This window comes from Octodon degus, unplaced genomic scaffold (assembly GCF_000260255.1).
Source record: "Octodon degus isolate 3935 unplaced genomic scaffold, OctDeg1.0 scaffold00035, whole genome shotgun sequence".
NCBI lineage: Eukaryota > Metazoa > Chordata > Mammalia > Rodentia > Octodontidae > Octodon > Octodon degus.
The window spans coordinates 11,970,539-12,042,475 of record NW_004524611.1 but is presented as its reverse complement, the minus strand read 5'-3'; the positions used below and the strand labels follow the sequence as shown (position 1 = coordinate 12,042,475).

At 45.4% G+C, this 71,937-nt stretch overlaps 1 long non-coding RNA gene across 4 annotated transcripts; it reads left to right on the top strand.

Moving 5' to 3' along the window:
* The first annotated feature begins 30,008 nt into the window (after positions 1 to 30,008).
* On the top strand, positions 30,009 to 53,053 carry LOC111816582. Of its 4 annotated transcripts, none has more exons than XR_002820939.1 (3): positions 30,009 to 30,110; positions 36,042 to 36,153; positions 52,962 to 53,053. It is a non-coding gene; the product is annotated as an uncharacterized LOC111816582 (long non-coding RNA). The 4 variants fall into 4 exon arrangements; XR_002820940.1 differs by lacking the exon at positions 52,962 to 53,053 and adding an exon at positions 37,881 to 37,960; XR_002820941.1 differs by lacking the exon at positions 52,962 to 53,053 and adding an exon at positions 37,881 to 37,960 and having other exon boundaries at positions 30,009 to 30,330.
* The last annotated feature ends 18,884 nt before the right edge of the window (positions 53,054 to 71,937 follow it).

Genomic DNA, 71,937 nt, shown 5'->3' with positions numbered 1-71,937 from the left:
ACTTCTAAGAGACCATGTCTCCTCCTCTCCCCATCAGTGTGCCAGCCCAGCTATCTCGTAAAGGAATCATCTCTGCCGTCTGCAGACTCCACTTCTCCGAGTTTCAATCATGGGCCTGTTAATTAGGCCTGTTCCTCCCGTGCTTCGGCGCCTTTGGTTCTGCGACACGGGGCTGCAGGGAAAAGCAGCTAAAGAGGACTAATTAAGACTCAGAGTGCTTTCAATAATGTACATGGAAATGAACAAATTAACTGACGATGCCAAAAAGGCAATATTGCCCCAGTGGGGATTCCGCATGTGGAGATAACATTAAGGCACACGATAGTCATTGAGAGGAAACGATGAATTATGAGTGATATTCAGTCCCATTACCTCTGAGGTGTCAGATGTAATAGCAGGAAAATGTCATAAGATGTTAGGAGACAAAGCAAACGGAGGTGAAGAATGCTCCACTGGGGGACGGAAGCCAAGGAGACAGTGAGAACACACAGCCAAGGCAGTGTGGTTTGCAATCAGGGGACAACTTCCAGCAAAACTGGCCTGTTGCTGTCGGCTGGTCTTTGTAGATATGTGGCAGTCTGCTGGATGAAAGGAGGCTTCTGTTCTGGGTGTCAGGCTTGGGTAACACTGAGGAAAGCAGCTCTGAGGCTCATGGAAGATCGGGTGAGGTGCCTTTGGGGTATGGGGAGTGGGTCTCAGGGCCAGACATGTTGACATCATCAGGGGATTTCTTAGAAAAACACATTTTTGGAACTCACTACAGAGCAAATCTGTGGGGACTCCACACTCTGGCCTTCAGAGCAGGTGATTCTGCTGTAGACCTACACTGGAGAACCACTGGTCATGGGACTTGGATCCTGGGGTCTCGCCCGAAATGTGCCAGTTAAAGGCCAGTCTGTTCTCTGGCAAAGATAACAGTCCCTACCCTGCCTTTCCCACCCAGTTTCTATGAGAACCAAGGAGATAATTGATGTCATTGCAAGCAGTGGAGAGTGTCACAAATATGATGAATGATAATGGTTATTCAGAGACAGATGGTCTTGATAAGCCAAGGATCCCCATTTGGAGGACGGGGGCACAGTGCAGAGGTCAATAAAGGATTTGGCATGAAACCTGATTTCCAAAAAAAATTTGCCATTTTTTACTTCCCGTGCAAGGGACTTGAAAGGGTTTGTTGGCACTCGCATGCCTCCCCTCGACAGCTTTCTGATGAGTTGAGTGTGAAACTACCAGAAGCATCTGGTTCTCATTTCCCTGAGAATTCATAGACGCATAATGATGAAACAGCATGGGCCGGAGACAGACACTTCGCCGAAGTCCCTCATAGTTGAAATGGCTCCAGGTGCACACCCTGGGCCCTGCAGTTGCTCTGCTCACGTAGGCAAAGGCCGAGTCTACCGGGAGCCCCTAGAAGGAAGCCCAGGGCCATCCCGTACCTGCCAAGATGACCACGCTGGGGCTCTCAGAGAAGGAGAGGAGGTGGCCTGGGCAGATGTGAACCTTGTGCTCTCTGTGCGCTCTAGAATAGAGTAATGGTGAGAGCAAGGAAATGTTAAAGTGATCTTGAAGAGGAAATGAAAGCCCGGAAGTAACTTGGTGGAAATGTCTGGGAGGAAACTTGGGTAGAACCTCTTAAATAATGCCAGAGTTTGGGCCTTGGCTGTTTTTCCAAGGACTAATGTGCGGAAGGCTTGGGCCCTACCTAACCTGTGGTGCTACCGAGAGGTGGTGGAACTTTAGGAGATGGGATCTAGTGCAAGAAAGTTAGATCACTGAGGTGGAAGGAAGTTAGGTCTCGCAAGGGATTATGGGAATCTAGGCTGTCCTCTTTCACTTTCTGGCGGCCATGGGCTGAGCAGCTTCCTGCACTATGCATTCCCCCCTATCAGCTTGACTGCAGGCTCAAAGCAAAGGGCCTGTGACTGTGGAGTGGAACCTTTAAAACAGTGAGGTGAAATAAAACTTCCCTTCTTATACATTGATTCTCCCAGATATTTTGTTACAGCAATGAAGAGCTGACCGACACAGATGTCAGTGTGTGAACTTCAGAGATCTTCTTTTTTGAATTTTAGAAAAAATATGTCTGAAATGAATATTTAACATGAAATTAATAGTAGATTGCACATTGTAAAAAATTTACAAACTTAATAAATATAATAATAAAAATTAGGCCAGAGAGATAGCTCAGTAGAATAAGTGTTTGGCTGGAAAGCACAAAAGCCTGAGTTCAATCCTTGGTTCTGAAAAAAAAATTTTTTCTAAAATAAATTTGAAGAAAGAATTTACAGATCAGTCATGTAATAGTTCTCTCTGTGCCAAAAGCAAGAAGCTTATATTCATATAATTAGAATTCTTAAAAAGTAGAAGGGAGTAGGCAATAAATACTTAAAGATTAAAATTTCTGAATTTAGTTAAAATTATAGCACCACATTTCTAGGAAAAATGAACCTTTTGCACAAGAAATATGAATAAAATCATACCAAGATACACAAACCTGAAATTGTCCAAAACCAATTGTAAAGAAAAAAATCATTAAAGCATATACATAGAAAAAATATTAACTACTGAAGAACAAAATTGAATAGTGTCTTATTCCACATTAGAAAAAAAAGAGCGAGTGGGTAAGAAGCTAGACTTATTTATTCAAGGGACTGAAAAAAGAAAGATCTGTCCTCAATGAATTTTGTACTTAGCAAACATACCTTTGAGAACTAAAAGTAAAATATTTTCCAGTTATACAAACTGGAAATATTCTAATACCTCCAGATGTAGCATATAGAAAATAACAAAGACCATAATCCAGAAAGCTAGAGAAGAAGCTGTATGGTCCTGGATAAAGAATGAAGAGCTCTCAAAATGGTAGTTATGCAGGACTACGTAAAATATATTAGTTGAACCCATTTAAAAGGTCATTGAAGATTTCCACAAAACAGTATCAATCTTATGTCAGGTTATATACATATTTTTCATATATATTTGTGTGTGTGTGTGTGTGTATGTATGTATGTATGTATGTAAAAGACAAGGAAGAACTAATGTAAAGTCGACAGAAAATACACAAAATGGAAATACACTTTTTAAAGATTCTAATACTAGGAGAAAAATATCATACCATGTTTTATAAGTAGATTATAGGTCAAAGAAGCAGTATAAATCATAAAACAAAAATTAAAATTAAACAATATTTAGAAAATTAATTAAATGTCAACTAATTAAATATTAAATTAAATATTTCAAAAAATAATATTCAAAAATTAAAATTAAATTGTGAGTCCAACTAAGAGGTCAGAATGTAATGTATCATATGTCCAAATCTGTGATCAATGCAGAGTACTTACTCAGTATTTGATTAGGTTGATATATACAAAAATATCCACTAAGAAAAAGTTTTACTAAGAATAAAGAAATTACTAAGAATTACTAAGAATAAACCATAACAAAAATACTGGATTTGCAAATATATGACCAGCACTTCTAACAGTTTGGGGATAGGATATTGCACAAAGTTCTAGTATGTGGTGGATGTGAACAGTGTCCATGACACTTACTGGTGGTCAGGTGTTACTTGTGGGACTGAGCTATTGTTATTTACTTGATATCCACTCTGTAGAACCAGACAGAATCATGACCCATAGGGTGCAGAAGTCCAATTGTAGAGTATGCTGATGGACATATTTTGCTGTTGCATACAAAAGAATAATTGAAAAACTGCTGTTGTATACCTCTTTTTCTCCTGTGTTTGTTTGCCCTATTTGGTGGGTTGTTCTCATTCATGGAGTTGTGGTCATTTTGATCACTCTCTAGAATATCTTTTAGCCGTCTGTGTAGGGTTGGCTTTGTTGTCATGAAATTCTTAGTTGTTCTTTGTCATGGAAGTATTTTACTTCTCCATTAAACTTGAAAAAGTTTTTCAGTGTATATCAGTCTGGGTTGGAATTTGTTTTCTTTTTCTTTCTTTTCTTTTTTCTTTTTCTTTTCTTTTTTTTTTTTTTCAGAACTGGGGATTGTAACTCAGGCCCCTGTGCTTGCCAGGCAAGCACTTATTCCACTGAGCCATCTCCCTTGCCCTGAAATTTGTTTTCTTGCAAGACTTGAAGTACTTTGCTCCATGCTCTTCTTTACTTGATGGTTTGTGAAGAGAAATCAGCCATTATCCTGATGGGTTTTCTTTTAAATGTGTTCTTTTTCTTTTCTCTAAGTGGCTCTTAGTACACTGTTCTTATGCTAAATTTCTGGGATCTTGATTATTATATGTCTGGGTGTGATTTTTATTGAGTTGATGTTATTTGGAGTTCTATATGCTTTGGTTACTGCATGTCAGAATGTTTCCCCATATTTGGAAAGTTTTCTGCTATTACTTCTGCCCATATTCTTTTTATATCATTTGTATTGACTTCTTCCTTCTCATTGATGCCTATTAGTCTTATGTTGTTCATCTTTGTATCATCTTGCAGATGTTGAATTATTTTTTCCTGCATCCTAGTTGTTTTTAAGAGTTCCTTTCTTACTTTTTCACTAGCTGGAATGGTGTCTTCAAGGTCTGAAAGTCTATTTTCACTTTCATTCAAACGGTTTTGCCAGCTTCTGATTGAGGTTTTAATTTCCTGTATAGCACTTTGAATCAGCTTCATACATTCTATTTCTTTCCTATATTGCTCATTCAAGGATTCTGTTATTTTTGCATTCTCTTCTATTTTTTTAAATCAGTGTCTTCTTTAGAAGCACTTAGTACTTCTTTCATTATAGTTTCCATTTCTTTTTTTTTACTTCAGAAATTATTTCTGATCTGATTTCCTCTATACCTTTCTATAGTTGTTTCTTTACTTCAGAAATTATTGCTTCAGGGATTTCAGGTGTGTGCTTTTCAATCTCTTCTATGCTATTGTCTCCTGCATTCGTTCTGGGTGGGCTCAGGGCATGAGAATGTATTTTGCTTCTTCTCTTTGTCATTTTGTATAGCACTGTCTGCTGACCTTTGGTGTGGAGCTTTAGTAGAGTTATTACCTTAGCACCAGGTCTGGATCTACCAAGTTCAAACTTGTCCAGGTGGGTGTGGCTTGGGTCTGGCTGCTGTGCCCTACTTCTTCCTGCGGCAGCCCTTGGAAGTGAACCCAGTGTGCCACTCTGGCAAGATGTCCTGCTCCTGGGTCAGCTGGGTGGCCAGAGATCTTCTTTTCAGCTGAACAGTACTCATCACAGGACTACTTATGATAGGACTCTGGATTGTTTCAAACCTCACCAAAATCTTTCCTTGAAGATGAAGAAAGTGAGCCTAGAAAGGTTCAGCTCAAAACTTGAGGACTGAATTCTTTAAATATTTTTAAAAATTAATTATCTATTTATTTGGTACAGGGTCTAGCTATGCACCTTGGACTTGTAGTGATCCTCCTGTTTCAGCTTCCCCAGAACATGCCTGGTTTTGGTGGTCAGCATGGTATATGGTACCAGGTTTTGAACCCGGGTCCTTGCATTTGCCAGGCAGGTGCTTAGAATGCCAAGCTATCTTGCCAGCTGAGGACTGAAATCTTTAGGATTTAAAACAATATTTTTTTGAGATAGGGTCTTACTCTGTAGTCCAGATGCACCTTGAACCTGTATGGAGCCTGGGCTCACCTTGAATTGTTGATTCTCCTTTCTCAGCCTCTACTGTCCTAGAATTACAGGTGGGAACTACTGAAACTTTAAGATTAAAAGCAGGTTTTCAAGCTCCTGACAGAACAATGTGGATGCATACAGGAAGGCCAAGATCCATGGTCTTTTCTTCTTTACCTTTCACTAACAGTTCTGATGGAGAAGAGTTTGAAGCACATTCCTTATAGGTAAATTCTAAGATCTTGGAATTACTGTAGTGTTGTCTGAGTATGCTGATTTCACTGCCACTGTACTTCTTGCTGAACAGTATCTCTGAGGGGTATGGAGGGCATGTTCTTCCCCGAGAGTCCTGGGGGGAACTTTTACAAACCTTATGGCTTCTTCACTGGTCACTCCTTTCTTACTCACCCATCCTGGCTATTAATTAAAGTGACTCTCTGGTTCAGTAGGCTGGTGTCTTAGCTCATTTTCTGGTGTTACAACAAAAGCCACAATTGGGTAATGACAAAGAATAGAAGTTTATTTTGCTACTGGCTCTGAAGGCTGGGGAGTCCAAATGCATGGTGCCAGCAACTGGAGCAGGCCTTTCCTCTGTGCATCCTACCTCAGAAGGAAAGGCAAAAGAACATGCATAACTGAAAAGGAAAGGGACAGAGCCCCTCTTCCCCTCAGCAACCCGCTCCTGTGGTCACTAACCCTCTCCCATGCTAGCAGCACTGGCCCATTCATTAGCTCTGAGCCTAATGCCATATCACCCCTCCGAGATCCCACTGTTCAGCATGGGATTTAAATCTCCAAGCCACAAACTGCAGAGAACACATCAGAACCACAGCAGGTGGTGAAAAGGTGGGGAACCTGGAGAACCTAGGGCAGTGCAGAGACTGAGTGCTTGTTGGCTTGTGTCATACTGGCACCAAGGTGGGCTATAAAACAATTTGAAAGCAACCTAAAACAAAAGTACAAGAAAAACAGACAAAACTTAAACAAGAAGCTCAAAACCAGTAGTCTCTTCCTTTTCCCCTTTCGAATTGATGAGCTCCCAATCTATGTATACCACATTTTCATTTTTCTCACCTTACTTTTCTGATGTGCTGCTCTTGCAGAGGGGCTGAGAGCTTGCAACAACCCCGCCTTGGGTCAAGATCAAAAGCAGGCAAGAAGAGAGGTTGGTACTTCCAAGTTTAAGGGCTGTGCTTGAGGAATAGTAACAAGCCACATATCAGCCCTGTGTGCTATAATCAACATTCAGGTGAGGCGACCCTTGTGGCTACCTTGTTTGGGGAGAGAGATATTTTTGAACACCACCCCAGAAAGCCCTGTGGTTACTAAGTGATTTACCAAATCTAAATGTATATAAAAGAGAATTGCTGGCTGCCTTTGTTGGAAGGAAGTAATTAGTTTTCTGGACTAATTGCCAGTCTTCTGTACTGACACATAAACACACATACACGTGCCAAGCAATGTCTTAGCTGAGACAGGGCCTATCCATCAGACATGAGCGTGTTCTTGGGAGGCTAATCGACCGTACATGCATTTCCTTTGGAAAAATATAGCAAATGATGTTGAAGGGAAGAAGAGAGTGTTTGTGTGTCTGATGAGTAATTAAGCGAAAGGATGTCTTTCCAGGGAAAGTAGGAGGATAGAAGAAGAGCCAGTCATCACATTTCCGCGCCTGACTGAGAAAGCAATGCAGAGGCGTAGATTCAGAACTGTTCTTGATAGGCCCTCCAGGCTCTCCCAAAAGTGGCTCTTTATGGCTTTCTTCCCAGTATCTCCCTGCTGTGAACATTACAGTCCATCACACCAGGTTGTGTTCTGTTCTGGAGCTTGCTTTCCTGCCTCTCTACCTCTGCTTAGGCTGTGCCTGGGGCTCCCATTTGTTTCTTCTGTTTGCTGAGGTGCAACCAACAGGCACGACCTGGCTCTGTGACTCATGCCCACATAGGCTGCATTCTTTCTCCTTTGAGCTTCAACCTCAAGTGTTTCTATGTCCCCTGTGAACTTGAATTTTGTCCTTTATTGTAATATATTGTCCATCCTCCCTCAACCAATGGAAGATAGTGTTTTATTCTGATTCCTTGAGTCTGATGTTCTCTGTAAGGGCTGCAAGGGAGATGCTGATTTGAATGTCTACAGCATTGTATTAGTTCTTGGTTAAATTCAGATGTATAAACTGGACCAAGGAATTCTGGCTTTTAGTAGGACAATGTCTCATCCTTCCATTTCCTCAAAAGTACTTTTCTAATGCTGAATTTTTCTTTCTTTCTTTCCTTTCTTTCATGTACTTGGTACAGGGTTTCACTGTATAGCTCAGACTTGTAGTGATCCTCCTGTTTTCAGTCTCCCTAGAGTTGGGATTGGATTACAGGCATATGCCACCACATCCAAACTCCGTGACCAGTTCAGTGTTTATGGGGGTGGGGCCAGTGTGGCATGTGGTGCTGCAGATCGAATCCTGTCCCTACACTTGCCTAAGTAGGTGCTTAGTCTGGTGAGCTGTCTCACCGACCCTCTAATGCTGAATTTCTTCCTGGCCTTTTGCTCAGCCTTGGGATGTGAATTGGTTTATGTGTTCAGTTGCCAGGGCAGTTCTTACACGGGGCCACTGATGAGAGGCTGAAATAAGAGCATATCTTTTAAGCACTATCCAGAAGCAGAAAGCCTGGCTCGAGGTGTTGGGAGTGTTCCAAGATGCAGGAAGGGAGGATCCATCTCAGGCCTCTTCTCTAGGCTTGTAGATGGACCTTTTCTGCCTACAAGCATGCCACAGGCTCTGAGGGACAGGTCCCCTCCAGAAAGAGTCACCTGGATCATTCCCAAGAGACCTTCAGGAGCAAGGTTAGTAGTGAACTGATCATAGGACAGATCAAGAAATAAAACAATCGAATAAAAATAATCTAATAAATAATATAAATAAAATAATCTAATAAAATCTAATAAAAATAAGAAATAAAAAATAATATCGCTCAAGAAATAAAAAAGGCTTTACTCTTCCCTGTAGATGCTGTTCTTATATTTTCCAGCTCACCCCTAACTTGGGTTCTGTGTAAGCAGAGTGGTGGTTCCGGTCCTGCTCCGATGGAGTCATATATCCATTAGTGACATGGACGGGTTCTGAATACTGTATCTTCCAAGTGGTTTTGTTATTGTGTGAACATCCCGAAATATATTCACATAAACCGAAGTGGGACAGCTTACTACAAACCTTGCTACATGGCAGAGCTACTGTTCTAGCAACAGCCTGCTCTTGACTTAAATGGCATTAAGTGGCAGTGACTGGATGGATATTCTAATTGTGCTACTTCACAATGTGACCTTAGTAGAAAAGAGGGTCTTTACAGTGATGGTCAAATGAAGATGAGGTCATTAGGGTAGACCTAAATCCAATGGGACATGTCACTTTGCACAGCATGGAAATTAGAGAGAGAGAGAGAGAGAGTCCTGGGTGCCCTTGGAAAGAACCAACACTTCTTTCTTATACCTTAAGCTTGGACTTCTGGGCTCCAGAACCATGACAGATTACACTTCTGTTGTTTAGAGCACTCAGTCTTTGGGGTTGTCATGACCACCCAGGAAAATGACTACAGGTTCTCATAAAAGGACCTTAATATACCTGGACATAGTGGTGCACACCTGTAATCCCAGCCCTTTGGAAGGCTGAACCAGGAGGACTATACCCAGCACAGCCTGGGTATCATAGTGCCTTAATGACACTCTCTCTGAAGAAATAAAAAAAGGGCTGGAGACAGAGTTCAGTAAGAAGACCTTGAATACAATCTCTAGTACTGGTAAAAAGCAAAAAGCACCAACAAAACTTTATTTACTACTCATCAGCAGTTTAGGCCTTTATTGCTTCTTCCTCCATGTGTCATTGTCATTCTGCCCATGTGAGTAGTTGGTGGGATCCCAGGTCTCAGCTCCCCAGGTGCAGATATCTTTGGAGACTCTGACAGAAGAGCATTCACAGAGCAGCACACTTCCATCCCTGGGGTTCTGAAGCTGTGGGTTGTGTTACCTTTTGTTCATGAAGGCTGTCAAGTCTGTGGGGCAAAAATTTGATGTCTTGGATGCTACAGCAGCCTTGAACTGTCATTCTAGTCCAAAGAAGTGACAACAAACCTCCTGGATACCAATCATGAAGATGATATAGGGTCAAACCCTGGGAGGAAGTATAGAGACTCTGGAAAGAATTCCTGTGGCTGCTACCCAGGCCAAAGTCAAAGCTGTCTCCAGACCTGAGCCCACATCCTGATGGTTTTGGGTTATTCCAAAGCCCTCTGAACAAGCTCTTTCTTTTCCTCCAAAGCTTCTGCCCCTTCTGTCTTCTGAGCCTAAGAATTCTGCTTCATTCCTCTTATGCTCACTCAATCCATCTAGACTTAGCTTCAACTCTCCCTCCTCTGGTTGCTTTCTCTGCACATTGGGTTAATTTTTCTATCTAGTTAGCCAGGCTACAGTACCTGGATATTTACTCCAACATTATTCTAGATGTCTCTGGGATTTTTTTGAGATTCACATTAAAATTGGTGGAGATAGACTTTGAATAAAGCAGATCATATGGGTTGGCTTCATCCAATCAGTTGAAAGCCGAATAGACCAAAGATGGACTTCTCTGAGTGAGAAGGAATCTGCCAGCAGATGGCCTTTGACTTGCCCTGAAATATGAGCTTCTCTCTGGGTTTCCAGATGTCTGGCTGCTGATTCTGGATTCTGGTCTCCATTATTACAAAAAGGGATATTCTTAAAAATAAATGTTTTGATCCGTATATGCTTCCCATCAGTTCAGTTGTTCCGGAGACCCTGGGTACATCAATCCTCTTTTTCAGCCTGTGATACTCTCTGCCCAGCAGCACCTGGAGCTCGTGGGCATCATTTGTTTCTGTGTCTCCTTTGTGTGTCCGGTTCTGAAGGGTGGAACTTGCGTTGCGTTTCTCTTTCTATCTCAGCTCCCGGAATGGTGTTTGGAATCTTGTTGACCCTCAACCCTTAGCAGCTGAATGAGTGAATTCCAACAGGACATAGTGGGGTTATGCTCCAGGAAATCTTTCTGAGGAGTCCTTGCTAAGTCACTGTCCTGATTTATAATGAGAGAGGGAAGAAAGAGAGGGAAGAGGAGGATCAAGGGGTGAGGTCAGGATAGAGACCTGGGATGGGGAAGGACGGGCATGAGGGCTCGCCGGTCTGCCTGCTGGGGAATCCATTGCATCGGGTGGAGGTCAGGGATGGTGAGTATCTGTCCTGCTGAGCGGCTGCGATGGGCAAATCCTCTTGTTGTGCTTTCGTTCTGCGGTGTCCATTGTGCGGTGAAGCCAACAAGGATCCAATTCCTGCTCCCTGAGTTCTCTTAGCCTGCTGGTGGGGATAGACATTGAATAAACAAGCACACCCATATTTATACAGTTGCAAATCAAGAGAAAACAGGGACAGGAGAAACACGTAATGCATGGAGGGGCTCTAACTGAGAGCAGTGCACCTTGAAGAGGAGATGGCAGTTGCAGGAAACCCTGAGAACGGCTTTTTAGAGCAGGCAGTCAGAGAGCCAGCAAGGTGGCGCCAGGAGCCTGCTTGGAAGCCCAAGAGTCTCTCCGAGGTAGTCCCAGGCCATGGGTCTCTACTTTCCCCTCCACACGTAAGGCCTGTCCCAAGGCTGACACCCACTTGAGAAGTCTCTCCCAGTGGAGACTGACTGTGCAGTAATGCTTTTCATAACAGTGAGTGAAATCTCAGCCACCAAGAGCCTGCTCAGGCCTAAGGATTCTTCAGCAGATGTCACCTTCAGACTGTCCTGGCTGCCTGAGCCTCACACCTCTGCTGGGGAACAGCATTTCAGTCTTCTCTTATGCTTTTCCTGTGAGGGGTGGGAAAGTGGGGTGAGGGCCACTTAGATCTGAGAATGGAGAAACTTCTGTGGCATCCCCTTTAGGACTTGACAGTTCTGCTTTCTCTAGCTGTGGCTCTGCTCTCAGTCTCTCTGAAGCTTAAAGCTTGTAGCTTCTGCTGGGGGCCAAGCTTCCAGAAAATCTTGGGGGTGAAATCAACTAAGCTCTTCCTGAAGAGTTAGGGAGGAGGAAGAACTTCAGAAAGGGGATTCACATACATATTCAGTTCTTCTGGGGCCTCATGACCTCTGGCCTGGCTTGCTTGGGAAATACAGTGAGAAAGGCAATACTGCCGGAGTCCCTATCGTAGACTCTGTCCCTTGGGAGGGTCTAGGGCTTGGAGGAAAAGCAGGGATCAGTGTGCTAGCTCTGTGATGACCACTTGTCCTAAAATTGTCCTCCTGGTCTTGGCCTTCATGGCCACGTTTGCAGAGTGGCCCACTCATTCTCTGTCAAACCTCCCTGTATTCATTATTTTTTGCTTCTGTCCACACAGTCAGAGACCCCTGCAGGGACAGAGGACAAACACACTCCTGTTACTCATTAAAAGCATCACTTGTTTTCTTCAGAAGTAGTCAGGGGCCAAAATGTGGTTTGGCTAAAACTGTTCTTCTCCATTTGGGCCTACAGATGCCCGATATGTGACGAAACAGGACCTTCACTTTCTGGGCTCAGTTCTTCTCAGTTCCGTATGTAGGCATGCCGCTCACTTGGAGGGTCTGTTGAAAAACTGAGAAAGCAAGACTTACCCTGAATTTCCTTTGCCTATCTCGGCCCCCCTTAAAGACTGAGATCACCAAGATGAGCGTAACTAAAATAATTTCGGGGTTTACAGAGACCCTGGATGACGAGCTGTTACAGTGCCCCATTCCACCTGCCCCCTGATGAGGCAATGTGTAGAAGTCTCCAGTCTTGTTCCTCAACCTGTGACCACCCGTGCTGTAGGAGAAGCAGTGCCTTACAGACCGCCCGAGAGTGAGCTCACCCTCCCAGGCGAGGCAGTCCTCTCACGCCCAAACTGCTCGTCCAGGTACGAGGATGCCGCAGGAGATACAAACCCAGGATTGAGACAACGATCATCCAGGCTGAAGCCCAGCACAGCGCCTTGAAACCAGCCTCAGCTTTTTCCTCCATGGAGCAGTCTTCTCTCTTCTGGAGTTTCTCCAAGAGAAACCCTTTCCCTATCTCCTCTAATTTTCCTTGTTAAGGGGCCAGGTTGGCCTTGGTCGGAAGTGTATTCCCTTCCTATTCTCCTTTACCCTCCAAATTAAATATTTTTCCTGGAAATTCATGTGAAATGCTTCAGTTTTAATTCCTGTTATCATTGAAGCAAGGGCCCATGCTTGTCAGTGACACTATCAGCTTGTTTTGTTTTGCAGCCTGGGGGAAGGGGTGTGTTAATAATGCATTCTCTGTGTGGCCATAGAAAGGCAAACAGCCCCCCAGACAAGATTCAGGATGCCTTCTTTGATGGCCTTTGATGGCCCTGGCATACCTGGGCATTTGCTCTTGGTAAAGGAAGGATATAGGGGTAAGAAGGCAGGCATCCTTTATGGTGGCTTCATCCCCTGGCCTCTGCCCACCCTACTTGCTGTCAAAGAGAACAAAGCTGGATTCCAACCAGTGGAACAGGAGAGAGCTCAATGGGAGACCAGTCTGCTGAATTAAAAGGTGCTTGGTGCTGGGTGGTGCTACAGGAAAGGACCGAGGGGTGTTCAGGGGGTCTGTGGGGATGGTCTGTGTGACTCCACCATCTGTTGGGGAGTTGGTGCTTGCTTCCCTGGAGGAGGAATGTTACTCAGCCAGTCTTATTTTGCCCAGGTGCAATCTTTGAAATAGAGTTTGCAAAAGAGAAAAGAGTATGGAAATGTGGGCTGAGGGTCAGTTCTGCTTCACTATAGACAGGCTCAGGCGTTTGCGTAGGGTAATGAAGCAGACAGGCTCTTTCCCTGTCTTTCCTTAAGGCCATGAGAGCCAGGAGGATCAAAGTCACAGCTGATCTGTGTGTGCATAGCCAGACTACCTGTCTTCGTAAGGTGCCCAGGTGGAAAATGTCATCGTTGGGATGATGAGGGAGTGTGATCTCATTGTCCTCTAACATCAGAACTTCACCTATTACGCACTCGCTGAGGCCTAAGTGGCAGGAGTCAGCCAGTGGCTTTAATCCTTTTGTGTCAGCTAAGACTAGCTTCAATCTTGAAAAACAATTTAAACAATCATGACCGTAGCAACCAAATGTCAGGCTTGCTACTTATAGTAGAACTGGTAGGGGTCTATTACCTTAGTATTTAGCTCAGGAACCTCTAAAGTCAGCAGTTTCCTAAAGGCAATGATAAGCCTTAGCATAGGGGCATACCTCTATAATCCCAGGCCTGAGCAAGGCTGAGGCAGGAGGGTCACACCTGTGTGTCCCACCTGGATGACTTAGTGAGTTAGCAAGACCCTATCTCAAAGTAAAAAATAAAAAGCGCTGGGATGTAGTTAAGTTGTAGAATGTCCCTGGGTTTGATCCCCAGGACCACAAGCATGAAAAAGTTAGCAATACTTAGAAGCAAGTGAAGATAGAGGGTTTATTCAGGTTTTCTCTTGGTTTCAGAAGGAAGCTTTTATCTTTAGATATAGGTGGCCAGGAAGTCGGGCTCCAGGCCTTCCCCAGGAGCCCAGAGATACAGCATCTTTCTGTCTGGATGTTGGCATCTTAAGGAGCTGGCTCCCAGGCCCTGGAGGAAGCCTTTCAGCAGTGGGGGAGATTTACACTTTAAAAGGAAAGTGAAAAGATTTATAATCACAGGTTTTCAAAAGTAAATGCTCTAGAGAGAGGAGGTCAGGACACATAGCTAGGCTGGGCTGGGACAAAAGGTTAATTCTTTTGTCAACATTGTTCTTTATGGGGCTGGCAGTGAAAAGAGCTGGGTCATCCCAGATAAAATGTTCTGAGGGAGCTGCTTTGAACCAAACTGTTGTTTAGTGAAATCTCTCTCCATCTCTCTGTCTCTCTGCCTCTGTTTCTCTCTGTCTCTCTGTCTCTCTGTCTCTCTGTCTGTCTGTCTGTCTGTCTGTCTGTCTGTCTGTCTGTCTCTCTCTCTGTAAGCAAACACTCTCACTAAGCATGGTGGCACATGCCTGTAATCTCAGCACTTGGGAGACTGGGTCAAGATAAAGAATTTGAAGCTGGGGTCCAGGATAAACTGGGGTAGGTTCAAGACCAGCTTCGACTACCCTGTCTCAAAAACACACAAAAATACAGAATAAAACAAAACCCAAAAATGATTTTAGAGACCAAGGGATCACTGAAGTAGAGGCTTATTGCATCATTAAAGGTGTCAGACAGTGCAAAAGGCCCAGGTCCTAGGACAAGTTCCCACAAGTAACAGCAGTGGAGGGCTGGTTAGTGGATAGAAAATGTCAAGCAGACCACAGATAACCAAGAGCATCTTTTATGATGAAAATTTGGCAAATGCTAAGGTTTAGATCTAAAATATCACCCAAGGGCTGTCAAGATAGCTCAGTAGACTAAGTAACTGCTTTGGCAAGGGCAGGAAGTAGGACTTGATTCTGGTCCCCTATGCCATGCCAGCCTTGCCATCGGGGTGTGCTGAGCTGACTGAGTCTGGGCGTGGTGACACATGCCTGTAATCCTAGCTCTGGGGAGGCTGAAAACAGGAGGATCACCGTGTCTGGGCTGTGTAGTGAGACCCTGTACCAAATACATAAAAAATGAGAAAAATTACCCCTACGCCTCATATATGTAGATGACTGCACCATGGGGGCGCTATTGAGTTTATAATTGATGTGCCGTCTGGGTGTGGGGCTTAGCTGGAGGCGGTCTCTGGGGGTGTGACATGGAAGGGTAGATTCTTGACCTTGGCTCCTCCCTTCATTCTGTGTTTCTTGGCCACCAAGGAATAAGCAGCTCCCATCTACCAAGCCTTTCTACCATACTCTTTCTGCCTTGGAATGAGCCAACTTTGGACTGAACCCTCTAGAAGCTACGAGCCATTCTGTCCTTTAAATTGTGGGTCTTGCACACTATGTCTTGGTGCTGGGATGGTAGCGAATACAGGACGGAAGGCACAACTTGTTTATACTGATCCAATACTGCCTGTGGATAAATGGGCAGCGTGATGCAAAGTAGAGACAGCTTTGGAATAGGAGCATAGACCATCAGGAGAAGTAGTGATCTGGATGGTGGTTACATAGTTCCCATAAGAAAATTGGTCAAGCTGTACAATTGCTATTTGGCTGATTTTCTTTGCATGTTGTTATATTTCAGTAAACATTTACCTAAAAGAGGGAAAGACACAGGAAACCCTAAGAAGCTGTCCTAGCCAAGAGGAACCTAAGGAGATAGGATGATTAAATGTAACAAGTTATCCTGCATGGAATCCTGGAACAGGAAGAGGCCCCTGGGGGAAAAGCCTAGAACACTGGGTAGAGCATGGGCTTCGGTCAAGCACAATGGGTCAGTATTAGTTCATTAGCTGTGACAGATGTGCCAGAGTACTGTAAGATGTTAATGGCCAGGGGAACTGTAAGTTAGGTATGCAAGAGCTTGTTCTATGCACCTGCCTTCTATAAGTCTACAGTTAAAAACCTTAAACTAAGTCAAGACAAATGAAAACAATGTCAAAAAGGAAGGGAAGGTCTAACCTGTTGCTGAGGGAAAAATGTCTGTCATATACAACTTAAAAGAGGAAATGGTCTACGTGGCTCCTGGGTTCAGAAGTTTGAGTCCATGGTCAGCTGGCTCAAAGGTAGGGGCATCATGGTGGGAGGATGTGGGAAGGTAACCTGGCTCTGTTCTGCATTTTTTTTTGTGGAACTGAGGATTGAACTCAGGCCCTTGTGCTTGCCAGGGAAGCGCTTATTCCACTTAGCCATCTCCCCGGCCCCCTAGCTCTGTTCTTAGTGCTTGGGAAGGAGAGCATGGGGGAAGTGTGCTCCCAAGAAACATCCCCTTCCAAGTCATGGTCCCGAATGACCTACCTCTTCCAACTGGGGCCTGGCTCTTAACAGCACACCCAGCTATGGACATCAGTGGATGAATCCATAGGGGACTAGAGTGTTCCCATGATCCGGTGCTCCACTCTGCCCTCACCATGATGAGCCTGCCTGGGAGTCTGCTGTCCATGGACTGAGACCTGAGTTACACCTCTCCTCGTTTGAGTTGTAGGTATTGGGCACTGTGGTCAGCAATGGGAAAGCTGGCTGATGCAGTATCCTTCGGGGTCTTGCCACTTATGCTTACCCAGGTGATATCTCAAAGCACAGCGGCGTAATATTTTGGCAGTGGTTAGTGCTTCCCCTCCCATATTTCCTTGTTCCCCTTCCATTCTCTTACAATGTTTAGAGATACCGGGCAGGAGGGAGATCCAAGTAGGAGGGAGATAAGAAGGAGCTTAATGTTCTGAAACCAGAAAGAGTATGAGGACAACCAGTTTGTTACCCAAGATAGCAAGAAGAGCCTGGCTAGAAGGGCCTTCACAGGCAGGTGTCTGGTTTCCAGTGGGTTTCTGAGAATGGTGACCAGTCTAGAGGCCCACATCTAGGGACATCTATGGTCATTTTATTCCAAACATAGTGACAGCTTCACCAAGGTAGAGGTCTGCCTGTGGCACTCTCACTCCCTCCACAGCTTCTGGCAGAGGACCTGCTCTGACTCTCAGCCATTGTCCTGCAGTGGTTGATGCACATCTGGGGTGGGGGTGGAGAATTTGGGGAAATGCCAGAGCCAAGTCAAGCTGGTTTCTTTAGAGCTGTCTCAGGATGACCCTGGGAGAAGCAGAATGTGTAGAAATGGCCGGGGTGAACTGGAAGGGACTTGAGACCACCAGTGATCACCAACCACCTGCTCACACAGGGAGCAGGTAGAAAATGGGTCCTAGAGATGGTCTCATGATCTTCGTAATGCTCTCTAAGAATTCTGTCATCTTCACCTGTCTCTACCTCCAGGACTATGACAATTCCTGCTTTACTTATGTTTTGCCATAGTCACCATGAATAGTTGCTGTTTGTTAAAGCACCAACAAAAGCACTGTGCTGTTGAAGGCCTCACCTTCCTGAAGCTGCCACATGATATCTATAAATGCATTAACTTCTTCTTCAGGAAAAGGTGGTCTTTTGCTTTCATTTGGCTCAAGACCCAGAGCATCTGGTGGAATAGGAGGGGGAGCAAAACCACGGAAGCATTGTCACTGACTGACTCACTCAACGCCCTGAGAAGGCTTCTGGGGACATGGCTGGGGGCAGAACTAGGCAGTGAATGTCTGGTTCGTAGTAGGCAAACAACTGGAGAGGTGTACACTGTGGAACTGAGTCCCTGACTGCTGACTTCCGGTCTGGGATAGTGTGTTGGGCAAATCCCAAAGAACAAAGTTGAAGCTATGGCTATGGTGCTGGCTGGACAAGGTGTGGGCTGATGTGGACGAGGCCCAAGACCCCTAGCACCCAGTACCGTGGCTTTTGGTTGCTGAGCCTATGGCTCCTCTCTGCGTGGCCTCATCTCCCAGGGCTTTCCTTGCCAGATCTTCAAATGCCTTGTTTGCATATGAGGCTGAAACTCAGGCTTTCCCTCTCCTGATTCATCCCAGGTATTTTGCTCCCACTTCTTGGGAACCTATTCTTTATTTAAAGTTAGGTGTAAGGGGCTGGGGATAAAGCTCAGTGGCATAGCACCTGCATGACAAGAGTGAGGTTGTGGGTTTGATTCCTGAAACAAAAATAACAACTATGAAAGCAACAAAAAGAATAAAGTTGGTGTACATTTGCAATATATAATGATTACACTCATCTGAGGGAATTAGGGCTGTGCACAGGGCACCTCACTCATTTTTGCTTCTCTTTTTCCCTTCCCTTCCAGCCCCTCTACTTTCTTGTCCAGGTCCCCTTCCTGTGATCACAGAGTCTAACTCCTTGCTTCCTACCTAATATCTGCCTTTCATTTGGTTCTTTAAATTATTTACACAATGGGTTTCTCATATAAGAGCAATGACACCTTATTTAGCCTCCTGTGTCTGATTTATTTCATTTAGTAGTGTGGCTTCAATTCTACTCATTTTTCTACAAGTGACTCAAATGCATCCTTCTTTGTGGCTGAGCAGTGCTCTGTCATGTATAAACATCACATTTTGCCTCTCCATCCATCTGTTGGGGGGCATACCACCCACATCTGGCACTTCGCTATTGTGAATTGTACTGCTATAAACATGGGGGCGCATGGCTCACTGTAATACAATGACTTCAGTTCTTGTGGAAGATCTCTAGACAAGGGCTACCTGGGTCAAATAAAATTGCTACTTTTGGTTTTTTGAGGACCCTCCATCCTGATTTCCACAGTGACTGCGCTCTCCACCGATCATATGGAAGGGCTCTTTTTGGGGGGGACCCACCTTGAATTTCAGGTAGCAAGAATGAGGACAGTGACTCTGGAGGCTTTCTACCATGACAGCAGGTTGCAGGTATCAGCAATGAAGTAGAGAAAGATGCAGACCCCTCAGAAGGACAGCAGGCACATTGCTGGCAGGCCATTTCCTGACAACATTTCCTTCCTTTTTACATTCAGAAGTAGCCTATTGGAAAGGCATGAACCTAGAAATTCTTCAGTTTTGATTCTATTTTATTATTATTTTGTGCAGCAGAGTCTTGAACATTCTATTTTATTATTATTTTGTGCAGCATGTTCAAGACTCTGTAGTAGTATACACTCTACTGCTGAGCTCCCCTCTGGTCTTAACCTGCAGTGCTTGGGCAGCTTCCTTTTGGCTTCCTGGCTCAGCTGGAGAGATTCATTACTGTAATCTCCCACCCATCTCCTGTGGCGTTGCATCAGTTACTGCAAGAACAGTTGTTGTGTGCTGAGGTTGGGCTCTACGTTTCATCTCTCTTGCCCCATGTTTCGTCTCTCACCCCACGTGTCTACTTGCCCATCTGCTTTCTCATGAGCTGCAGAAGCACACGGCACTTGCTTAAAAGCTCAGCCGTATTCCTGTGCTTCCCAGCCTCCAGAGCCATGGCTCGAATACAAAGTGTGATTGGAAAATGGTGAATGTTCAAAATTAGAAAGTTGATGATGGAGAAAGACACATTGTCATTTCCTGCTCAGCACACTCGCCTTTAATTTGGTCACTCTTTTCCCACTGTTCTTGCCATTTTCTGAAGCAGGTCTGGAAACCCTCCTTCAGGAGTGTCTCTAGTTGCTCTGCTGTGGTTGCCTCAACATCCTAAATGAAAATGTTCCCCTTTCACAGCCATTTTGACTAGAAATTCAAAGTAGGCTCCCACAAAAAAGAGGCTTTCCATATGATTGGTGGAGAGTACAATCAGAAGCTGGAGTTTTTAACCTTTCAATGCCTTTCCACTGAATGGGAGTTGGCAACATCCCACACCATATTGTTGCTCATGCCTTGTGAAGATCCTGGCAGAATGGACTTGCAGACTGCTTTAGAAAGTGGCAAGAATGAGAGGATAGGTGTGTGCAAGTTATGGGAGTGTAGTGGTCACACTGTGTCAACTTGAGAAGTTTAGAAGTTTAAGTGACTCAGCAGAGAGCCAGGGTTCTTACTTTTTAAACATCCTCATCCTGCCCAAGAGGAGGGCATGGACCTTGAGTGAGTTCTACACCCCCAGCTCCAGGGTAGCCTGCTTATAATATAAGGAAAGGAGAGGGGCAGCTACTTCTGCTCCCTTTGCTGTTTGCTGTTTTCTGCTGTCATGAATGGCTGTGCTCTTCCACGTGTCGCTCAGCCTTGGAGCCAGATGAGTATGGACTGAAACCTCTGCAAACTATGAACTAAACAAACCTTTCCTTCCTTAATTCTGGATGTTGGGTATTTTGTCCCAGCAATAAAGGACAAGTAACCGAGACAGGCAGAGTCTTTTGTGGAGGATTCATACTAATATGTCTTTTACTGTAATAACTTTTAAAAACTGAAATCCTTCTATACTTCAATCCTTCTAAATACTGTATTTTCTATTCAGTTGCAGTTCTTAGCAGTGTGCTGCAGGCATTAGTCATGAAGTGTGGAAAGGTGCAAACACAGCAGAGGGGATAGCAGGTGGGTGTCGATGTTTTTCTGCATAGACCACCCAGTCCAGATGCTGAGGTGTCAGGGAATACTAGAACTGGCTTTTATGGTCCCTGGAGCTGACTAGCCACATGTCACCCCACTCTCTGCTCAGTGATGTTGTATGTTGGAAGTATCAACATCAGAGAAACCTGCAAACACCACAAATCCAGCTCACACACAAAGGCAGTTCCCAGTACACCATTGCTCCTAACTGACCTCCACTTAACTGACCTGTTCTGCTACCTGCTAATCTTTTCCTCTGTAAAACCTACTGACTGAAGTGCACAGCTGCTCCAATCAGGGAAGCTGCGTGCTTAACAAGAGTCAATTATCCTTGTCCCCAAACCTACTCATGCAGATTTATTTCTTATGGCAATTACAGAATTAAGTAAATATTGCAGTACTGATGGAATGTGAGGATGAAAGTAATAGAGTTGTCATTTCTATGAAAATTAAGTCGAATGCTCAGGAAAGGCTTAATAAAGGCAAATTGCTTAACAACTGCTGTCAAATAGAGTGCCGGCAAAAGCAACTGTAAAATTTGGGGAGTGATTCCATAAATCTGGAAGGCTTCAGGGCTTCAGTTGCCTTTAAGTGTCTTTATGGTCTTGTTCCACTTCAAGTGAATAAAAGAGACTTGGGAATCATGTGGGACTCCAAGCATTGAGTGTGGACCCAAAGAATGGGTGCACATGTGCATGTGTTATGGTTTAGATCTCAAGCTTCCCCTGAAGTGTTACGTGCATGGAAGGTGGTTTGATCACCGGGGCACAGTGCTCATGGGAGGATTCCTCCTCAGGTGAGCTCAGAGCTGAATGTGCTTTTCAGAGGTGGGACCTGGCTGGAGGGATTCACTGGGGTGTGACCTAGAAGGGCGTGCTGTTGTGCCTGACTCTTCCCTTCTCTCTCCTCTTCCTGGCCATCCTGAGTTGAGCAGCTGTCCTCCGCCATACCTCTCTGCCACGCTGCTTCTGCCTTATAGCCAGCCGACCATGGAGTGAAGTCACAACCCGAAATAAGCCTCTCTTCATTGAACTTTTGGCACCCAGTACTGTGTTCCGGGTAAGACAACATCTAAGCACAAATATGGTATCGTATGTATGTTTTTATCTTGTCAAAGTTGAGCACTGCTGCTCATTTATCACTAACAGTGGGCCGTCAAGTCCCAGCCTTGCTAGGAGGCTTCGACTGTGACTAGGCAGTTAGATCACTTAGGTACGCATAAGATTATTTTAGCCAAAGATCTAGTCAGGTGATGTTAGCACTGGCACTGTGAGTATTTTTATTTGCCAACTATGTGTTTTGACTTTAGACTGACTGTGTGTCGTGATTTGGGATTTTTGCAAGGTGAATAATATAGTACAGGACACATTTTATAATATTATTTTATAATGAATCACCCAAGAATCACATTCTACAAGTGCAGGAAGTCTATCCACACACTAAACACTAAAGAACCAGCTGAGGGCCTGGATCCCAATATCTTGCACGAGTCCATCTTAAATCCTAGAGCTCATAACAATGCCTCCCACAAGTCCAGGAGGCCTTGAGTCTACAACAAAGTCTCACGCAGGTCTGCCTCAGAGATCTGTGCTGGAAAGAACCAAAGGTCAGTGGTGGAAGCGAGGAAGTCTATACTAGTGGGACAAATGATCTGTGTTAGCAGCCTGAGGGATCCGAACTGCGGCTAGGAAGCAATGCTCAAGGTAAGCACCAGAGCTCCCCCTAAAGTATCACAGCCATCCTCAGCAACAGGGAGGTCCCGAGCTCCTACAGCAATGAAGAAAGCTGAGTTCCCACCAGGAAAGCCAACGCGACAAGCTTCTCCAGGAGGCTGAGCAGGGCACCACCTTCCCCTCCGGAGCCAGGAAGCGATGCTGAAGATGAGGACCAGAGCTGCTCCAGAGTTCATCAGGAAAGCCAGCACGACAAGGTCCTCCAGCAGAGCAGCCCAAGAGCACCAGCAGCTTCCAACAGCTCCAACAGCTTCTCCAAACAGCATGACTAACAGCGTTTGGCAGCTTCTCCTGTTCTGCCTTTCATACTGCTGGAAACAATCATCAAGTGAGCCTCCTGCACCCAGTACAATGCTAATTCATTTCAGCTTAGAGTAATATGGTGACCGCCAATTAGAAATCCACTACACTATGTATGCGCAGCATATCTGTCCATCTGTCTGTCAGTCAGTCTGTCTGTCTATCTACCTACCTGCCTCGTCTCTCTCCTCCCCTCCATTTCCCTCCCCTGCCCCTCCTCTCCCCTTTCCCTTCCCCTTCTCTTCCCTTCCCCTCCCTCCCTTTCTCCTCCTCCCTCTCCCTCCCCCTCTTTCCTGGTGCTAGAGAGTGAACTCAGAACCTACATATTGAGCTACATCTCCAGCCACCTCCATTTTTTGAGATCAAGTTTTGCCATGTCAGAAAATTGCCTTTGAACTTCCAGTCCTCCTGTCTGATCCCCTCAGAGAGCAAGTGTGTGCCAACGTACCTAGCACATATTTTTCTTTCAGATTTGGTTTATTGTATTACAACTTAAAAGCCCCATTTCCAAAATTTTCCCAGATTAACAAGCAGTGCATATGAATTGGAGATAATTTGGAAAGCAAATAGCACCATAAAGAAAACCTAAATCACCATTTGTCTTGCAATTTAGTTGTTAGAGTTTTTAGCATATAAGATCATCACCTTCAGAAAGGGTTTAAAGAAGGAGACATCAACACATCAGTGTAATACACAGAAAAGATGCATGAAGGAAAAAGTTCTTTTGATTACACGAATCAAGAAGTGAATCATTCCAAGTGGTCTCTCTGTTTGTCACCCCACTCCTGTCAACTCAAGAAATAAGACCTGGCAGGGTAGAGCCTCTGCTAGGTGTGAAGAAATGAAGTATGTATTGCATGGCTCTGGCCATGGATGTTTTAAAGTCTAAAGGAGGAGACAGAAATGTAAACAGAGGCTCACAGTACAGTGCCCACAATAAAGACACAAGCAATTTAAGGCAGTATGTAATTATATGCAACATTATGTGACATGGACTTTATGACTTGTAATAGCAGGCTGCAGTGGTTTATAATTTCTGTTATCAAGCCAAAAGCCACATAACAGTGAGCAGGGAAACTTTCCTTAAAGGTGATTGTTCACTAAGGGAGACATAATTGGAATTTCATAAACCAGTAATTACAAAAGCAGGAAAGGTTAGTATGGTAGATTTTATAACTATAATAAAAATTTACAAGGGGAATTTTAAAATGTGCCTTTAATTAACTCCATTTAAGGTTACTATCTGGGATGAAAGATAGATAAACCAAAAAGCACACCTACTAAGGAGTTTAAGGGACCCAAAATCAGGTGTTTGGCAGGTCAAGAAAACTTCAAAATCAAAGTGTTCCTTGCTGTGTCTGGTGTTCATCTTGTGTGACTCAGTGTGACAGCTGGTTCTGTCATCCTGTGATCTTCACATGCTGTGGCTTCATTATTAAAAATGATATTTTGCGTGATTGATCTGATTTAAAAACTCCACAAGACTCTGGCAGCTCTTCCGTTTGTTTTGTCCCTCTTGCTGATTGCCAGGTCCATTTGTAATGAACTTGACACTTCGTACCGCATCATGTGGAAGAGCCCGAGTGCCATCAGCAAAAGAGGCTGTCAATGTGATTGAAGTGAGAGGGGTGCAGTGGTACCAGTCACAGGAGCAGCAGTGTATGTGGCACTATGGCTCCTGGGCCAGAGCGGCACACATTGCCTGGCTCCTGGGCATGGTGAGAAGCCATCAGTCTTTCTGTGTATCTCTGAGGCCCCAGGAGTGTGTTTCTGTGTTGGTGATGGAGACCTGGAATCAAGGCTACTCTGTGTATGAAGGACAACAGTGCTTGTCCCGGGAGAAACACAGTTCTGTACAGCAAGGGTGGCAGCCAGGGCTTGCTGGTGGGAAAGTCACTTTTCTCATTCTGGTTCTCAGTGTTCTCCTCTGTGAAGTGGCAGGCTTGGGGTGGATGATGTTTTTGGTTCTTCCAAACCCTTAAGTCTTGAGAATTAACCTTGGGTTTGGCCATGTCTTAGAAGGTGAATTCTATCAGAGGCAGAGGCTGATGCATGGTTTGGGGCTTTCTCCTCCCTCTTCATCAGCAGAGTTGACCATCACTCCTGTTCCTGCCATGTTGTCCACTTGAATAAATTTTCCCAGTCTCCTTTCTGGGCCTCAGTGCTACTTTCCCATGATGTTCCTCAGATCATTACATGGAAAACCTCAGACCTTTCTGCAGGGACAGAGATGAATCCATCAACAGAACAATGATATTTCCCTGCCTCCCTCCTTGTTGGTGGGTTGAGATGATGTGAAGTAGTTCTGAGATGGATTTGAGAAGAAGGCATGCGTGAACGTTGTCTCATCCTGACTTCTAAACCCTGTGCAGCCTTCTAGCTCTCTCCATTCCTGCAAGGGAGAACTGATAGCTGATCTGACCTTTTCCCACCCCAAAGCAGAAAGATTGGGGGAAGTTTAACAGGTCTTCCAACAATTAAGACAAGTCTTAGGCTGCCCTCAGAGTTCCAGGTGGGGCACCATGTGGGAGGGATCTTGTGGAATAGATTAATCAGGAAAAAATACTTGTAAATTATCTACAACATCAGCTTGGCAGTTCCTTAATAAGTCAAGCCTAGAGTTGTCCTAAGACCTAGCAAGCTCATTCTTGGGTGTAAACCCAAAAGAAATCAGAGTGGAGTGCATGTGCCACTTTCTTATTACTGGGACAAAATACCTGACATCCACATGTGAAGGGGGAGCAGCTTATTTAGCTCATAGTTTCAGAGGTTTAGTGCACAGCCACTGGCTCCATGGCAGTAACAGCAGGGCAGAAGGGCATGGCGGAGGAGGACAAAGGCTCAAGCCATGGCAGCCAGGAAGCCAGGAGGGCTGAGGAAGAGCCAGAGCCAGAGATGCACACTCCAGAGACACGGCCATAATGATGTGCTCCCTCCCGCCAGGTCAGATCTGCTAACAGCACATTCAGCCATGAGTGGAATGGAACAGCCCTTTGAAGGCTGTGGTGCCCCCACGACCCAATCACCTTGCAGAAGCCCTGTCTGTGACCAGGTGAGATTTTGGGGGACATTTTAGATCTAAACCATAAAACAGATGCTTATTTTACTTTATTTATTTTTTGTAGTTTTAGGGAAGGGTCCACAGGGTGTTCAGGGTCTTACTACTAGATCGGACTTGCAGTGATTCGCCTGTTTACAGCCTCCCAAGAGCTGGGATTACAGGCATGTGCCACCATGCCCTGTGTCAGTCACTGTCTCAGCAGGCCCCGGGGGTGGGGCTGGCACAGGAGGCCCTGGGATCGAACCCCCGGCCTCTGCACCTGCTTGTGAGGACAGATGTTTAAACACAAACTTGTACACAAATGTCTAGTGTGACACTACTCATAGCAGCCAAAAGGTAGGGACAATTCAAATAACCACCCCCAAATAAATGGACAAACAAAATGTGCTGCACATCCAATGAACAAATGCATCCATAAACATGAATGACGAGTTAATACAGGCTGTACCACAGATAGATCTTGAATACTCTATGCTATACAAAAGAAGCCAGCCACAAAAAGCTCCAAGTTGTGCAATTTCCTTAATATGAGATACTAATGTGCAAAGACACCAGGAAGATCAGCATTTGCAGGGATGGAAGAACAGACATAGGCAGTGATGGGCACAAGATTGTCATGTGGGGTGATGAGACAGTTCTGGATCTAGGCAGCGGCCAGCATCCCCTCTCTCTGCCTGCCTATTTCCTTCTTAGGAGTCTCTTGGGCTTGAAGAGGCTCATTTCAGGTTCTTTATCAAACAAAACAGCTTGATTATGTCTGATGGGTGACTTTGACCTTCAAAACGCAAAGGCCTGTTTGCTCCAATTATCTTTGGAGGAAGGACACACGCAGAAGGCAGCTTTTCATTTTTTGTTACTCTTTCAAAACCAAATGCTGTCTTCTTCCTTAAGGACAATAGCACTTGATTGGTGGTCTCCACGAGGGGTCGGACTTGGTACTGCAGGTGTGGACTTCCTGGGTCCTCCCTAGGCTCAGGCAAGTTCTGGGGACAGCCCGTGGGGTTCTCTACTACCCTCTGACTGGAGTGCAGATCAAAGCACAATTTCACCTGGCAACAGGAATCCTGGGATCCCAGAGGGGTTTAGAATTTATTCCAGGACAAATGGGAAACATTGCTGATTTCATGTGAGACATGACCTAAATTGTACAATGGAAAGAATTCTAATAGTCCCTTAGAACAGAAGTTAATGCTTTCTGTGAAGGGCTACATTATAAATATTTTCACCTTTCCAGCTATTCGGATTCAGTCACAGATATTCCACTATGCTGTCACAGGATCAAAGCAGTCAAATGGCATGTAAGTGAGTGGATGTGATTGTTTCCCAATAAAACTTTATGGATAAAACCAGGCTGTGGGTGGGGTGGGTTTAGTCCAAGTGTCATCTTTTGTGAGCTCTGGCAGAGGTTGAATTATGAAAAGTGAAATTTAGATACATAGAAAACAAACAAACAGCCATAGTAGACATTTCTCTTGTTTGGTTTTGGTTTGTTTTCATTGTTTTCCAGACTCTATTCAACTTTCCCTGGATAACAGCATCATCTTTTTCCACCAGCAAACCATTCTCTCTGCTACACTTAGCTCACCCGACGCAGTGGACTCCACCTTCTTCTCAGTGCACGCACGGGACAAAGCGCTGACCAATCAGAATATGCAAGTCCTGGCCCATAGTGGCTAAAACATGGGCAATCCTGGGACCCAGTGAGAAGTTCTGATTGGAGGCACCTCTCACCGCTGGCCTTGACCCCAGGAGGACATGGCCTTGGAGAGTTGGTGGACTTTTTGACACCAGTGAAGCTTGGGTAGAAAGGACACCTGAGAGCTTCAGAGATGCATATTAAGATATGAGGAGCACTGACCTAATACTTTACTTTTTAGGGTCATCCCAAAGGCTCTTTTGGGATGAGATGTTCTTTTGCTCAAGGAAAATCATTAGTGGATGGCTTTAGACTTGCAGCAGATGTGGCATCATTGATTTTAGGGAATGAAGTTGCTAGAGGCAATGTGGCTTTCTGGGTCTGCTGGCTCTATTTGGTCTGAAGATGTTTGTTTATGCCACAGGTGGAGGGATGCTCCTTGAGATTTGGTCCTTTAGAGAACCACTGCATTTTTAGTAGAAGGTGAACTCTATTTGTGCTCAGATCATCTTGCACCCTCCTGAGAAAAGTTTTCCATGTGAGTATGGGGTGGAGAGGAAAGGGAGGCGCCTGGTGCATGGCTACCCACAGCATATTTGGGGCTCTGGCTAGAAGGTGAGGAGCTTCATGAGGGGCTTGGGAGACTACACTAGCTGTGCCATGTCAGGGCCCAGATGACAAAGCGATGTCCACAGTCACTGGGACCCTAGTTCGTCTGGGATTCCAGGCCTTGGGAGAATGAGAGCAGGCACTGTGGGACTCCCTCCAGGAGGAATAGCTCAGTAGGGCAGCAGGTTGGAAGACTAAAGCCAGCACTGATAACAGTGATGCTAGCAGCCCTCCAGGCATCCTGGTTCCCCAAACCCTCATGATGCTCACAAAACATCCTCCTGAGGAGATCCAGCTCCATGACATCATTATTAGAGTGCTATTAGAAATAAAAGCTTCATGTTCAGTCACAGATAGGGGGATCTGAACACATCCATGAACATGGACAAAATTATCCCAGGATAAGACAGATATTCTGTATAACAAACATTTACTACATGATCATAGAAACTGAACCAAAAGTTAAGGTACCTTCTTCCTAAAGTTTCACCTCTGTAGGTCTAAAACCATGCACATCAAACAGTAGTGCACAACCAGCAGATGTCAAAGAGAACTGCTTGGCCCTGGCAGTCTGAAGGGAATGTGGAAAAGGGATGAGGGGCCCACAGGTCCTTTCTCTGGGGTCGTCTTCTTTTTCTCTCCAGTGGTATCAAACGTCTTCCAATGCATTGTAAAATCAGAGGTTTGTTGGATCAAAGACCTTCATAATTTCATTGCGTAAGTACTGGGAGAGAAGATCCTTGTTTTATGGTGGTATGCTTCGCCTGCATCCTTTCAATTACCATGTAGTGTTGGATCATAATGGAAAGTGGGCGTGATGCCATTCACTTGACAAATCTTTAAACACGAGGTCTTCTCAGCTGGTTTCCTGATTATTTTGGATCACATTGCTGTTGAGCTGGGTGACTCTGGGTCATAAAAGCATCCTGCAAGACCCTAGCATCTCTCTTGAGAGCAAGTGAGCTTCCAGGGATGCCTGCTGCTTCTTTATGGTTCAGTTTAGGCTCTTGTTCCACCCAAAACCAAGGGCTTTAGTGTGGAGGGGCTGCTGGGCTCAGAGGCTTGCAGGAGAGGTGCTTGGGTGGTGGGTACCTGAGGATGCACTCCTTCCTTCCAGCTTCCTGTCTTGTGGCTCTTGTAGTTACCAGCTCAGCGGGAGAGGAAAGCACTCAGCCATGAAGGAGGCCCATTCTCTACTTGGGTACTCAAGGCTGCAGGCTCCATGAGCCCTTCTGGCCACACTTGGAAGGTGTTTCATGGGGGCGTATGGCCCTCACAGTGTCTGCAGAGCTAGGAGAGCAGGCTGTGCTTCTAGCCATCCAGCCAGCCCTTTCCTACCCTGCCAGAACTGGACATGAGGCAGCCCAGTTGGATCCTCCTACCAAAGGTTATTGCTGTGTATGGACCTGAGCTGGGTGACTCTGGGTCATAAAAGCAGCCTGCTGCCTCTGGTGGTTTAACATTGAATGCATCTTCTCTCGTGTAGCCCAGGACAACAGCTTCTGACTTCTCCCTGCTTCCCGAGTGTCTCCTCTAGATCCCAGCAGCCACTGATATCTATGCGGCTTGCTGAGCTCCCCGACTCCAGGGCCCTGCTCACATGGAATGTGGAGGGCACCTTGGACCTAAATGTCTAAGATGTGACAAATGTTCATCAGAGCCATGAAATGCAGAGGGCAAGGCCGGAAGATCAATGCTTCTAACACACTGACCTCCTCCTGTTGCTCCTCCACCTAGAGTCCTCACAAGGACTCCCCAGTGTGGAAAGACTCAACACGAGGTCCCTGGCCTATTGCACAAAGACTTCCAGGCTGGGCTCACTCTTCCATCATCTCCCTCCTCTCCGACTCTCCCAAGCCCTGTCCATCCACCATCCCTAACTCTTTGCAGTTTCTCAGTATCTAGAGTCCTGAATGTTCCTTCCTGTTCTGTTACCACCTCTCAAGACCAAGGATCACATCTTCTTTCTTCACTACCTTCTCCCTGAGCCCTGAGCTCGGCATCCTCTTCTAAACTATAGATCCAGAGCCGTGCAGCAGTCACGTGGTTACAGGCGCCGTTTTCATTGGCTTGTGACGTCACAGTGGGTGGAGCTACTTCCTCAGTCCTCAGTCTCCTGTGGGCCCCACACGACATGTGGTGTGGAGCAGGAATGGGATAAAGACTCAGGGAAGAAATGAGTGAAGTACACAATGGCCAGAGGCCTCTAGGACCGCGAATCCCGCTGGAGAGGTGACCTGCGGCTGGGATCCATCGCTTGCCTGCAGGGAAATTGGCACAGGAGGAATGCACGTGGTGCTGTGAGCCGCGGGCACTAAGGTTGTTCAGAGAGGGAGCGCGCACAGCAGCGCTGAAGGACCGCTTCCTGGGCATTCCTGAGCTCAAGGAAAACTCAACTCTGCTGTCCCATCCAGGGAAACACCTGAGATTGAAAGCAAGAGATTTGCTTCAGGTCACTCGGAGAATTGCCTGCAGAGCGCAGGGGTCAGATCACATAGGTTGCCTGATTTCCAGGCATGCGTTCTTAAAGAAAAAAACCCACCAAGCTGGGACCAACAGGCATTTTGATGTTTTCCTATAAATAATTTAGGGGGAGGGGAAGGAAACGAAACAGAATTTCTCTGCTAAATATTGATGCGGTAGCTGCTACTTAGAGCAGATTGCATGTGATGGTTTCAATTAGATTCTCTTTATGTGCCTTTAGAAGTCGGTTTTTTAAAAAGGACAGGATTGTAGTGTGTTATTAACGCTGACAGCTCCTGTGTTCGCTCTGTGCTTCTGACGGAATGGGGGCGGGGATCCCGCTCTATCAACATAATCCGCGCGGGGAGCAGGGAGCTTGTGCTCATTTCTGAGGAGACCAGCGGGAACAGCCTTCTCCTTACATGGGCGGAAAGGCTGGTGTGTGCTTCTGAGCTGATGGGAACACCCACTTCAGCACTGCCTCCTGGGCATCCCCACCACCTGGATCACGGCAGAGGGTGGGCAGCAAAGCGCTGAAGGCCAGTGTGGCCAGTAGATTTCTATGGAGAGAGAGAGAGAGAGAGAGAGAGAGAGAGAGAGAGAGAGAGTTCATGTGCAGGAAGTGTGGTCCGACTGATGGTGCTGAGGTGGTAGAGCCTTGAAGAGGCAGACTTGCAGAGGGATTAGTTCCTAGGAATCCCACCTTGAATGGATAAACGTTAACCTCGAAGGACTGACTGGCTGGGTCTTGTGGGACTAGATGGATTCCCTCGAAGACAGGCTGTTAGGAATGCAGCCACCCATTCGCTTGGTTCCTTCTGCTCCCAGCCCATTCCATCCCTTTCTGTCTTTCTGCCACATGCACTGCTGACAGAGGGCCCCTAGTGGAATGCTGACCTCCTGCTGTTTGCACTTGCCAGCCATCAGGGTACTGCCCAGTTGCAGTGCTGTCTTTGCCAGCCACCCAGAATCTGGAATGGCACCAGAGCACCCCAAAGTGCTGTCATGCAGGAATGGATTTCAGCCGGATGAGACCAGAGAAGCCTTGATCTGGAAATGAGCTCCAGGCATCAGAGTGTCCTGGGTTCAGGGCTGCCAGGCCAAGAAGAGCCAACTAGAATGCACCAGCTGCTTGCTGTGGGACAGGAGCTTGCAGTGCATGGCCTCATTCCATGCAGAGATCTGGAAGACTAAGTGTTTCTATTCTTTGGTGCAGGCAGAATTTTAAGATGGCCCCCACGTCCCTGCTGCCTTGTACACACGCCCTGTATCATCCAGGAACAGTGAAAACAGTGGCTTTTACTTCTTTGATCACTCGTGTTTTATGGAACAGAAGGCTTTAAGAAAGGGAGGTAATCGAAGTGGGTCTGACCCAATCACACAGATGAGATTAAAGGAAACAAAATGAAGATCTGGGTCTAGGTGTCAGAGACAGAGGATCCATAGATTCAAAATACGAAAGGGGCTAGAGAGAGAACAAATCTCTGGCCTTAGAGGTGGCAGGGGCTCCCTGAGAAGAATCTGAGCGCGTCCTCTAATGACGGAGTCGCCCTTGGCAGAAACCTGGAGGAAGAAGGTGAGGGGCCGAGTCTGCCAATGGCCCGAATAACCATGTACGAGGACCCCCCAGCATCTGCTGCTGCTTTGATTCTGGCCTTGTGAGATCCCAGGCCAGCCGGCCAGCCATGCCGTCTGGATTTTGGATCTAGAATCCTGGGAGCCAAGAAATAAGTGCCATCTTAAGGCCTAAGTGTGTGATCACATGTTTTTCAGCAATAGAAAACCAATATATTCTTTCCTCCTTTATTTTCTTTGCAGTGCAGGGCTTCAATCTATGGCCTTGTGCATGCTAAGCAGGCATTCTGCTGCTCAACTATACCCCCAGTGCTATATACCCACTTTACAGGTGAAGAGTTGAGGCTTGGAAAGATTCAGTTGCTCAAGTTTGGAAAGCTGGGATTCAAACCTATTAAGTAAATGTTAAGCAATAACATCCATCCAACATGGGGAAAGGAGAGATGTTCAAATGAGTGGGTAGAGTGTGGGACTCTCCTCCTCTGGGCTCTGAGCAGTCTTAGAGATCTCCTGAATGCACAGGGGTAAGGACACTCCTTTTCCCATGCAGCCCAGGGCCTCACAGGAAAGGCAGGGCTGGCAGAGACCAGGTGATGGGGAAGAGGCCGTATGAAGACAGGTATATGTATGTAAAGTCACTGTGAAGTGGCCAGGCCTATAGAGCTGGTATAGACAGCTGTGTCAGGAGAAGCCTGGGCAACCCTCGGCCAGCAGTTCTTGGGCTTAAACATATCTGAAGTGAATTCATTAGAATGACTCAAGTTGGGAGTGGTAGTGCACACCTATAATCCCTGCACTCTGGGAGGCCGAGGCAGGAGGATGGCAGGTTTGAGTCCAGTCTGGGATCTATAGCAAGATCTTTTCTCAAAATAAAACAATGAGAGATCTGGTGATGTAGCTGGGAATGAAGGCACTGGGTTCAATCTCCAGAACTAGGGGGAAAAAGAGAGAAAAAGAAAAGAAAGAATGACTCAGAGGGCTTTAAAGAAAATCCTGACCACCCCAAGATCAGGTTCCCCACCTGTCTGACAATCGTGCTAAGGGATTCATCTTTAAAGTTCTGCAGATGATTCTATAGGTGGGGTGCTCTGGGAAAGAATGACTGAGGCAGAAGGTCAGCTTTCGGGGAGGGAGATCAGGAAGTCACAAGCAGTGCCAGGATCTCCAAGCAGCTGACCAACAAGGAGTACTTTCTTTTTTTTTTTTTAGGGCAGGGTTTACAGGGTGTTTAGGGTCTCACTATAAGATCAGACTCATGGTGATCCACCTGTTTACAGTCTCCCAAGAGCTGTGATTATAGACACTTGCTACCATGCCCAGTCTCAGTTGTTGGCTTAGCATGCTCTGGGAGCAGGGCCAGCATGGCAGGCCTGGGGATCGAACCTCTGGCTCCTGTGCCTGCTTGTAGGCGCTTTAATCTGCCGAGCTATTTGGCCAGCCCAATGAGGAGTTCTTGAAGAGTCTTGTCATTCCTGGATTGTCTGATGGCTCTGAACAGTTGGACTTGTGATGTTGTCCCCAAATCTCAACCGTTGTAGCACTGATTCCGAAGGTCTTGGGTGCTCCCAGCCTGGGACTGTCAGGCCCTCACTCTACAGGGTCGAGTGGCTCAGGGGCTTGGAGACTGACAGCTTTCTTCACACCTCACTCATCACAGCCACCAGACACAAGCTCTGATGTGCTGCGATCATTTCCTTTGGATTGATACCCAGTGGTGGGACTTCTGCATCGCCTGAATTACTGAAGTGCTACTGAAATCCGCGCAAAATGGAACCGAGCAGGGGTCCTCCTATGGATGAAAAAATAAAGATGTGTTGTATGTACACCATGGAATATGTAGCCAGAAAGAAGAATGCAATCCTGCCATCTGTAGCAGAATGGAGAGAATTTGGGGACAGTGGGTTAAGTGAAATGCCAGGCACAAAACAGCAAATCCCATATGTTTTCACTTACAAGTGGAAGCTTAAAAACAGTGGCCTCATAGGAGCAGAGAATAGAACAATGGTGGGAAGAGTACCAGGGATCAGGAATGGAGGAAGGATTTAGAACAGGTTCAGGAGTGCAGGTAGATGAGAGGAGCATCTGTTAATGTGCTGGTGTTGACAACAATTACGTTTAAACTTCAGTGTGCTAGTAGAGGGGATTTGGAATGCTCCAAACTCAAAGAAGTGATAAAAGTTTGAAGTAATAGATTTGTCTAATCGAGTCATGGGATGTTTTTATAAATATGCACATGATGTATCAGTTGAAAATAGGGAAATATTTGTAAAAAGTGAACCACTGTAGACTCCTAACAGCACCCCTGTAGTGTGAGCGTCAAGTCTGAATGGTTCACTTGGGTTTGCTTGTCTAAGATGATCCCAATAATGCTGCTTCAGTGAGTTTGAAGCCAGACAATTGGCTTCTTAGCACAAGACCCTGGACAAGTCCCTACCTCTTGTGTCTCAGCTTCTCTTTGGGCTGAGTGAATGTTATCGCAGCACCTGCAGCACAGGGTGGTTGTGTGGATCAGACAAGGTAGCCTTGCAGGGAACTTAGCATAGTACCTGACACAAGTAAGCTCTTGGTACAAGTTAGCTCTTGCTTCAGTCAGTGTTGTGGATTCCACAATCCAACCAAAATGCCAAGTGACCTCTAACTGCCATTGCAACAATGTAGGAGGTGGGACACTGAAGAAGGGATCCGTCATGAGAGCGCCATCTCCACACATGCATGCATTGGTTGGCTTTTTGGTTGCTGGGGCAAAATACGTGATACCTACAACTTGTAAGTAAAAGGTTTATTCTAGCTCAGGGTTGCAGAGTAGTCAGTCCATGGTTGGCTGGTTCCAATGCAGAAATATTATGGCTGAGGGAGTATTGAGCTGTTCATCTTAAGGGAGCAAGGAAGCAGGGAAAGGGAGCAGTGCCAGAAAAGAAGGGGCCAAGAATCCAGACCGAGACTCCCAAGGTCATGCCTCCATGACCCGCCTAGACACACCCACAAGAGTGCTTTCTTAATATCCTAGGCCTCTCTCAAGCTGGTCAACTTGATAGTCAAGGCTATCACAGAGCTCTATATGGGGATCACCCTGTCTTTTCAAAGATATGTGTGAAGAGAGAGGAATTTTTAGGAGGAAATAACATGAAGCACATGATGGGTGGGTTAGTAACAGCCCGGCAGCACACACATAAAGAGGAAGTGATGGTGAGGGGAACTCCAGGAGATGAGAGTGGGTGCAGGTCCAAATAAGCCACCTGTTGATGACAGCATTCCTGTCATCGCCTGAGACAAAAGCCCTAGGATGGTGCCACATGGAGGGAAGGACAGGCATAGGCAGCTCACTCAAAATGATATGCCCCGCCATTTCCTATGTGAGATTTCTTTCTCTCACTCCCATTCCTCCTACGAGTTGTATTACTGGATGACACTCTACAGTGCTTTGTATACAATAAAACTTCAATTAACCAATTGCTCAGGGGAATGGGGTGTTATGGTTAATTGAATTATCTGATTAACTGAAAGTTAATTAGCCAGAAACCCTTTGTAATTCTGAAACATGCTGTGAATAGTCCAGCATGTCTAAGTTCCTTTTCTTACCAAGGTTAGGAAGGTCGGGAGTCAAGACAAAAGGAAGCGTTGCCAGGTTTAATGGAGGGCCTCAGTGTGTGTGTGTGTGTGTGTGTGTGTGTGTGTGTGTGTGTGTGTGTGGTGCTTTACGTAAATCTGTTGCTTGACTTAACCCTTGTAACTCTTACGTAAAGCTCCCATTGCTACCTCGTGTTACAGATAAGGAAGTGGAGAAATGAACTAACCATTATTGAATAGTGCTCTGATGATTGATACAATGAAAGTCTTACGGTCGTCATCTCTGAGTTCTCCATGGTAGAAGAGTTTGGGGGGCCGTTTGAACTATGGCAGCTTCAACATAAACCCAGGCAGCGACCCCCATTAGCTGCATGCTCTGGCCTCAGCTAAGGGCCAGCAAACCACAGCAGTGAAATGCCAGCTTTCAAAATCAGGCTGGGCTCAAATTCCTATTCACTTTGCGTGAGTTGGGGGATTTTTCAGCCACCAGCTTCTTGTTACTTCTTCTGTCTCGGCTGACTTCTTCATCTTCACAATCTGTCGCCATCTATTTTGCAGAACTGCTGGGGCCTGCCTAATTTGGAGCTTGAGACTGTCATCAACAAGGCCCGAGGTCACTTTAGGGCAGCAGGGATACACTCTTTTAAAGATGTGACCAAGAGACCGTGTGGTAAGACACTCTCTGATGTTTCCCTGAATGTTAAATCCTGTGTTATTTTCATGTTCTTTCTCCTTGACGTCCACTGTGAAAATCGTGCTCTAGCAGGTGTATGCTTTGCTAATTTTGGTTCATTCTGGTTTTCCTCCACTTGCACCTCTAGCAGAAGAGAATACAGTAAGCCCCGCAAGCACTGCTATCTCCTAAATCAAGCCTTCGTTTGGTGAAGTCACCAACCTCTGCTGCGGTCATATTTTTCAGGGAATGAAAGAACAGTTCCTTTTGCTCAGAATGCTAGATTTATATTGCTTTCACTTAGCAAGTGAATAATTGATAAGTTGGGGCATATTAACATTGAACAAAAGAGCCCAGTGGTCCAAGGGCCCTGGGAAGGCTGCCTAAATCAATATACACTCATGAATTTTGAGTGCAAAAGGTTGAGCCAAGAAAGAACACAGATTTAGACCCCCATTAATATTTGAAGCAGGCTCTGCACACAAGAGGCTTGCCGTAGCCCAAATGTTAACTGAAGGGGCTTCAGAGAAATGGCTTCTAAACAAATTTGAAAGCAAGAGAATTTCCCCTCCAAAGACTTTGTGAGAAAAATCAATCATCTCTGTTGTTTCTGCTGTCAGAAGCTATCTATTAAAAATCTCATTAGAGTGCTCTTAGACCAATTAAACATTCCGATGCAACACTTCCCTGAATCAGTGTTTATCACTGCAGGGAATGCAAACGGGTGGCCCTTTGCGATCAACCCAGATAGGAGAGAACATTCCAGCCACTCCTCCTGGTTCCAGCCTCCCCACCAGGAGCCAGCCTTAAAATCTGATTAATCTAAACATTTTGTAAGGTGTCAGAAGAGGTTTCTTGCCTGATGCTTCACGGATACCCAAACTGCCAGCCTGACTGAGGCCAAAATAACATCATCATTCACAATTTGCTTGTGAAATGCCTCCTGCCAGGCCCCCAATTTGAGCTATCAAAGCTGGAAATTCTAAACCAAGTGGGAGAATGTTTGCAAATTTTACTCATTCATTGAACCCGTGTTTGGTTGGGAAGTCATCCCTAGCGTTTGATACCAACAAGCTGCTCTGGCCATTGAAAGTATCCAGTGCCAGATGGTCACCGCGTTGGCCAAGGAGGACCTTCAATATCAGAGACCATGTGTGCACTGTTGTTCTAATCACTTAGGCACAAGGACAGTTCTCAGTGGGTAAGGGGTAAATTAGTTACTTTAATTAATTAATTAATTAATTAATTTTATGTATTTTAGTACAGGATCTACAGGGTCTTACTACATAGATAAGATTTATAGTGATTCTCCTATTTTCAGCCTCCCAAGTGCTGGGATTATAGGCGCATGCCACCTTGACCAGGCTCAATTGCCTGTCTCGGAAAGCCCCATGGGTGGGGCTGGCTCGGCACACCGGGGATTGAACCCCGGCTGCTGCACTCCGCTTAAGCAGGTGCTTTTGTGTGCTGAGCTATCTGGCCAGCCCGGGCTCACCTTTTAGAAGACATGAAATAGAATCTCACAGTTGGAAGGGGCTTGAGCGGTTATTTGCCAATAGCATACACATCATAGCAATTGCTCCATTCAGACTCAAGCTGTGCCTGCATACCCCGGGAGGCTGGTGAGCTTTCTACCTTGTGAATTCAGCCTGGTGCTCCGGTAGCTCTGACTCCTGGGAGGAGGATCCTTGTAGTGAGCTATCACCTGCCTTCGTGTGTCTCAGGCCCAAGAAGACCGATGCTGAGCTTAACCGAAGCAGTTTCTGAGAATTGTCAGGACCCTCGCTGGATTGGTAATTCTGCTCTTCTTCTTGAAGTAACTAGTTAATCTGGAGCATAACTCAGAGCATGTGCTTAGGACTAGGTCTTAGTGACTAAAAGAAAAATGTGTCCCCTACATCGTGCAGACAGTATTTGTTCTTCTTCTTGGAATTCCCATGCTATGTATCTTAATGAATTAAATGAAAATTTGCAGTCCCATGGTCCTAAGGAACACTTATGTGTTCCAGATGCTCTCGGCCTATGCATGTGTTTCTGTGTTTCCTCTTTAGTTCCCTAATTAGCAAGCAAGGCAAAGTCAAGGCCACAGCTTTTAGACTTGCTGGAGAGGCTGAACTTCTTAAAAGGAAGCCACAGTTTGGAGATTAAAAGCTCTTTCCTATAATTCCAAAAGGCCTTTTTACTGTGTTCAAAAATATTTGCTACCTAGTCTGATTTGTCCTCTCATTGGGACACTTACCTTGGTCTGGGCTTCTCCAACTTCCCCTTTGAGTGATGCTCTATTGCTCTTACCTGGGGGAAATAGTGAAGCGGCTGTAGCGGATGTGCCCGCTGAGGATTCTGTCTTGGGCTGGACTTGGCTGGTCTTGGCCAGGGGCCTGCTCACCGTGCTTGCTTTGAGCTGATGGCAGGGCTGTGGCTCATTTGCATGTCTGGCAGTTGGCTAGCAGGCAGCTGGAGGTCTTGCAACACTTGCCTTTCAGCTGCCAGCAGGCTAGCTTGGGCTTATGCACAGAGGCTATCTCCAAAAGGACACAACAAACACGGATGGCTTTGGGAACTGTCATCATGTCACTTCTGCTGCATTCTATTGGCCAAAGTGAGTCATTCAAGGATAGAGGAATCGATTAAGTCTGTGGCTCAAGAGCTCCAGGAAAGGCAGCTGTTAAAGAAAATCTGGCAGACTGCACATTGCAAGGATTGATCTTGTCATAGCCTCTTAGTGGAGGCTCTTAGAAGTTGTCCAGCAGGAATCCCAGACGATAATCATTTTATTGTTAACTTTAGCAATACTTCCTAGCTATATCCTTTCTAAAATCTGTGAAAAAGAAACTGGATCCAACTGTTAATGGCAGAAGCTGGGCAAGTTTGTAGGCCATCCTGAGGACAGAATTGAGGGGCTCCTGGTTTGAGCAGAAGCAGCTGCTGGACATCCTAGAATTCAATGATTCTTTGACCCTGAGATTTCTGAGCTATGATCCCTATGTTAGCCATGCTAAAGTGGAGGCTTCAGAAACAAGGCTGACTTACAGATGGTAGAGCTGAAGCTGAATGCAGGCAAATGCGGCTTGAGGATCTGGGCTTGTTTCTTAACGCTCTGCTCAGCATCCCTGAGTCCATCAGCAGTGAGTGCAGAGCCTGGGAGGAAGCGAATTCCTATGCTGTCAATGCCTGCACTAGTCAGGCCTAGGTCTGAACACTGCACAGGAGTCTGCGTTCTCACCCGGAACTCCCCACTACTCGTAGCTCCATTTTACAGAGGAGGGAACACAGGTCCTGAGAGCTTGCGTAGCCCACCTGAGCATGAACCGCTGGGAAGTGGTTGTTAGGGCTGAAAGAAAGCTGGGTTCTGTCTGACCCTTCACTAACACTGTCTTCTAGGGTTTCCATGTCCTTGGCCACAGCTGAATGCACTGTCTGGGTAATGTTCATGGAATAGAGGCCTGGCTAGCTCCTGGTTCTGGGGGCGCATATCACTGTGCCAGGACCCTGCTGGACTCTGCATATTGAATCATAGCGGGGCAGAGGGCATCAAGTGGTGAGACAGAGCAAGCACACCAGCTTGGGTCTCTGTCCTTTCCTTATAAGGCCACTATACCATTGTGGGCACCCCACCTTGCTAATTCCATTATTCTTAATCAGCTCCCCAGAGACCAGATACTATCAATATATGATTTTGGGAATTTGATATCCTATGTACGAATTTTGAGGGCACAAATGTGACCACTTTGCAGGGTTTTTTGAGGGGTGCTGCTGGTGACGATGGTACTAGGGATTAAACTCAGGGCCTTGGCACTGAGTGACATCTGCAACACTTTTTATTCTGAGATAGGGTGTCACTGAGTCACTGAGCTGCCCAGGTTGCCCAGCAACTTGTGATTCTTCTGTCTCAACCTCCAGGGTGCTGGGATTACAGACCTGTGCCATCAGACTCTGCTACAAGCTCAGGTTTTTTAGCAGCAAGAAAAGAAAGCTCTCTACTAACCCCATCCCTGTAGCCTGTGAGTCTGTCCCCTTCGTGGGAGGAGCCCCTGTTAACAATGTAAGGATGCTGGGGAGATAGCTCAGTGGTCTAAGTGCCTGTCTGGCAAGCACAAGGACCTGAGTTCGATCCCTGGTACCACATGCCATGCTGGTCCTGGATCCCTGGGTGCGCTGTAGTCCCTGAAACTAGCTGTGGTGGTGCATGCCTATAATCCCAGAGCTGGGGAGGCTGAGACAAGAGGATCATTACAAGTTTGAGCTGTGTAGCTGTACCAAATAAATAAGGGCCCTGGAGGATAGCTGGGCTAGACACCTGAATGAAGCAGCTGCTGCTTCCCCTGAATCCTTTGGGCCACTTGGGTTGCTTTCGGTGGCCCACACAGTTAGGGCAGGACAGGCTGGCTGGTGCGAGTCACACTCACACTGTTTTTAATCCAGAAGGACTCAGAAGGGAACCGCTGAGGACCGATGAAAGCAGCCTGCACCATTGCTCTTGCCTGAAGGAAACACGCTGGTGATGCCTGTGGCAGTAAGGAACTTGTCAACTCGGGGAGGTGGGGAGGCAGAGGCTGGGTGGGGCGCCAGGCTCAGCAGGCGGCCCAGCAGGCACTGTCAGAGGAAGGAAGATTAATGTGGGGATTCAGGCGCGTGCAGGGGTCAGGGTGACATCAGTTGAGGAAGCCTGACTGCTAAAGCCCAGTTAGCTTAGTCGCAGAAGCCACTGGGCTCCTCTCCACCAGCTCAGCACTTCCCAGGGCCTCCCAGGTGGCTGCCCCGGCCTGCCTCCATCCACCCGCAGCTTCCCCTCTCTGCCTGCTCTGCTGCTTCCTCTGATGTGGCTGAGGCTGCCCTCCGCTCCTCTGTGCTCAGCCTGGGGAGTTCCACATCCACACCTCTCTCTGCTGGGGTGACCTATTCTGCCCTGGATGTGTGAAAGCAGACAGGTGGCCCAGGGTGGCAGGCTTTGTCCTGCTGGGCCTCTGCCTGCAGGGGGCTCCTGAGTCAGCTCTCACAGCGCAGGGACGACCTCTGAAGCGCAGGGACGACCTCTGAAGCGCCGGTCCTGTGTGCACAGCAAGGGCACTCAGAGACTGTGCTTTTGTCACCCGCGTTGGCAGACTTCCTCATCCCCCATCCCTGCTGTGACATGCTGGGGCCCCTTCTGCAGTCGGTAGTGCCCTGGGCACACCTCCCTTGTGGCCCACGGGCCCTTGGATGCAGGGCTCAGTGTCGGGCTGGTGTGTACGCCGAGGGACCACACTGGTGTCCACATCTCAGTGAATGAAAGGGGGCAAAGCGGAGCCGAGTCCCCTTTCAGAGCACCTTTGACTCCGTCTGGCTTGGCCAGCATTTAATTTGCCTTCTCGAATCCCCCAGTTTCCACTCCTCGTCACTCTTGCTACAGTTGCCTAAAACAACAGTACCTGACAATCTGGGGAGAAAGCGGTCAGAGGCCTTAACTGTGCAGTCAACACGGGGCGGCCAGCGGTGCTCTTCAGGGAAGGGGAGGATGGGAGAACCAAGGTGGGGCGAGGGCTCCGAGGAAGGAAGGGGGCCCTGGGTGGGCCTTCATGGGCAGAGAAGCAGCCTGTGCATCAGCACAAGGGTGTATGTGAGCGCTCGTGCCTGTGTGTGGGGTGAGCTGTGAGATGTAATATGCACATATGTGTGTGTACATGCGTGTGTGTAGCTATGTGTGAGAGAGCTCTTGCCTGTATGTGTACAGCGGGTGTGTGTGAGATCATGTACATGTGCCCATGCACATGTGAGCTTGCACACGTGTGTGCCAGAGTGCGTATGTACGAGGTGGAGTCTGCAGGAGGAGCCTGGTTGCTAGGCAGCCCACACTGGCCAGACCTCTGCAGCAGCCAGCGCAGCAGAAGGGAAGGGAGCAGCTGCCCCACTCCGTGGTTCTGCTTTTCAGCTCCAGGCTGGCCGTGGAGCCTACAGCGCTGCTGCCTCCACGTAAAGGACTAAAGCGCTGAAAATAACTGTGGCCAGCTCACAAGGGGAGCTGGTGACCTCTGAATTGCTCCTTGGACATGTGGCTTCCTTTCCTCCTGTCTCAGCAGAGTGTCCCTCTTGGAGCTGCTCTGCCTGTACAGCCTACTCTGCTCTGCCATCCCGTTGGCTGCTGAGACCTTGGGAGGCTGCCAGCGAGTCACTCCCCCCCAGAGGTGCTTGCTGCCTCCACTGGTCCTTCTTAGTTCCATTGCTTTCACACCCTCATGGAGGCCACCCTGAGCCCCAGTCCAGCCAGCCTCCTTCCCTGCACACTCCTTAGGATACCTGTGTCCACATCTTTGCAACTTGACTCTTGTTTGTTAAAGTTTTCTGTTCAAAGTGCCTTTATTGTCTCACAAAATCATATTATCAGCTCCAAATTCACTTCGTCCCTGAGTTTCTCCTGCTTGTATAACCCTGGTCCTCTGCTTGTGCTTCAGCGGCAACCCTTCCCTGGGCACTCCAGGCAGGTCTACACTGCCTGCCACTGCATGCAGACTGCTTGCTCTGGAGCAACAGAGGCCCTGCTGGTGCACCCACAGTTCAGGGCAGGGGATGATGTGTAATTGGCACTTATTGGGTGGAGGAAGGAGACACCCACCAGCTCGGCGGGGCCCTCTGCAGATCACCATCCTCCCAGGGATTCAGGGACAGCTCTGTGGCAGCTCTTGCTGTTGGCCAACCTCCTACCTCTTGGTCTTGCTCCTGTTCTTCTGCTGGACTCGGTTCACTCCAGTTATTTTCACAGCCTCCAGGGGCTGCTTGTGACCTTTGAATCCAACCCGTGTCTTGCTAAGCACCACTGGTTTTTCCAGGGTGTGTCTTACTCTTAATCCACATCACAAGTTTCTCTCTGAAGCTTATTGAATTTCAAGAGCACATTATCCTTCCAGCTGGTGGTGTGAACACATGCCATCTTTTGCTGGTGTCAGGAGGGAGGAAGCTGCACACCTGGCTAGCCCTGGGGAAAGGAGCCCTGGGTACTGTCGCCTAAGGCAGTGGGCCTGTGGGTGTGGGTTATGTGCATGGACACCAGCACTCATTATTTTGTGCCTGATGGTGACCACTTCGTGCCCATCTCTTTATGTCTAAATGGCCTGAGCCCAGCACCCACCTCTGTAGTCATCTAAGAGCACTCAGTATCTGCAACAGAGTAAGCACTCAACGTGAGCTGTTGTCATGCACCCTATTGTCACTGCCTTTCAGAGCTGGATGGGACTAAAGAGAAGATTCACTGAAATTCTTCAGACTAAGAGGCAGCACGGTTAGTGCATGTCTGTAATCCCAGCACTCTGGGAGTCCGAGGCAGGGAGATTTGGAGTTGGAACCCAGCCTGGGTAACGAGCCAATTTAGCAAGACCCTGTCTCAAAATCAAAGATGAAGAAATCTGGGAATGTATCTCGGTGGTAGTCATCCCCGGGTTTGATATCTAATACTGCTGAAGCAAACAAACAAACATCCTTCAATTTGGGCAAATTGACATTCACAAAGGGAAGGGTTACCAAAAAGTTACAGAGCATAAAGCCAATGTGGGTGGCCTGGGACAGCTCTGGGACATCCTGGTATCCAGGACAGATTTCCTTTGTTCACAGTTCTAGTTGATTTGGATAGGAGCTTTGTGGAAATGGGAGTAGGTGGTCACTATCCTGACACTGGAGAGTGTGTTTACGTCACCTCGACTTTGTCACCACTTGGCCCCACCCAGCCACTGGCATCTGTTCACACAGGGGAAACTCAGTGTAGTGACTGAAGAGGAAGTAGAACCGCAGGTGTTCTCTCTACTCCATGCTGCAGTTCTGGGTTCCTTGAGTGAACACCATCAAACTATTCACTGAGTTTGGGGAATTTCAAGTTAAACAAGCCCTTCAAAAGAGCAAGAAATGAGCTCTTGGTCAAGTTTCATGGCCTGCTCAGTGTCACCAGTGTCACACAGCTATTGAATCCAGAAGCCCTGTCTCTTTGTCCTCTCCTGTACTCCTCATGTCGGGATTTGGTACTTGTCACACACTGGCGGGCATAATCCTTACAGGATCCTTTTTGGCAAATGCAATATGGATCTGCTTAGCTTTTGGTGGCTCAAGAGATGAGGCAGAGCTAGGAATGCTGTGTGTTGTGGCTCAGGCAGGTGAGATGAATTTCATTTGGCTATTGGCCACTAGCCCAGCAACAAACCATAGTTTCAGAGAGATGTGGAACTTGCCTTAGCTCGTGTGGGCATACTCAGGAGCAGAAAAGACTGGAAGACCCACATTTCCATCATCCAGACAGACACATCTATCAGTGACTTCCACACTTATTGGAAGGTGAGGGTGACATGGTGATGTCTTCCATGTCCTCCTGATTGGATATCAGGGTTAGGCGAGCCTGTAAATGACAGTAATAGTGACTCTTGTGGGCATGATGGGTGCTCTGGCTTGTATTTAGATGTTTCCCCAGTGCCTCATAGGTAGAGCTTTTTGGAGGTGGCTAGATCTAAGGTGTGTAAACACGGATTGAGGGTGTGTGATAACTAAGTTTGTCTGGCAAAGTTCTGAGTGTGACTAATGGAAGGCCCACCCTTGGCTAATAAGCTTGTAGCCTGGATGGAACATAGAGGGAAAGATGGAAGGCAGGCTGCTGCTGCTTGCTGCCTGTTGCCTCCTGCCTGCCCTGCCATGGACTATTTCTTCCCTGCCCTGCCACTCTGCCTTGGGGCCAGCCAACTATGGAAAGAAACCTTTACGAACTGTGAGCCAAAATAAGTCTTCTTTTAGCTTGCAGCTGCCAGCTATTTTGTTTTAGCAACAAGTAACTAAGATAGCAGGGAAGGCAGGGTCTGATACAGATGATGTATGTATGCCTTTAAATCTAGATGACATACATTAGTAGTTTTTGACTTGATGATAGTGAGTTTCTATATTCAGTGGAAATCTCACTTTGGATCTTGAATTTTGACTTTTTCCTGAGTCAATGAAATGTGACTCACTGCTCTCTCTAGATGTTGCGTAGCAGCAGTGGGTGATGACTCCCAGCCAGCCAAGTGACCATGGGGACAAACAGTGGGTACTCTTCAGAGTACTGTTTGTGATGCTTGGTGTGTGATGTGTACGCACTGCATTCTTGGTCTATGGGGCTAAGGACGCAGCCTCATCATAAGTTAACAGCGTTTATTGTCAAAGTGTATCCAAGTGCATGCAGTGCTTCAGGGCTTTAACTTCTAAGTGCACTATCTCATCTCAGACTCTGGTCCTAGATGGGACTCAGGATTTGTCTGCTTTGTCACTAAGCACTGCCAAGGCCCATGGCTGACACCATGATTCCCATTGTTTTATGAACCAAGGAAGACTTAGTGCCAGGCTCTAAGCTATCGTTCTTGGGTGTTCCTACTGCTGCCAAAATTTATTTTGTTTTGGATATTTTTGGGTTGCTCAACTCAGCTATGAGCTTTTAAATTCCTCCCATGGCAATCCAGGTGTCCTTATTCCCAATTCAGAACCTTTTCAGTTGTACACATTTCCTTCCCAGTAGGAAATCCTCCAGCCTTGCCCTCGTGCATATCTCAGTATCCAGTCCTATTCACATCCTTTTTTTTTTTTTTTTTTTTTTTTTGTCTGTTTGGATTCCTTTTCTCTTCTTTATCTAACTCCCTTTCTTTCTGTAACAGCCAGACCAAGTATTTCCTCTTGGAAGATGTCCATCTCTGGATTCTGGAAGCCATTTGGTGGGTGCCTCTTATGATGTGGTTTTGTTTGAGGGAGAGCCATCAGTCTTGTACATAGGTCCATGACAAGGTCAAGTTCAAGGAGAATCAAAAATAGGAGTCACAGGGAGTCCAACAGTCCCCACCAGCCCTTTGGATTTGAATCAGACATATAAGAGACAGAAGGCAGGAAGCTGGGTCAGAACCATCCTTCTCCAGACACTGGGATTACTGGGAGTCAGACAAGGTGGAATGAGGTTCTTAAATGAAGGCCTGGAAGGTTACAGAATGATTCTTCAACCTCAGCATTTCAGGGAGCTCAGAGTCACAGGTGGACGTGTCTAGACACCCTTAAGTAATGTCTGTAAAGACTGTGTGCTTTAAAGTGGCTGCTTTATTTAATTTCAACAAAGTTGTAGTTGCAATTAGATCTGTCCAGATAATTAACTTCAATTTACTAGTTTGCAACTAGTAATTAATTACTGAAGTCTCCTGAGCCTTGGAAAGGAAAGTTGCTTCTCTGAGAACAGGGGTTTTATTTGGAAGGCCCAAAAACATGACCACCTCTAGGAGGTCTGTCTTCTGTGACTCACTTTGGCTCCAGGTCATATGCCAGGCTGCTGGTGGCTTCGAGCAAATTCCCAGTGCCCCAACTCTCAGTTTTCTCTCCTACAGGAGGGGAGCAGCTCTCCACTGAGGTTCTAGGAACCAAATAGCAGGCCTAGAAACATCCATTTTTCCTAAATCTATTCTCAAAATACTGGCACCTTTTCATGTTCATTTCAGAAGTCTACATCTGCTTGTGCTTTTGCTTCCTATTTGAAAATTCATCATTTGTTCTTCATCGAAAGCATTAGATTGCAAGCCTGGTTGTCACTCCTGCAATGCAGTGGGCTAAGGTTGGCCTTTTCATCACTGAGCTAATGAGCTATTCTATGAAAAGAATGAATCCTTACTTTCGCCTCATGTAGTATCCTCAAATCAATTCCAACTGGGTTATAGACTTACGTAGCAAGGGCACAAACATGTGGCTTTGCCTTTATTTTTATGAGTACATGTTTGCAGCACACCGTGATTGTTCCAGTGCTCATGGGGAGTTGGGCTACGGGCACAGCACATCTTAGCTTCTTATTCATCTCTTTGTCTTCTGCTCTCTCACACTCTGTCTGTTTCTTGGTCCCCTTCCCCTTTGCAAAAAGCCTCCTTCTGTTTCCCATGATGCGTCTTTTATTTCTCTATTTTTTGAGTCACTCATATAAGAAAAACCATGTGATACTTAATCTTGCATGTCTGGCTTGTGTTACTTCCATGGTCTAGGGTGCAACCATTTTCTACAAATGACTCATGATTATCCTTGTTGCAAATCAGGACTTCATTGTGTTTAGATACTGCATTTTCTTTATCTAGTCCTCTGTTGATGGACATACACACCACTTTGGAAGTTAAATATAGAGCGCTTTTGTGCTATAGGGTAGAAAAAAGTTATGTAGGACAAGAAAGGATTTACTCCAAAGAATTAGGGTACAAACTGGAGTTTTTCTAAAATTAGCACATTCTGTCCATCAGGAGATATGAATTCAGGAGGTGAAAAAATCACAGCGCGGAGGAAGTTATACATGAAATAGATTCTGCAAAGGATTACTGTAACCAATATTTAAAAAACTATGCATCTGTCCCAAAATACTGACATCTTGATTTAAAAATTTGACAAATAAGCTTTTCACAAAAGAATATATCCAAAGTCAATAAGCATATGAAAATGTGTACAGTATTATGGTCGTCGGACCAATGCAAATCAAACTCAAAATGTGGTACACCAGTGTCCATCAATTTGTGTAATATTTATGAGAATGAAGAGCAATTCTGCACTGTGGGAATTGCTGGTGGGAAAGTAATTGGTTCAACTCCTCAGGGAAAATGTTTCTATTCTCTACTCTAGAAACCCCAAATAGGTAAGTTATGTTCTGGCAATTCCAGTCCTGGACATATCGACTAAAGAAAAGGCATCCACATGAACACAGAATGACAGGTGCAGGGATGTTCTTAGCAACACTGTCAGGACCATCCCAAACTGGAAGTAACCCAAAGATTCATCTTCAGGACAACAGATGTACTGCCAAAAGCGGATGGCATGCTGGGTAGTGATTACAGCAGGCTACAGGCCTTGGTTGGATTTCACAAATTATCCTGAGCAAAAGAAATGGACAAGAAGTATACTGCATGGTCCCATTTATGTAAAGTTTGACAGCATGTGATGGAAGTTAGGGTTAGGGTTACCTTACGACGGGGATAAAGGCTGGGAAAATGAAGCGGGATGCTTTGGAGGGGTGGTGACATTCTGCGTCTTGCTTTCAGTGGTAGTGGCATGCCTGTACATGTTTTCTAAAGCTTTGCATTGAGGGATGCATTGAAAATTTGTGTAATTTATTGTATGATGCTGTTTTTCTAGTTTTTAATTTTTATTTTTATTTAGTACAGGGTCTACGGGGCCTCACTGCACAGACCGGACTCATAGTGATTCTCCTGTTTTCAGCCTCCCAAGTGCTGGGATTACAGGTGCGGGCCACCACACCCAGTCTCAATGCGTCTCAGCACACCCTGGGGGCGGGGCCGGCATGGCATGCCGGGTATTGAACCCCAGCCTCTGGGCTCTGCCTAAGCTGTCGCTTTAGTCTGCTGAGTTGTCTGGCCGGCCCTTGTATGATGCTGTTTTAACGGAAATATTTACTGAGAACAAATATAGAATCCTTCGGCTCACTTTTGATGAACTCAATGGGAAAGCAGGTGGAAGACGGGGCCTGAGGGCTAATACCTCCTCATCCTTCCTGATGATTTCCTGTTCAGTCAGAGCTGGGAATCACTGCCCTCAACCAAGAGCCGGCTTCTTCCAGTCCTCATTATTCATCTACTCTGGGGCCTCTGCTCCGCGATCGGTCCCATGAAGGGGCATCATTGTCCTGAGCCCTCTCATGCAAGCCTTGGGACCTTCTGGCTTTGATCTGGCAGCGCGTTGGTGTGCGCAGTGTCGCCCTGCAGCTCATCTCTCTGCTGCACCACTTGCACAGCCGTGGAAAGGCTGCCAGCCAGAGGGCCCGGCCTAAAGCTGTCCAGGGGAGCCAGGGTTTGAGCTGTGGCTCCGGGTTCCCACTCAGAATCGAAAGAAGAGAGGTTCAGAGCTTTATGTAATAGAAATTAAAATATTTTGAATAGTATAACAATAATACAAATAGTGTAATAGTTTAATAAGGTATAAATGACTTAATAATTTATAGGAGGGAAGTAATTGAGGAGGAGAAGGGCATGGAACGTGCCCTTCTAACTTGTATCTACTACAAGACCTTTCTTTTCAAATTCTGAATAGAGAGGTTTTGAATTTATATCGTGATGATGCTGATTATTTTTTGGCTTCTCACCTCCAGTAGGGTCTCGGATGAAGCTTGTCTCACAATGGAAATGCTCAGGAGGACGCGTTCTGTCTTGCTCTGACTCTCTCTGCCTCTTTTCTTGATCTGCAGCCCTGCAGGAGAACTTCAGCCTGGGGAATCTGCCTCAGAAAGGTGTTATGAGTTGAGATTAGTTAGGCAAGTGGCAGAGCGCATGCATAAGCAGTGATTTTGCATAATGAGGCGTGTGAAATCCCTCTGGAGGTTGTTAAAACAGCAGACAGACTGCGGTAAACAAGGAGGAAGGTAGACTTTGAAAACAGATGGCTTTGAAAACCTGGCAAAGCCCTGTTGCAGACTTTTAAAAATTGGTTTCGTTGGTGCAAGCTATTTTTTAAAATTCTACATGCATATTTTAAAGTTCTGTTTTAATGATAAAGTTCCGTGGGTAATTGAACATCAGTTTACATCCTGCTGCAAACACGCTAGCAGCCAGATGTGGCGGGCAGCAGGCACAGAGACCCAGGCTGCTCTGCATTTAGATTTGGATGCACGGTCTGTGGCTCCGACCAGGGCAGCTCTGGGGACCTACGCTGTGGGCAGGTGCAGAGCTGAGCCTGTGCCTCCCTGCAAGCCTAGTCAGTCTCTGCTCCCAGCCAATGTCTGAGCTCTTCCGCAGGCTCTTTCCTCCTCTCCCTTAACTGTCCTCATTTTCTCCAGGAAACACATGTGATCTCTAGTCCCTTTCTCCTCTCTTCTCTTGCACTCCTGCCTGGAGTCCTTTTGCTATCCATACCCCATCTTTCCATTATTCTGGGGTCACTTGACCTCTGCACAAACAGGACCCTCAACTTCAAGTGTCCTTCTTTAGGTAGATCTCAAATTAGTCGCCCACCAGGATCCCATCTTGGGAAATTTGATAAAGGGCTTCTCTCAGTCTCTCTTGCTATACTCTCTTACTTCTAAATGAAGGCAGCCTTCTGCCTTTTGAGTATTTCTTTCTGTACAACACAGGCATCTTTTCCGAGGCATGACACAGAGTAAGTTTCCTTCACCCAACTTTCACTTAAGTAATTCCCTAGATTAAAAAAAAAATGCATTCTTCTTAGTTGGCATGAGGGCATATATCTGCATAATTCTAGTACCCTGGGAGACTGAGGCAGGAGGACCACAAGTTTGAGCCCACACTTAACAAGACCATATCACCCAATTTAAAAAATTAAAAAGGGCTGGGGATGTAGCTCAGTATGAAAGCCCTTGGTTCAGTCCCCAGTATCCTCCATGAAGTGTTTTATCTTCTTAATAATGACAATGAAAATGTATAATGGCAAAGACTTACATAATGCTTACTGAATTCCAGACATATTCTAAGCATTTTATTCCATTAAGTCATTTCATCACTTTAGCAGCTGTGGGAGGCAGATACTCCCCAGTTGATAGCTGTGGAAACTGAGGCACACAGTGGCTAAGCATTTGCCCAAGTTCATACGGCAAATAAGTGGCAGAGCTGGGGCTTGAACTCAGCCACTGTCTTTGATGATAGCTACTTCTTTACTGCCTTGCACCTCTGAGAGACTGAGTAACTCACACTACAGTGGTCTCTCCTGGCTACTGGGCTACTGTCTACTCTCCCTGCTCTTAGAACCCAGTTGACTCAGATGCTCAAAATCAGCTGGGTTTGTGCTGAGTATACTTAATATACACTTTAATTATTACAAAAGCAGAAGAAAAGGCAAAGGCCAAACAGGAAGTGTGTGTATGACATCTGTGCATACATGGGAAAGTCTCCATGTAGGTAAGTCTCCTAGGTAAATTGTCTATTTTCTCATCTAGTCATTAGCAGAATCTGTAATGTTGCTGTCCAGCTGGGAGGGGTGTAGCGTCTATGAAAGTTTTGAGGAGAGGTATGGTTATCTCTGCAGAGTGCTTCTAAAGCAGTTTGGAGAAACGCTACTTGGACATCATAGAAGAGACACGATGTTGGCTTGTGTTGCAGCCCTGCTAAATACTGCTGATTTCTTACTCCAGTGTCTCAGCCTTTCTTATAGTCTCGGCTCAGCTTTACTTATGAATGCAGTTTAAGACAAATGAAAAGAGGCAAAGCAGTAACCAATAGACTCTTCTTCAAAGGAAATTCCTTGACCATTCATTAAGAGCCTCACTGTTAGAAGGGCGTTGCTGCCAGTCTCTGACAGGGAGGCCTGGGGACCCCTGGGCCACAGACGAGCTGAGTTTCAAAGAAGAAGATATGGAGGACTGGGATTATGTTCAGAAAGGAACTGTCTAGGCAGTTCCCTGCTGGTGTGGGATGAGGAGTGAGACTCTTAAGCTTCCCAGAGAAGGGAGAGAATGAGATTCTTGTATCTGATGCAGCCTAAGCATCAAAGGAGCCTGCCCTGGGCTCTTGCACACACTGCAATGAGGTCTGCTGTCTCATACACCTGAATCTAGGGCCCAGTGGAGCGAACATGAGTCTGGTCCAGTGTATAACTTGGCTTTTTTGGACTTAAGGAATAACAATTTTGTATTCAGTGAACTTTCCCTTGGACCAGATGTGATAGGTATAATGCCTGGGTCACCCCAGACTTTATATACTAAATATGAATGCTCTGTATGTTGGTAGGTAGAGGTGAGGCCTTTTGAAGATCAAGTCATGATGATGAAATCCTCTTTGGAAAATTTTACTTATCTTTTTATTTTTAATGTGGTAGACATATAATGTGAAATCTGTCTTCTTAACAAATTAAGTGTACTATCCAAAATTGTCAAATCACACACATAAGGATAGCGTCATCTTGAAGGGGTTCAGTATCTTCAGCCAAGGGAACCCAGGGCCCTTCCCTGTTCTTCCCATCATGTATGTACACAGCTAGAGGACACATCTGTGGTTCAGGAAGCTGGCCCTCAGTATACACTGAATCTGTTGACCTTGGGCTTCCCAGCTTCAGAACTATGAGAAGCACGTGTCTGTGGTTTGGAATCCATCTGGCTTATGCTATTTGGTATAGTAGCCTGCATGGACCGAGGCATAGGGCAATTACAATTACTTTTATGGATCATTATCAAATCATTCAATACATTATCCAACTAGACTTGTTGAGCCAAACTTGAGAATTGTCACATTTTAAAATTTGGCTTCCCTTTTAGTATGTTTTGTTTTAGAATAGCGTTTTTTTCTTTTGCTCAGATTTCCTCTTTCTGTTGAGAGATGATTCTTAGAGATGAAAATTTGTTGAATATTTATCTTTCCCAGGAATGTTCCTAGGTAATTTAAGTCTATTTTCTCATCTAGTCATTAGCAAAATCTGAAAGTTTTTGAGCTGAAAGTTTTTATTTTCAATTTACCAAAGATGCTGAAAGCCCAGAGATGTGAGGTGACCTGGTAAGGTCGCACAGGAGGTGGAGGACTCATGATTAGGTATGGATTTTATTTTACTTCCAAACATGATACGCCTACATTTTTGGTTACGTGTCTTCCCTATTGAGCTATATGATTATAAAAATTGCTTTGACCAGTAATTAAGTCCCTGCCTTATGAACAAGCTGTTCTGAGAGAATTGTTCCTAAGTTGGATTCATTCATAAGCCAACAAAGTGAGTCCTATGCAATGTTCCTGTCAAAGTTCATAACTCAAACGTTCATAAGTTGGGGACTTCCAGTAATGTAAAGACTTTGGTCTGATTAGGTTACCAGCCATATCTATGGATCTATGGGTCATCTTCAATATTATAACATGCTCTCTACTTCTTCACAGTGTTCCTTCCCTGACCACACTGTAAGCTCCTTGGCTTCATGGATTGTCTGGCTGGTGTAAGTGCTCTCCTTTTAAGGAGTCCATCTGATGGAGAGTAAGCATCCATTCTTTATCTGTGTTAATCAGATTTCTCATTACTGGGACAAAATACTCAGTAGCCACAATTTAATTTGGATCATGGCTTCAGAGGCTTCAGTCCATGGTAGGCTGGCACCAAGACAGGAACATCACAGTGGAAGTGTGTGGTGGAGCAAAGCTAATCAATTCATGGTGGTCAGGAAGGAGAATACAGGGCATGAGCATCAGAGAGGAAAGGCCTGGGGCCAGACAAAGCACCCAAGGTTACACGTCTACAAGCCACCCAGAATGTGCTTTGTTAATTTCCTAAGCATCTCCCAAGATGGTGAAGTTGACAACGAAGCCCAACTGTCACATCCTCTCTGAATGTCTTCCTCTGATGTGTGATCAGATCAATGAGGACTCTTGGCTGCTGTCAGACAAGTGAGACCAGCATGGTGGAGGACAGAGTTTTGATCTTCCACAGCAAGAAAATTACCACCCCAACCTGCCTGGGGACTGCTGGGAGCCTCTTTCCTGAGATGTTTTGCTGCTTGGCTTTGTAGCCTGGCATCCCATTCCAAGAATCTGGCAACATCTGAAGGCTGAGCTTGAGTCACATGTATCTGTGGTGAGGCTTTGGGATATGCTTTCACGGTGGCTCCTCCCATATGAAGCAGTCTTTGCTAATTTCCTGGGATAATGATATCTTGTCAAGCCCAAATTTCATTTTTTGAATTCTCTTGTGTTTTGTCATGTCCCAATTTTCCAAGCAGCTTAATGTTAGCTGCTCCTGCTGTAAGAAGAATTTCCGTGGAACTCCTGAATCTCAACCCCGAAGTCCAGCAAAGGATCCCCGTGACCCTCTAATGGGATTGTGTCGAACGGACTCTTAGAGCCCAAGCACAAAACCTCAGGCTGGCTTTCTCAGTCAATAGGAATACTGCGAGTGTCAGGGTCTGGCATCATAATTTGTCCTTGGAAGGAGACTCAGATCAGCTTGCTTTCAATAAATAGATTTTAGAGCAAAATTCTGTGTAATTATGTTTCCTAATAGTATTAACTCACTGCCCACAGGCAAAACACAAAAATCCCTCCTTTGTATCAAAGGAGACCTCGTAAGCTGAACTCCTGAGCTAACATAATGTCGGGGGGAGATAAAGCTCTGAGAAATGAGAGGCTTCCCAAGGCTGACTGGAAGGAAGGAAGGAAGACTGGGGAAAAGAAGGCCTCCCCGACACTGTTCATCTCTCATGTTCTAAGATTCTGTCCTTACACTCTTTGTAATTCTGTTGTGGCAGCATCGGTGTTACCAAGCTGGTTGCTTGTTCCATTTGGTGGGTGACATTCTGAAAAGCCCTTTAAAGTAAATGTCACTTTAGAAATTGCTCTTCCATACATCACCCAAGAGACTTCAACTTCCAAAAATGTGTTTATAAGGGCCTTCCAAACAGCTTAGCAGATTAAAGTGCCTGTAAGCAGGCACGGGGGCTGGGGGTTCGATCCCTGGGCCTGCCTTGCCAGCCCTGCCCCTGGGGTGCACTGAGATGGCAATTGAGACTGGGCGTGGTGGCGCATGCCTGTGAACCCAGCTCTTGGGAGGCTGTGAACAGGTGGATCACTATGAGTCGATCTAGTAGTGAGACCCTGGATACCCTGTAGACCCTTCCCTAAAAAAAAATGTGTTTATAAGGGGATTGGTTTTAAGACTCTGTTTAAGTGTTTTTGATGATCTGTATTATAAAAGCCTAGTGACAGCTCATGTTTATGTTCTCTGGCTGAAGTAGGGCCTATCTGAGTGGATACGCATAGCCACACAGTCACGGACTTGTCCAAGTTTCCTGGAATTTTTAAAGCTACCTCTGCACTCAGTAATCCAATGAGCACCCTCTGCTTAGGCGTGAAGTTTTTCTGAATGTCCTTCTCTAGTTGTTTGTAAGCCCATGGAGAACAGCGCCTCAGCCCTCTGTATCTCACAAAGCCAGACTCTCCCACTGTGATCCAGGATTACTTGGGGATTGATTTGCTTCAGAGGGACAGAGAGAAAAATGGGGAAAAGGTTTATTTAGGTTTTTATTTTCAGAATTGTGTTGTTGACTATGTGGTATGGTCTTTCAAAGTCTTTCCTGGTCCGCCAGAGCTATGGCGTCTCAGCAGTCACACAGAGGGGTATCAGTCCAGACAAAGTGGTAGACAGCAATGTCAGTACCAGGATTTGGAGAACTTTGGTGTGGACTCTGGATGGTAACCCCAGGCAAAGATTTTTTCCCCCTAGTGCTACTAGGAATTAAACCCAAAGCCTTTACACTGAGCTAGATCTCCAGCTCTTTTTAGTTTTTATTTTAAAATAAGATCTTGCTAAGTAGCTAAGCTGCCCAGACTAGGCTTGAACTACAGATGCTCCTGCTTTGTGCTCCCAGAGAATGCTGGGATTTCAGTTGTGAATCACTGTACCTGCCTGAAGTTTTGTTTATTTGGACAGGATTAAATGTACTTACTAAATAAACACACAAACCCATTAAGTGCACATAATTATAAGTGCATGGGATCTAGCTATTTTCACAAACTGAATATACTAACCTGTTTTGAAACTGTCTCATTGCTGTTTCTTTCTCAATAAAATTAATTTTAAAAAGTAAACTTCATGTACTGCAAGTATGTACTATTAAAATAAAAATTAAGATACAAAAAAAAAATAATTGGCACCCAGGTCAAAACCCAAATCACACCACAACAAAAACAAAAACAGAACTAAGTCAGACCTCAGTGGTCCTCTTCGCCCTATCTCCCAATCATTTTCTGTGTTTCCACAAGAACCCTGGTTGTAATTTCTAGCAGCATCAATGGCTTTTGTTTATATTAATGCTTCATGTGAGTAGAATCACAAGCACATACTCTTGCATTTATTCTGTCTTCCTCAACATTATGTTTGTATACTCAACTGTGCTGCCGAGAGTAATTGTAAATGATCCAAATTTTAACCACTTAACCACAACCCTCCCTTTGGTTATTTATTCCCAGTAGACTGTATTCTTCAGTGCGTAGCTGAAAGCTACCCTTTGCGTGGTTTTCCAGATTCTGTTGTCAGGAAATGTAGGGAAGGCAGTTTGGAGTGTTCTATTCTTGTAGTTTACCAGGGACCAGCCATAGCACCTAGGCGACAGGCTCCTAACACAGACCCTTCTTTCTGGGTGCTGTCGGATACAACACATTCATTTTACCTTTCGGAGTGCAGAAATCCAGATGTAGTGATACATTCCTGTAATCCCAGCACTTTGGGAGGCTGAGGCAGGAGGATGCAAAATTTTAGCCCAGTCTGGACAAATTACTGATTTAGTGAGACCCTACTTCAAAAATCAAAATAAAATAAAGTAAATAAAGTAGGCTGGGGATGTAGCTCAATGATAAGGTCTTGCTTCAATATTCAGTACTGATAGAAAAATATATCGGGGTAAAGACTGAGGCTTCCCAGTCTGTCTCCATAAAGATCCACTTATTGGAGACAGTCACCACCACCCATTCAATGGTTTGTTCTTTGGAAACATTTTCCCTTGTGTGTTCTGTGTTCCCCTCACAGTTGCCCCAGGAGAACACCACTGGCTGTCCCGGTGGATGGGAGGAAGGATGCTCTCGAATGAGATATGACCTGTCCAGAACTCACAGTTCGTAGTAAGATCTGACCATTCCTTCTTTCACCTTACCTTCCGAGGGGTGTCCAGCAAACACCACTGGTAAAACCCAGGGGTGCTCAGGGGGAGTGGGCAGATTGAGTACTCTTTGGAACAGTCAGCTTCTGATGTCCACGGCGCAGGTCCGGCTCTGGCCCAAGCACAAGCCCAGCCAGCTGCTGTCAGGATGAAGCTGTCTGACCAGTTTTGAGCAGAGATAATTGGCAGGCAGGACTTGTCACTCAAAGTCCGCCACTGGTGGAAGCTATTCCAGTGTGACTCAAAGGTGGGAAGAGGAGTGACAGAAGGCTTGGTGACTTGTCCTTGGAAGTGAGAAGATGGGAAACAGAACAAGGCAGCAGGAGGGCCACTTTTCAGTGATCGGGAACAAGAGAATCTGAGAATGAAAATGTTGCTCGATCTCCATCTCCATCATAGGGCTGCTAGGGCAAAGCGTAGGCTTGGATACTCCATCTCAAGACCTAATGCTTTGCCCTGCAATTATTTCCCAATCATATGATCTTTAACTTAAACTTGATCTCTTGCCCAGACTGCTGTGACAGCTATCTCCTGGGCTCTCAGTTTTTTAGATCCTCCCTACAGTGTATGTGCCCCTTGTGCCCCTGGTAACCTTCAAACTCTCCTTTCTTACATTCTGTGGTCTAACCTTTCTATCCTAATCTTCAGCCTGGCAGGCAGTGACTCCCATGGTCCCAACCCACCCTGTGACTTTCCATTTGCCTAGACGCTCCTTCTCACACCCTGGCTTGCAGTCCTGCTGGGGACTCAGTCTTTCCGAAGTGCTTGCCCTGTCAAGTTTCTGCACTCTGCTTGCAGTATGTGAATTCTGCTGGCCACTGTGTTACCTGCTTGTTGACTGAATAAATGATGATGTTATAATTTGGATCTGAAATAGTCCCCCAAACTCTACGCTAAAGGCTAATGGGCTTTGGGGGCAGTGATTGGATCATAAGGGTTCTAACTTCTTCAAGTAGACTGATCCATGGGGCTCTGACTTCTTCAAGTAGGCTGATCAATGGAGTGATCATAATTCAATGACATTATTGGAAAGTGATGGAAACCGGAAGTGGGACTTGATGGGATGGAGCAGATCTTAGAATACTTCAAAAATTGAAATAAAATTGCACTTGGGCCAGGGCTGGACCTGCACCATGGACGTCAGAAGCTGACTGCTCCAAAGAGTACTCAATCTGCCCACTGCCCCTGAGTACCCCTGGGTTTTACCAGTGCTGTTTTCTGGAAGGACGCTCAGAGGTACCACCCCTCAGAAGGTAAGGGGTTTGGGGACTGAATCTGGTCCTTGGCCCCTTTCTCTTTGGGCTTCTTCCTCTGTGTCTTTTTTTTTTTTTAATTTAGGACAGGTTGTACAGGGTGTACAGGGTCTCACCGTGTAGATCGAACTCGTAGGGATCCTCCTGTTTATAGCCTCTCAAGTGCTGAGATTCCAGGTGTGCACTACCAAGCCCAGTCTCAATTGCCATCTCAGCGTGCCCTGGAGGCGAGGCTGGCATGACCCCCACTGTCCCTCTGTGTCTTGACTGCCATGATGAGCAGCTTTCTTGCAGCACATTCTTCTGCCTCCCCATGGGCCTCAGAACCACTTACATGGAGATTTCCCAGCCTTGTAGTGGACGGGCCCATCTCCTCCGTGCCCCGCAGGACTTGTGCTTCCTTCTATTTGTCATGGCAGTGTATCCGTTTACCTATAGGTTGGTTCTTCCTGGTGGGTTGCATAGTCATTAAATATTGGACTTCTAGAAAGGTTAAGAGGCTGAGCTCAGTAACTACTTCATGACCACACAGTGCAATAACCTGTTATGCAGGCTTGAGACAGAGGAGTTGGGAGGTTTTGTACGGGAAAGGAATGGGACTCAGACATCTGACCAACTCTGTCTGGAGACTGTCCTGGGCATAGTCTAAAATTTTGGAGTTCTCACTACACAAAGCCTCATAGATTGCCATTCAGGGGCATGTATGAGCTTTGTATTCTATTAGGAGATTTCCCCCCCTGTCTCTGGGGTTAATGGATCTGTTTCCTATAAGTGGAGCTGGGTGTCCACTGCACATCAGGGAGAGAAAGAACCCACAGGGAGGGAGAGGAAGGATGTGCCCTTTGAGTTGGTTAAACAGCCGACAGCTGCACTGACTTAATTGGGTTTTATTCTATTTGATCTTGGATAAAGAGGATTTTTGAGAGTCCATTTCCTCCTTCTTAAGTGTTCTTGCAAAAAAAAAATAATAAAAAAAAGATCCTAACATCTGCTCAGTTCCCAGATTTTTGCTAGCCAATTTTACTACACACGGGGGCAGTAGTACGCCACCGACCTGCTTGCCAGTGCCCATGGGAGCTGATTTATGAATCTGGAGCATTCACCAGGAATTTTAACTCTAGTTAGATATTTTACCATTTCATATATATTGGTGGGAAATATCACTTAAGACAAAGTTGGAAATGAATTAAGCAGGGAGCCACATAAAGAGGTACATATTTGCTTTTTCTGCAGCAGTCTGTGAATTCTTATCCTTTGAATTGTTATCCATAAGCCCCAAATTTGAGGCTGGCTGTGCCATAAGGTGGTTCACTTCAATTTGATGGTGTTTCTGGGAAACCTAGATTAAGATGGGAGAATCTCAGTGTGCCAGCTCATACCTTTTGAATGGCTCAAATATACCAAGTGCTATACCATGGGTGGTTGTCTTGGTTACTCCGCTTAACATTCTAAAGGTCCACCTCTTTATCCCTGTACACCAGGAGAGGAACCAAGTTCAGGATGATGATGTGACTTGCCCAAGGTCATGCCCCTCAAGGACATAAAGAACCTGTACTCTGTAAAGGCAGGCAGGGTGCTGACTGTCTTGTGTGCACAAGGATATATTCTTAACACCCAGGCCATTGCTAAACTACGTGACAGAAGCTTATTAAATATTTGGTGAGTAAGTAAATGGCTGAAGAGCTTGTCAACTCCAGGTACAGTTCTCTTTGTGTGCTGTGTGGTGCTTTTAGGATGGGTTGGCAATCTTTCAAGTGCTCCTAGTGGACCCTGTATGCTGTGTTAGCTCCTTCCAGGAATTCCAGAGGAAAACTGCTCCTTCCAGGAATTCTGCAACCCACACTCAAAAAGCAGAAGGTTGTGGGGCAATATCTATACATCTTAAAGAGTGCTTTGATTGCTGAACAAATTCAGTGAGATAAAAGAAAGAAAAGAGCACACTAGATTTGGAGTACCAGATTTTATCCTATGTAAACTGTGTTCAGCTTGGGATGGGGGTTACCCAAGGGGCTATTAGTTACCTGCGGTAAAGACACAGGTTGCTTCCAGTCACTTGAAATTATAGACACATTCAGGGATGAGTAGGAAGAGGCTATAACTCAAAGAAACACGCTTGAGTGGTCCAACAAGAGGGGAATGAGCAAATCCTCTAAGAATGAGGGTCCCTTATAGGGCTCTAATTTGTATATACAGTTCCATTTTGTCTCCTCTCTGCCCTGTACTTGGGGAAGAAACCTTGGTGAAGGAGAATACAGTTGTTCAGTGGCCTCAATCATGGCCAAGACCTAAGGACTGGGTCTTGCTGAGGTGCATCCCATTTAGTGAGAAACAAATACCCTGAAGATGCTGGAGGCATCTCAGAATGGGGAGCCTGGGAATCAGAAACAGAGACTTGAAGATCTTGCACACTTTGTAAGTTTGTAAATTCGATGCATGTGTTCCCCTTGCTTCATGAAAGTCAGTCCACTATTCAACCATGTAAAGAACTAAAACCTTTGCAAGAAACAGGCTTTTGTCTTAGGGGATCTGGGAAAACTATATCCAACTCCAAAGGCATGTTTGAGAAGGATGAGGCCCAGTGGGAGAATGGCATGAATTATAGGGGTGGAGCCAGAAGAAACAAGAAAGAGAAGGAGACCTTGGAACTTTCAGTGGGAAGAGGCAGGGCTCAGGTTCTCAGCCTAGGGTAGAAAATGAGCTGCTCACAGCTTCTCGCTTCCCTGATAGGTAGGTACCATGGCTGTCATCCCCAGGAGGTGCTAACCGATGTCTGGGTATCTGATGCTAGCCATCAGAAAAAGCTGTGGCACCTTGGCCTCTTTCCTTGTTGCTAGGTTATACTACAACTTAAGGAGGGACTTATCTTGGCTTATGTTCTCTGGCAGTGTTTGGGCAGCTCTAAGGCAGGCACTGCACAGTGGGAGGATCTGGTGGGAGAAAGCTGTTCATGCTATAGCTGTTGAGCTCACAAGTCAGTGGGTGAGTCCACTGATGAATACAATGCCACCACAGTCCAAGCATCTTTGAAAAACCTCACCTCTGAGATCCCCAGGGTTGGGGGACACTCTTTATCAAAATCATTACATGGCCTTTAAAATACAGCAGCTTTCTGGGCCTTTGATGAGTGCAATCAAGATAATTTCTAGCCAGGTTCTTTTGTTGACAAAAGATAGGTTCTCAAGTTACTCCAAGATGGGTGTGGGCGAAACTGCTAAGATGGATTAGAGCCACTCCTGAGTCTGGAACCAAGTGGGAGGTGTCCTACATCTTCACATTTTATCAGCGTTGTGTTGCTGTGACAAAATACCTGAGAAAATGAACTTGAAGGAGGAAAGGTTTATCTTGGTTTGCGTTTCCAGCTCATGGTAGGCTGCTGCCCTTTGCTCTTCAGCCTGTGGTTAAGCAGAAACATCATGACTGATCAATGTGATGGAGGCAAGGTAGTCAACTTATGGCAACCAGGAAGAGGGGGAGAAAGGAAGGAGGGAGAGAGAAAGAGAGGAAGAGGGCAAGGGAGAGAGAAGAGACAGGGACAAGATCCAGCTTTCAAAGGCAAGTCTACAACGACCTATTTACTGCAACATCGTGGTGTTTATGCTACTTGCTAGTTGTGCCACCAGCTGATGACCAGGGCTTCAATTCATGAGCCTTTGGGGACATTTACAATGGAAACTACACCAGGCACCAATCTTTCTTCTATCTCTTACTGTGGTAGGGTGTGTTGACTCCTGGTTCCCACTTCCAAGCCAACACAATATTGGCTTACCAGGGCTTTGTTTCTATTCATACCGTCCATTTACTCTGTTCTCAGTGCTTCTTGGTTTAGCTTCCCCACGTTAACAAGGGTGGGGTCCTATCTGGCTCAGTTTAATTTTGTACATTAGACCCTGAGTAGGTGACCCTCCTCAGGCTCCTCTTCTGGCCCCATTAGTGGTGTGGAGAGGATAGAAAGTGATTTCATGCTTCTGTCTCAGATCATAGGTTTTCTGCTGTTTCTCTAGGTTTTGTGACTCGTAGCTCCTGTCCCCATAGCTCCTGTGTCCCTGTAAACTTGCACTGCACATGAACTTTGCTCCTGGTGTACAGCATGGCTGCCCAGGCCTTCTGCACAGATAATGAAGAGCATCACCCAGCAAGGCCTTGAATATGCTTCTGAAGTGCCTGGGTCATTTGATACTTGTTGATCCTGAATGTGATATTTTAGTAAAGATCTTATATGGAAGTGTGTTAAACAGAGAACAACAGACAAGACTCAACTTTCATCAGGACCAGGAGGTATAGAAATTAGACAGCAGATATAAAACATGACTTTACCCATCATGGGCTATTATTGGTTGTAGATCGGCATGATACCCTATACTGGAGGTAATTCCCTCCACTCAGCTACATGATCTGCAAACCTCAGATTCAATCTCAGCTTACCTTCTATTGCCATGTTGGTGATTCCAAGTTTTACTAATTCCACTGTGATGTTTAATTATGTCAACTTAACTGGTGTATGGGATGCCCACATATATTGTTAAAATCTGTGTCCAACCATAAGAAAGTTTTTGGTGGATATTAGTAAACAACTGAATCAGTAGACTGGGTAGAGCAGATAGCTCTCTCATGGTTGGCTTTATCTGATCAACTAAAGTCCTCAATACCAAAAGGCTGATTCTCTCACAAGTAACATTCTTTTCATGCCTTAGGGCTCCAGTGAAAACAGCAGTCCTCCTTGGATCTCAGGCCCACCAGATCCCAATGTGAAACTTAAGCCAGCTGCTTCTCTGCTTTTCCTACTTACCCACTGCAGATCTTGGTGTGCTTCAGCTTCCCACATCATCAAAGCCAATTATTTATGATAGATTTCTTTCTAATTACATCAACATATCTTGATCTGTATCTATCCCCTATTGATCTTGTTTCTCTGACTAAGGTCTTCCTTTGGGAAACACTTCTGGAATCTGTGACTCTTTTCCATCCTCAGCCACTGTTCTCATATGGGCCAAATTACTTTGATTGATGTGGAAGTGAAGGACTCAATGTTCCCCCTGCTCTGTTCTACACCACTCCTTGGTCTCTCAGGAGGCCAAAGGGATGTTGCCTTCATAAAACTTGGCTTGGAGATAATGTTCTTTAGGTCAAGGCCAATCCTGTGGAACAGTGTAAAAGTCAAGCAGGATTTGACCTCTTCTGGTCCCCACAGAACATTTTCTATGTGCACACTCTGTTGGGGAGATATATTTATTCTCTGAACACAGCACATTCCTTTTAATGTACATGTTATTTTTGTCTCCCACATCTGCACCATAATACACTGAGCAAACTCTCATCCTTCGAGGTGAGTTGAATCTTACCTTGTTTGTGAAGCCCATCCAGACTTCAGGTAGAGACCGTCACTACTGCCTCTGCTTTCCAGGCTACTTACAAATCCAATTATACTGGTTTTATTAATGTGCTGTTCTTCCTATTTTCCTCCCTGTACTGAAAATTTCTAGAAATCCAGTGGTCTGTTTCCTCCGTGCCTACATGCATTTGTAAACTGCAGTAAACACACATTACAATTTGAGGAATGAATGAACAATGAGTATACTGTGCATGCTCGAGTATAACTAGATTTTAAAAATACTGGTCAGTAAGACAGCCACAGATCCTTTAATCCTAGAGGTTTATCCAGATTATTTGACCTAATTCTTTAATACCACATCATCAGTAATTCCATGTTATCAGACAACCGTAATGTCAGCAGAGTGCTGAATTTCATCTCCACCACAGTGTGGAGAGTCCAGAGTCCTCTAATGAATGTACATAGAGAGAGAAATGTCATGAGATTAGCATTCTTATAAGAAAAGGAGAGAAACACTCATCAAAATTGCTCCAGTGATATCAGGAGAGCATCTCCAAGAGAAGACCTTATGTGAATGGCAGTAAGAGATGGCAGATTTCACAGGTTGGTCATGGAGAGCCTTGTTAATTTCACAGTTTATAAAAGATTAATGGTAAAGGAAATAAGATACAGCTGCAGCTATATAATTGCAGAAAACACTTTTGTCTAAAATACAACCGAGAAGAAAATAGAAGGGGAATGGAATGTTTTGTTTGGATATATGGCTTGACCTCCATGTTTGACTGCATAATTGATAGGAATTTCTAACCAGGAGGATTTCACTCCAAAACTGAAACGTGGATGAGAAAAATAAACACTTCTCATCTTCCTGGTAACCCAGACAATCCTGCTCCTGTGAGCCTTCCAAACTGGGAGGACAGGAAGTTAACGCCAATTTCCTTTAATCTGAGGATGCACTGTGCCCCTCCCTGCATGTCATTTATAGTCTTGAGGGGGTGAAAAGAAGGCAAGACTTTGACTTTCTTATTTGAATAGTTGGATGATTTCCTGCATGTCTGCCACTGCTTTCAGTTACTGGCTGGATTTGGGTCACCCTGTCCCCACTCACCCAAGGCCTTGTTAGAGACCAACCCTGCTCTGAATGTGACTTAATTTGGAGATAGTCTTTTAGAGGTAAACAAGTTCATCATCAGGATATAAGGAAACCAGCACTGGATGAGACCCAAAGGGGAAGGGGGTTCAATTCCAAAGCCTTCCTCAGCTGTGTAAAGGTGAGATCACTGGGCCTCAGTTTCATCACCTGTCACCCAGGGGTGTAAAAATATCCTCATAAGAATTTGTGAGGACAAAATGAAAGACTGGGCTACCCACATGACTTAGAGCTTGACGTCTTTCTAACATATTTATTTTTCTCCCCTATATAGTTTTTGCACCATCCATGGCAGGGGAAGCCCTTTCCTTCCTCCTTTGACTTCCTCAAAAATTTGTTGCTTATGTAGGCTATTGAAGAAATTCTTGTAGACAAATCTGCCTTTCAGTTCTATGAATTGAAACATGTATACTCTCTCTGATTCAAATGCTACAGTCATAACTCCCAGTATTGAAGAACAAGGTCTTGAAAAAAAAAACTTGTAGACACAATTAAAATGAAGTCATACTTGAGTAGAGTGACCTATAAATAACACAATTGGTGGACTACTACCTTCTATGCTTACTATATAATGGGCTCAGCTCTCCTCAGTGTGGGTCTCCTATTTAGTTTTTGGGAATGTATAACCAGTAGTACTACAATTTGTAATCTTCTGTTCCCCAGGCAGTTTTAGTTACAGCTGCGATGGACTGTTCTTGAATGGGCTGCTAGACACATTGGGCCAATCATAGCTCATCTCAAGTGCCCAAAGTGACCTTTCATTCCCTACCCTAAGTGTGTAACGGACACTCCTAACATTGTTAGATGCTCATTCATATGTTGTGTTAGTCAGCTTCCTGTTATTGTAACAAAAATACTTGAGACAAGAAACTTACAGAGGAAATTTTATTTTTGTTACAGTTTTGGAAGTTTCAGTCCATGGTGTGGGGAGCAGCTGAGCTGGAAATTGACTGCAAAATCAGGCTAGAATAAGGCCAGGCCCCAGAACAAGGAGTGCTAGAGGTGAGCCATATGAACATGTCACTGGGACTAGATCTAGGCCAGTCCAGCAGGTATCTGGCCTTGGTGTTCCTTCCTGTTGATTACAGAAGAGGCAGCTCTGAGGATGTTTCACTTTCAGTGTTCTTAGCAAAATACTGAGACTTTGGACTTTCAGCTCTATTGCACGCTTCTCCTCCTTTTCCTGTGTATCAATAAAGCCACAGACTGTGCTGGGTTGGTGCAGCCTCTCCATCACAGAGGCCAGATACCACCTGGTCCTGGCTTTTTTCTGCATCTTGTCTTTTCCTAATCTCCTGTTGCTCCCTCTCAGGACCTCACTGGCTGCATGGATCACAGCACATGGTCCTGTGGATTCATGGCTTTTGGGCCTATGAAGAGACAGCACATCATGGAAGCAAGTCTGATAGAGCACACCTGTTTACATCATGGTGCTAAAGTGAAAGAGAGGCTGAGCGTCACCATTGCCTTCAAGGATATGACCCCAGTGACTTCAAACTTTCCCCTAGACACCATTTCCTAAAGTCTCCATCACACCAATACCACCAAGTTGAGAATAAGCCTTTAAGACATGGGCTTTCAGGGATGACTGGAGGTAAGAATCACACCCCAGAAATGGGCTTGGCAACCAGTGGATATGGGCCTTTAGGCTGATCTTGGGTGGGCATCCTGAGAGCCCCAGATGCACCCAGCAATGGACTCAATTATGTACCCAAAGTAGGCTTCTCCTCCTTTCTTACTCTTCTTGGCCCTTCCCTGCTGCTTCCTGAAATTATCACACAAATAACATACTCACACCCTAGAGCTCATTTAGGGGGAAACCCTGTTAAGAGAGGCAGTGACAGAAGCAGCCACCACACTGGCCTCACACCTAAGTCACATCTCAAGGCCAGCTTTGGTAGTCATTGATTACTGTACTTTAATAAAGTGGATTGTTTGCTCCCATTCACAATTCTTTGTTCTCTCTCTCATTTCCTAGACTCTGGTGCAACAGAGGAGTACGTGTGAATTCTTTATAGTCTCTAACAGCCATCAGACCTTAGAAAACTCTGTGACCACAACCAGATTCTAACTCAAAGATATCTATTTCAGTTGAAGCATTTATGTTATACATTATACAGGGACCCAAAGGCATATTTGACTGCATTAAAACATCACATTGGACTTGAAATACTGTGTTCTGGTATGTCAGTATGTGAAAAATATTTCACCTCATATTGGGTTTGTGGAGGATGGAGCTGTGTTGTCATACTGTGCAGTAAAGTTACTTGTCAATCTATGTGCTTAGCATCCATATGGTGTATGTGGGAGTTTGTTCTTTCATTTTTAAAAAATTCTCTTTTGTAATTAATTGGAGCAAGAAGTGAACCTTTACTCCATTATTGTCTATCATGTGCTTCTTGCCAATTAGCATGGTTGCACCTCATGGCTTAATTTAGTATCAGTTGTGAAACTTGAAGAGAGATTGCACCATCTTTGAATATTAATGCAATTTTATTTCCCAGGGGTATTAAGCCTTCTAACATACTGGACTGTCTCCATAGACAGCTTTTGGATTTTCAACCTGAGTAAAGCCCATCATATATATATATATATATATATATATTTTTTTTTTTTTTCTTCCTTTGTATGGTGAAAAACCCTAAGAATCCCCATTCTTAACATTAATATTAACTGTCAGCTCCCTTCTTGGCAAGAGTAGTGACGGTCTTGAGATACAAACTGTGGTCTAGCACCGCAGCCTTGGAGTTCTTTCTCCAATCTTGCTTCCTGAGATTTCATTTCAGGTGAACTAATACACTTCAGAAACTCATTTGATCAGGAAACACTTTTTGAAATTAAGCCCTTAGCACAGTGTGTGGTTGTGACAGTTAAACTGGATTTGTCAACTTGATTAGCTCCGAACCCAGCCAGGGGCTTAGTAAACACACTTCTGGTTGTGTGTAGTTGGATTCTGGATGCAGCTGGGCCTCTCATCCCAACTCTCTTTCTTTCCAGTGCTGTTTCACTGCTCTGATTTTGACCACCCTGAGGTAAGCTGTGTTCCTCTGCAGATCTTTTTGCCCTGATGTTTCTACTTCGGAGTGAGCACACTATGGACTGAGTCCCCTGACACTGGAGCCCAAAGAACCTCTCCTTTAAGCTGTGGATGTTGGGCATTGGGTGCCAGTGATGGGAAAGTTGATGAACAACTAGTAAATGGGAGGAGTTCAATAAGTCTCTCTTTGGATGTTGAGGGACTTACAGCCATAGTCTTCAGGCCAGGTAACTTCATGTGAATCCCCAAACCACCTCTGCTAGCGATACCTGAGGACTTGCTTGCAGCTGATGGACTCTCCTACCACTTTGTATTCTGGAGAATCTCTTAGCATCTTTTAAGGTTCTTCTATGAGTAGAGACAAGAGGCTCAAAGATATTTGGAAAGGAACCAAAAATTTCCAAGGATACTTCCCTTTTTAGGGATTCACAATTTTCTCACCCATCTCATGAAACACAATACCAAACATTTATCAGAGCAGGAGATATTAATCAAGGAGAAAAGCTGCTGCATGGATTGAAAGGAATCTGGCTTTATCTACTTAGTTCCAAGCTGTTTCTTGCTTGCGGGGACCTCCTCAGGTGTATTTCCCAGTGCACCCTGTCTCAGTTCACCCATCTTGATTCTCCTTTCTCAAGCAGGGCTCAATCCAAGCATTGTTGGTAACTATTCTGGAGTATCTCAAGCTGTGTCTTCTGTAAGTACCAATAATAAATTCTGGATCTAGATGCAGAAGTTTGCACTGTTGCCTATTTCTCTCTTCCAGTTCCTTCTAAGCATCTTAGTCTACACTAAATCCACTTACTGGAAAATTTCAACTACATACAAAATGCCTGCAGGAAACACTAGGTGCCTCCATCAGCCTAGGTCTCCATTTGTCCCTGACTGAAGCCAAGTTTTCCCCTCTGCTGACTTCTTGGTCGCTTCTATGGTTTATGCTTCCACAAGGATTTCTTCACACATTTTCTGGTTCACCAAACATTTAAGAAACACTGGGGTTTTGTGGAGTCTGAGATGAATCAGACAAACATCATGCCCTTGAAAGGTTCACAGCCCAGGGAATAAGAAAAACACATAGATTGAACCTTGTAGTCAATCTGATAGGAACTATGAAAGTCCAAAACCTGGGAGTCATGACAGTTAAAGGCAGGGGGCCTCTGGCTAGAGGTTTGGCAAGGACCTTTTTAGCAAGTGTGATTTTCAGAGTGGAGAGTGAGAAGGTGAACTAGGTGAAACGATAGGGCAAAGGGAGAGTTTGCACATAGAACATTTCATATCTATGAAAAGTAAAGCTGGAAAGATAAGGGCAATTCAGATTTGGAGACCTCAAACATAGTGAGAAGAACTTGCAAAGGGATCGTGGACCATTTTGTATTGCTATAACAGGATATCTAGGACTGACTGCTTTTTTAGTAAACATGTTTATATAGCTTAAGTTTTTGTGGCTGAAAAATCCAAACAGCATAGTGGTCATATCCCAGTGAGCATCCTCTGGCTATAATCCGACATGATGGAGTAGTAGAAAGAGAGCTTTTCATATGCAGAAGGGATCACATGACCGAAAAGAAAGCAAGAGCTCTGGGAAGGGCCAGACTTGCTTTTTGTAACAACCTATACTTGGGGAAACTATCCCACCCCTAAGGGACCCAGCCCAGTTTATGAGACCAGCATTAATTCATTTGTGAAGGTGGAACTCACATGATATAATTAATGTCCACTAGATGCCCACCCCTTAAAGATTCTACCACCTTAATACTGCCATACTGGGGAAAAGATTTTAGCACATAGAATAACTGGGTGGACAGAGTGTATCTGAAAGGGCTGAAGCCAAATGTGGGTTAGAAGGTCTTCCTTCCCACCCCATCATCTGTAACGCTCATATTATGCCTATTAATCAGTTAAGTCTACCTTCTTCAGCCAGTCTCCAAACATCTTCCAACAACAGCCAATGTTATCATGTCCTTTCTTTTAGATCCCAAAGCTCACCTCCCATACAAATATTGATTTTTGGAATGATTAATATTGCTATGTATGTTAACAATTAATTTGTTCACCAAAAATGATTAGCACAAGAAGCCTGCGTATTATTAGAGGCCTCATTAATTTCCTCAAGTTTATTTAAATGACATCAGGATGTCAAGTCAATAATAGTTACTTATTAATAAATCATCTGAATATCTCCAGACACACTGAAATAGTGACACATGAAATTATGGGGTGGATGTTGGATGGTTTCTGATGGGCAAAGGAGGTGCAGCTCTACTATTACATAGAGGGCCTGAACGTGATGTGCTAGGTAGGCGGCCTTCCTGAATTAGGAGACTTCTCAGAGTCATCAATCGTTTCAAGCCCAACTTCATTATAAAAGGTGCCTTTTCTCCCTCTGAGCTGGCTCTATGGACTAGAGTGAAGAATAAAGATTTTTGGAACCAAAATTCTTGGTTTTGGTAGAACATCCCCATCTAGAAATGCTGTGGATCTGACATGAGGAGTGTTGTTGGAAGGGCTTTGTAACCTGCACTATGGAAGGTGTATTTGATCAGATTTCCCACTGGATGAGCACAGCTCCCAATGGGCACAACTTAAAGGAGGAGAGGTTTAATTAGGCTCACATAGTGAGGGACTCAGTCCATGGTGGCCTGGGTCCAAGGCTGTAGTGTCTGGTGGAAGAACCTGGTGGAACAAAGCTGCTTAATGCATGGTGCCTAGGAAACAGCAGGGGACCGTGTCAGAAAGGAAGGGGCAAGGGGCCAGGCAGAGCGCCTAAGGCCATGCCTCAAGGACCCACCCAGATATACCTAAGCATGTGTTCTGTCAATCCCCTAGGCAGCTCCCAAGTCAATAAATAAACACAATCAAGCTTAACCATCATATCAAACTCCTTGTCAGTTTGAACCCAACTATATCTCCTAAAGCCATACTTAATGTCCAAATAAACACCAGGCCATAATTCTTCCTGACATCATACAACTATCTTGCATTCAACTGAAATAAAAATAGTCCCCTTTCCAAAGTTCCAATAGCTCCAACATTTTTCAAAAGTCCAAATCCAACTCTTTGGAAATTCTTGGCTGTGAACCTCTGTGAAAAAAAATAAGCTCAAGATATAATGACATGGGTTAAGCATTCTTATTCTGAAAGAGAGAAATCAGAAAAGAGAGAATCAGATCAAAGCAAAACCCGGTTAAAAACAAATAAACAAAGACTCAGCAGGACAAACCTTAAGTCCTATAGCTCCATATGCAGTGTTTGGGGCACAAGGTGGCAAAGTGTGAGATACAAAGGATTTGGATGGCCCCACCTCTATGGTTTTGCTGTTTGTAGGCCATGTAGCCTCTCTCTTGAGATGGTTGTACTTATATCCTAAAGCCTTCCATGTTCCTGTTATCTGCAATACCCTAGGACCTCCACTACACTTTAGGTTCCTACAGGTTCACACACTGCCCTGTCAGGGGCATATTGCCTGGTTTTCTTAGTTTCTTTTGAAACCTGGGTGGAAGTCTGCATGACCACAAAAGCCTTGGATTCTGCATTCTGCTAAAACCAGCCTCAAAAGGATGGGACTGAAGTCTACTGTGAATGGGAGCAGTAGCCGGGCCCCCTTGGACCATGGTTGACTTAGGTTCTGTGTGCCTGATGGTTGAGCACTGTGAAATGAATTCTGGGTAGTGCATTTCTTGGAGATAGATTGTTTTCCAGAAGGAGGCCAAGGGGCTCTCTTCTCAAAATGAAAGGTTGATGGCTTTGTGCTCTTGATCCTTCAATAGCTGGGATCCTACTGAATCCTGAGATGCCCTCAAAGCATCTTTCATCTTACTTCTGTACAAAATAATTGGTTTCTTTTTAATGGCATTAATCCAATTAACTTCAGGGATTCATCTGACTCTGATATTCATCTAAGATATAACTGGTACCTTTCAGACAGTATGAAGTCTTTTTTGCTCTAATCCATATATACAATTTCCTTTTGACCCAACTGTGGGGATCTAACAGGTCTTGCTTTTTCCTATGACCACACTGCTCTCAATAAGCCCTCATTCTCTGCAAATGAAACTCTATAACCTCCTGAAACTGCTTGGTTCTTCAGTATCATGGCACATGGGGCTAATTCTCACACATTAGGGACCAGGTTGTTCTAGAACACCAAGCATCCCTTGGCTTACTTTGCCAAGCAGGGACATGGCCTTTGGATTCTCTCAAAGATCAATAATAGTTCCTTTTTATATTTCTCCGCATGTTAAAGCTGAAGTTAAGAAGCGCTGGGAATATGTAATCACCTATTAGAAGTAGTTTCATTTCCTTCAACCTCTTTCCCACTCCCTACTCAGAAGCGGGGAATGCTTTGGGAGCTAATATCATTGGGATGCTTAGGCAGAGTCCACTGACTTCAAAGAGAGTGATCTGTTCTGAGCACATAGCTCGGATCCACACAAAGGGGAACCA